Here is a 72,089-nt window from a genome sequence, read left to right as displayed (position 1 = left end):
ATGAGCCATCTAATCCATCCGTGAAATGATTTTGATGCTCTTGGGAATAACCCAGAACCGTCCAATGTTGAAGAGCCTAGTGGAATGGACTACGAGCCTAATCCTCAAGCAAAGGTGTTTCTCGACCAATTAAAGGCTTCGGAGGAACCGTTCTACGAAGGGAGCTCCATGTCTGTATTGGAAATGGCATTTAGAATAATATCTCTAAAGTGTGAGTATAATTTGCCACATAGGTATGTTGATGCGTTTGCTTCATTAGTGAAAGAAGCAATACCTAACAACAACAACATGAGTAACACATTTTACGATACGAAGAATATCTTGGATGGATTAAAGCTTCCCCACGAGAAGATTCATACGTGCCCCAAAGGTTGTATGTTATTTTGGAGAACTGATGCACACTTGGACATACATAGAGTGTGCGATAACGACAGATACAAAAGGACTTCTAAGGGGTCTTTAGTTCCAATGAAAGTTCTGATTTATTTCCCAATCACACCGAGATTGAAAAGGTTGTATGCAACAAAGAACATTGCTGAAGAAATTACATGACATGCCAAAAATCCAAGAGTCGAAGACAAAATGGCTCACCCTAGCGACAGTGAAGCTTGGAAGCATTTGGATAGATCCTTTGACGAATATGCATCTAAGCCTAGGAATGTTCGGCTCGGTTTGTGTACGGATGGGTTTGGTCCAAATGGAAAGTGTGTGGGGGGGGGGGGGTCAGTATTCATGTTGGCCGGTCATCTTAACCCCGTACAACTTTCCGCCATCGATGTGCATGAAAAAACACTTCATGTTCGTTTCGTTGCTCGTTCCTGGTCCTAAAAATCCGAAGGGAAACTTGGATGTGTACATTCAACCCTTAATCGAGGAATTGAAGCAATTATGAGATGTTGGAGCAACAACTTATGATATTTCTAGGAAACAAGATTTCAATATGCGTGCTGCCATTCTTTGGACAATAAGTGATTTTCCCTGCGTACGATATGCTATCTGGCTGGGCTACTGTTGAGAAAAAGACATGTCCTTATTGTTTGGACAAATCTAAAGCTTTTTGGCTCGACCATGGGGCTAAAGTTTCTTGGTTTGATTGTCACCATCAATTCCTACCTCTAGATCATCCTTTTCGTAACAACAAAGTAGCTTTTTGCAGAAATAAGATTGAAAAAGGGTCTCCACCGTACATCATGTCCGGGGAAGAGTTATGGTCATGTTTTAAAGACTTGCTAAAGGCTATAGATGGGCCAGAAGCACTTAACACTTTGAAAAAGTTGAAAAAAGGGTGGTTCAAACAAAGCTGTCTTTGAGAGCTCCCATACTAGAAAACTCTACATCTTCGTAACAACCTTGAGAAAAACTTCTTCGACCAACTCATTCACATAATTATGGATGTGAAAAAACAGACATCAGACATGATTGCATCCAGAAAAGACATTGCTAAAGTGTGTAAAAGGCCTCAACTTCATGTTATCAAGGATGCAAACAGAAAAGAAACTCCACCAAAAGCAGCTTTTGCACTAGACAAATTCCAAAGGGAAGTATTATGCAACTGGGTTAGAGATTTGAAATTTCCCGATGGTTATGCTTCCGACTTAACAAGATGTGTGGACATGCAGTTCGATAAGCTGCACAGTATGAAAAGTAATGACTGTCATGTCGTCATGGAAAGATTATTACCAATTGCATTAAAGGAGTTGTTTTTGGTTCATGTGTGGAAAGCTGTTACTGAGATCAGCCTCTTTTTTCGTGATTTGTGTTGCTCCACCATCACAGTAAGTGACATGGAATGATTGGAAAAGAACATAGCTGAGATCCTTTGTAAACTTGAAAAGATTTTCCCACCATCATTCTTCAATCCCATGGAACACTTACCGGTTCACCTTCCACGCGAAGCTAGGCTATGTGGTCCCGTACAATACCGTTGGATGTATCCCTTTGAAAGGTCCCTTGGTTACATTTTCATATATCCTTTTTTATTGTTCTTCACAATTGTGTAACTCTTTTCATAACCACTTTATTAGGCTCCTTAATCATTTAAAACACAAAATTGGTAACAAGGCTCGTGTGGATGGTTCTATTAGTAATGCGTACTTGTGTGAAGAGATTGTAAACTTCTGTTCCAACTACTTTCAGAAAGGAGTGGATACTAAGAAACGAGATTTAGGCCGTAATGTCAATGATAAAGTTGATAGGATGCTTGGCGAAAATGTCCCAGAGCTATTTAGAGTTAATTGCGGTCGGCCGTCAAATGCAGGTGGAACACGATTTTTAATTGAAGCAAAACTACAACGTCCATACCTATATGTGTTAGCATATACAGGCATCTTACAAGAATTTGAGAAGTAAAACACTTACTATTAATCATACTATTTACAAATTTAAATGCTTATTAACTTTATGGTTGTAAGGTGTTCGTCTCGGACGAACACTTAAACAACTACAAGAGGGGGGGTGAATTATAGTTAAAGAGATTTTCAAACTTTTTGCGGAAATAAAAGAATGATTGAATAAGATAGAAGTAATTGCATGAATAAGAAAGAACTAGGAACACGAGATTTTTACAAGGAAAACTTCCTAGGCCCAATAGGAAGAAAAACCTTGACCACGAGGGATTTTGACTCAATTCTCTTTAATAACATTAGGCCAAAATACTCTCTTTTGTACAACCTGAACTCGGACCTACTCTGTTCCACTAAGAACTGGTTCCCAGTCAGCTTGTGCCCCCTGAACAGTTGACTTTATCTCTTGACTTCACTCGAAGTCTTTTCTCTTTCTCTTTCTCTTTTTCTCTCAAAAATGATTACAGACTTAGATTCACTCAACCCAATCTATAATACATCAATTGCTAAGAAGAAGAAAACCGAATATACTTTCACTAAAAATATTAAATAGAAAATTCTAAAAGCATACATAAAAAGATCGTTACAAACTACTATTTGTAGAAACCAATCTTCTCATATTTTTCTCCACGATCTTCTCCACTATCTTCTCCATGATCTTCTCCATGATCATACGAAGCTTCAGCCACCCGTTGGCAGTTGGTTAGTTAGGCTCCACAATCTCAGCCATTAACACGCGCAACTTCCACGATCCCATGCCTTGTTAATAGGTTGGTTGTTGTGGTTCCTAAATTGTAGGAACTACCTCAACGCATCTATTTTTGGGCGCTTGTTTAGGTTAGATTTTGGCGGCTCCTTGTTTATTGAATAATCAAAAGGCTGCACACAAACGAACTAAACAGAATATATGGAATCATAAGATATCAAATTTTTACCTCCATAATATTAACAGTTTTGTCAGAAATAAAGTTGAACAATTTAATCTTGATTAAACTCCTAATCAATTCTTTATAAGTTATTTAACATATTATTTTTGAAAGTCTAAAATAAATAAACTAATTAAAACTGAAAGAATAAATCTAAAACACACGAAATTAAATCGAACAAAATAAACTAGAAACATACGACTAAAATAAACTAAAATCAAATAAAGTTTAATTATTTGTCATTATCAAAATAATGAAACAACAATATTTCCCCTTTTTGATTATGACAAATAATTTAAAAAAAATTTAGATTTTTATATTTTTGGAAGAAAAGAAAAAGAGACAAAAATAAAAATACACAAACTAGACTTAAGTAAACTCAGCTAAGACTAGGAACAGGATCAGACTTGACTGGGAACAGGGATGAGAAAAACATGCATAGGAACTAGGATAATTTTTTTTTTGACACTATATCTCTTCCCCGTTTGTCATTATCAAAACCAAGGAATGTACCTGCAGCACTAGAGAGTCAACAGTCTAGGCATCAAGCAAGTTGCTCAAACATAGATCTCATGATATTAGCCATCGAAACACATAAACAAAATAAGCATGCAGAAAGCAACTTCATAGACAACAGATATTACGCAATATGCTGAGGAAAGCAGAAGAAAGTGAAGAAATTAAAGAGAAATTAAAAGTACTTCATGTGTCTCAGAAGGACGCAAGAAGAGAAATCCAAAAAGATTGTTTAATAATTACAGCCACAAAAAAAAACTTGTTCAATTTTTCAAAGTTAAGAAAGTTAGGGTTTGGAGCGTTTGAAGAGAGAGGAGACCACATAATCAATCTTGGAGAGCACACCATCCATCTTGTTCCTGATCCCCATATCAGCATTCTTGATGGCAATCAATTGTTGTTGCTGCTGAGAGTCCATAACATTGATAGTGGCTTCAACAACATTGATCCTGGTGTGTAGAAGGGTCAAGGAGTCCTGAATTTCCCGGAGTAGCTTTTGAGCCCAGTGATAGCAACGGAAAATCCACAGTAGTAGAAGGAACTGGATCAGAGTCTAGGTGAATAAATACTGTTTCACCTTGATCCTGCTCCTTCAGAGACTTGGACCCAGCCAACCTTTGACTCTTCCTCACAGACCCACTTGGAACCCCCTCTTCATCCAACTTCCTCTTACTACCCACCTCAACCTTTACTGGCGTTTCTTCTCTCTCAAATCTATCTTCCCATTACCAACCTCAAACTAAGCCTGGTCAGATTTCCTTTGTAAGATAATTTTCTGGCTCAAGAAAAAGAGGGACTGGCAGGCAGTTTAACTTTGCATTGTTTGAAAACAGAGGAGAGAAGATTTCCATATCCCACTTTGGTGTTATGGGTAATGCAGTGAGAGAGATGTGAAATAATCAAGGAGGGAAGGTTGATTTTGATGTTTTTAGCAAGGCAGTACATAATGGAAAGATCCATTAGACTTGCCTGGGTTCTTTTTGAGGAACGGGGTAAAATAAAATGCCAAACAAACTGGAATAACAATTTATGAAATGGAGACAATTCTTTTTGATCTAAAGATAATGCATTAGAATTGCCGTTAAAGAAAGCAAGAATTTTAGCATTTGAAACTCCATTTATGTTCAGCTTAGCCCTACCCTTAATGTAATCCTTTTAACCCTCAATTGGGACATCAAACCATTCCCCCAGTTTCTTCTCAGTTATAACCACAGACCCATTAACTACTGACACACAAACACCCTCAGTTATGGTAAACCCAGAACAAAACTCTTTCATTTGTTTTTTATAAAGACCCTCATCCAAACTTACAATTTTCAACCATTTCTGAAATTTTAAATGAGTCAATAACTCATCCACTTGGACTTTTTGCACCATGCAACATTGACACAAAAGCCCACAAGAAATTGTGAAGATTTTGTTTTCTTACCTCGCTTTGTAGGTACTGTAATCTCTTTTTCTTGGTTGCTTTCAACCTCGTTTTCACCATCTTCTTTTTTCGGAGAGAGAGAAACAGGAGCAGAGGATGCCGATTTTGACCCGTAGAATCTGCTTATTCTTGGATGATTCTTGAGCACTGATTTCATCATGGGATGGTGTTTTCTCTCTGGGAAATTTTCATGATCACCGGAATTTTGGGTTTTGGAAGACATGGTGAAAGTGTTTTGGAGGGAGGTTGAAGATGAGCGAGGAGAGAGAGAGAGATGAGTTGATGTGAGAGGGAAATTATGAGGGGTCAGTGATGTGATGGTTGGGTTATAAAGTAATCATGATTCCGTGTGAAATAGAAGTGGAGAGTTAGGTTTAATGAAACGGTTTATGGGATTTTGGAAGGCATTTAATGAAATTTCTTCATTTAACTTAGATTAATTGAACGCTTAATAATGGCTATAATTCATATTAACGTATTTAATTTTTGGAAGGAAAGGTGTGAAAAGAAGGAGAAGCAAGGAAATGTGGATGGAAAATAAAAATTAAAAAAAACAAAAATTACTTTTGCATATGATAAAATTGTTTGCAAAATGTACAAACTACATACGTACCAAATATGTGCAAGGACACTAAGGGTAATATTCAAAGACATATGTGAGTCCTTATACTTGACCCTAGGTGTATGTTTTAATTCATGAAAGTTGCGGACATACTTAGTAAGAAACAATTGGGGGAATCAACATCATGTGTACATTTAAACAATTTTTATCATTCCTAGTTCCAAGCGTATCTTTTCAAACCTGTCCCTAGATAGAGGTTTAGTCAATATGTCAGCTATTTGATTTTCAGTTGGACAAAAATCAACTTTGACTAATCCCTTCTCTACATTGTCTTTTAGGAAATGATGTCTAATGTGAATATGCTTGACCCTAGAGTGATGAACTGGATCCTTGGAAATGCAAATGGCACTAGTATTATCACAGAGTATAGGAACACACTTAAATTTTATGCCAAAGTCACGTACCTGTTGCTTGATCCATAATACCTGAGAGCAGCAAGCAGCAGCTGCCACGTATTCAGCTTCGGCTGTGGAAAGAGCAACTGTGTTTAGTTTCTTTGAGCTCCAAGAAACCAAGCTTGATCCTAGGAACTGGATAATACCCGAGGTGCTTTTTCGATTCACCAAGTCTCCAGCATAGTCAGCATCGGAATAGCTTACTAGATCAAAGATGTCACTTCGAGGATAGAACAAACAAAGATCATCACTTCCTTTCAAATATCTAAGAATCCTTTTGACAGCTGTCAAATGAGATTCCTTAGGATTTGATTGGAATCTAGCACATAAACCAACACTAAAGAGATATCAGGCCTACTAGAGTTAGATAAAGAAGGAACCAATCATACCTCTATATAGTTTCTGATCTACGGACTTACCACTTTGATCCTCATCTAACCTTGTACCTGTTCCTATAGGAGTATGGTTTGTTTTTGCTTGATCCAGTCCATATTTTTTCAACTCCTTATACTTATTTTGTTGATGGATCATTTTTTTTTCAATTTGCTTGATTTGCAAACCGAGAAAGAAGTTTAACTCTCCCATCATGCTCATTTCAAATTCACTACGCATTAACTCAGCAAATTCTTTACAAAGAGATTCGTTAGTTGCACCAAAAATTATATCATCCACATAAATCTGAACCACTAGGATGTTTGTTCCTTTGGATCGAAGGAACAGGGTCCTATCAACTTTGCCTCGTATAAATCATTAGAAAGTAAGAATTTTGAAAGTCTTTCATACCATGATCTAGGAGCTTGCTTAACCCATAAAGAGCTTTATCTAGCTTATAGACATGATTAGGAAGATCCGGATTTTCAAAACCAGGAGGTTGTTCCACATAGACGTCTTCAATCAAATATCCATCTAAAAAGCCACATTTGACGTCCATTTGGTACAACCTAAAACCCATGAATGCTGCAAAGGCAAAATTGCTTCTATTCTAGCTACAGGAGAAAAGGTTTCATCAAAGTCAATACCTTCTTGTTGATTATACCCTTTGGCTACGAGTCTGGCTTTGTCTCTTATGACTGTTCCATATTCGTCTAGCTTGTTCCTAAAGACCCATTTTAGTCCAATCACCTTTTGGTTTTTAGGCTTGGTCTCAAGATGCCAGACCTTGTTCCTCTGGAACTCATTCAGTTCCTCTTGCATGGCGTTTATCCAGTCAGACTCCAGTAAGGCATCATTGTGATCTTGTGGTTCTGTCATAGACAAAAAGGCATGGAAAGCACATAAATTTTTCAGTTGGGATCTCGTTTGAGTTCCCTTTTCAATATCACTTACTATTAAATCTAATGGATGAGATTTCAGGTGTTTTCATGGTCTTGGTTCAGCAAATCTCCTTGTCTCTGCTCCTTCTGCTTGAGGAGCTTCATTCGTCTCGTCTACTGGATGAATTTCTGCTGCCTGTTCCTCCTGAATAACTATCTCTTCTTCAGGAATATGCTTTTTGTCGGTTCCTGCAGGTGTTAGTTCCTCATCAATGTTTACTGACTCCTCAGAATGAGTTAGTCCTATTTCAAAATCATTTTCATGACTTAGTTCCTGCAGGGAGTTAGTTTCATCAAAAATAACATGGACACTTTCCTCAACACACACTACAAAAAAAATTGGCTATAGAGGCACATCATTTGGCCGACTTGCCTCTAAAACCCCCTTTTACCATCACATAAACATGGTTGCCTCTAATTATGTGGTTTTTAGTGTCAAGTATATTCTGGTGCCTCTAAAGATACATTTTAGCATCAGATGAATGTTGGTTGCCTCTAAAACCATGTTTTTAGCATCACATGAATATTGGTTGTCTCTAAATCCTTATTTTTAGCATCACATGAATTTAATTGTCTCTAAAGCCATTTTTTTTTAGCATCAACTGTAGTTAGTTGTCTCTAAAGCCATGTATTTAGTGTCACATGACTTTAGTTGTCTCTAAAGCCATTTTTTTCAGCATCAACTGTAGTTAGCTGTCTCTGAAGCCATGTATTTAGCGTCACATGAATTTAGTTGTCTCTAAAGCCACTTTTTCAGCATCAATTGTAGTTAGTTGTCTTTAAAGCCATGTATTTAGCGTCACATGACTTTAGTTGTCTCTAAAGCCATTTTTTCAGCATCAACTGTAGTTAGTTGTCTATAAAGCCATGTATTTAACGTCACATGAATTTAGTTGTCTCGATAGCCATTCTTTTTAGCATCACATAGATTATTGTTGCATCTAAAGATATTTTTTAGTGTCACTTGAATTGTCGTTAGTGGTGTCAAAAACTCTTCTGACTGCTGGGTCAACCTGATATTGACCTGATTTGAACCTGGTTCGACCTGTGAGGGTCAATCTCTAGACCTGATCGAAACCTCACCTGGGATTACCCAGACCTGACCGTAGTGGTGTCAGAAACAGATCTGCCCGCTGGATCAACCTGATTCAGACCTGACTTGAACCTGTTTTGACCTGTGAGGGTTAGTCCTCAAACCTGACCTAGTTTCATTTTCTTTATGAGGATCCACCCCTTGCGTATTTATTTTGGTTATTTGGATCAAAAGCAATATAATATTTGGTTTAGGAAAAAAATTCTTAATTTGATAAAAGAGACCACTTCCTTAAAATAAGTGGTTATTTATGAATTTGAATAGAAAAAAATTAGAAGGATAAGGCACCACATTTTACAGATAGGTGGTTTTCTTTATCTTACAAAGAAACCATTTTTAATATCTAGGTGGTCTTTTTTATCATTCACTAAAACACCACCGGAAAGGAAAAGGTGGTCTCGTTAATTTTTAAAAAAAAAAAACGACAATAACAATATTTCAATATTCTTATACGCTTCTCCAATCCGTTTCACCTGCTCAATGCGTGTCTTTCACAATCTACAAGTAATTTACATCTAGGCACTTGTATTGAGATAATTCAGATGACTTTAAAATTGGAATACCTTTTCATTCATTCAATATCATTTACTACAAAAATCACATGCATATCAATATAATGTTAAAAGATTCCAAAAATTTAACAAAGTTATGAAAAAATAATAGAACACCTAAGCCTGTTTCTTCCAATTCCTATGCACAAAAATAGAAGCACCTTCGTAATCCCGCTCAAAAAGAAAATACACACATCCTAATTAAAATCGTCATTATCTTCCGAATCTTCTGCATCCACTTGTTTATATTCATCCACATATTTGATCCACAAGTCTCTTAGCTCATCAAGCTCATTTTGAGAAAATTCAGTTGTAACTCCGCCAAAGTACTGCAAAGTATAAAACATTGAAAAGATAAGCATTGGAAAATAAACAAAGAAGGAATACTAGAAATTTTAGAGGACAAACAGAAGAAAAAAGGTAATTTAGGATATTGTTCAGTTACAATGACAAACCAATCTGATAATAATGCAAGCATTGGGAAGTAAACAAAGCGAAGGGATACCAGAAATTGAAGAGGACAAACAAAAGAAGAAAGGTAATTCAGGATACTGTTCAGTTACAATGACAAACCAATCTGACAATTAGCAAATACCAAGAGCAGCGTATTAGAGATTCTCAAAGCAACCAACCTAATGATCATTAACACGACTTCTCACATCACATATTGCATTCACATATGATAACCAACCATTAAGAATATACATTGAAAAATAATCATGGAAACACACCAGCCAACTAGGATCCTGGGAAGATGATTTGCAATGCATTTGCATTTTCATCTGTACTATTCGAAAGAAAACAAAAAAACAGTAATAGAATCTTGTTTATCTATTTGTTTGAGATCTTATTTACCTGTGTTTTTGGAAAAATCAAGTGAACTGGTCAAGGAAAAAAATTATGCTTAATTTAGCAAGACTTTGGCAGGTCTATTTATGAAAAAGAATTGATGGATTAGTTGTGCAAAAATGGATACACTACCTTTTGGGTAGGCATTTGACCATTCACTCAAACCAACAAAGTCACAAGCATCCCCCTCCTAGAACAGAAGGCAAATTAGACCAGAGCACCAAAAATTTGTGGAAAAATTATTGACCCAATAACAAGGCTGATGTAAAAACTTAGACATCACTCTTTATATTAAACCAAAAAAAAAAGACTTAGACATCAATCTTATATTGTTAATATGATTAAAGATCTTAATGGTAGAAGTACTTGATCAGTGACATGAATCTACACCATGAATATGAACATCGACCAAATGGGGTAAGCCAATAGAAGGAGAAGCCCAATTGTATTAGAAATACCATGGGTTTGAGTGATGGAATTCCTGAGACCACCCGTCGACCGTCGCTCTTATATGCTCTATTGTAGCTCTAATACAAAAGCTTTTGGTTGCTTTCAGTACAACTAGTATTTCGTGTGTTTGATCAGATGCTACTATTTGACATATGTGTGCTCTGATAATATTGAGAAATTGTGACTTTCCCTAGCTTTGATAGCTGTTGTTCATTTATCATTCAATTCCACCTAAACCTTCTACCATTCAGATAATAACCCACCCCCCCACCCACAACCCCCCCCCCCCCACCCCCAAAAAAGAAAAAAAAACTGGCCAACAAAAAGAAAAGATCCGCAACTTTATACATATGAGAAAGGATATGGACTAGAGGGAAGTAAAAGCTAAATAGTGATCTTATCAACAAATTATGCATATGCAGCTATTGACAAACTTATTTGTTGACTTCCCTTAAGTGGGCAAATGTATCAAGATAAAATGTAGTTTCCTTAATAACATAGATTGTGTTTCTTATCATACTAAGTGCACCAGGAGACACAAGTTCAAGTTATGTGTTCCCAATATGAACATATCTTAGTCCTTAGAGATTAATAAGTTTGGAGCTGTGACACTCCCGCGAAAAGAAATTGGCTGGTGGATGTCGTGCAGATATGCTATGGTCGCTTGGGTTCCTAAGTGCTGCAGTGCACCATGTCAATATCTGGTGCACGAAGCAGACTAAGACTAAGTTCATTCATATCATAATCTATCAAATTAGCCAACGCCATTTTTGACTACACATGGCATTTGCTATGATTTCACTATACACTACAAACATGGACCCAGTAACAACGCTGCTGCCTTGTCTAGGGAGTTCCCACCTCATGCTGAACGCAGTACCTTACTCGCCTCTAAGTTTTTGCAAGGATATGCCAACATAGCCCACCCCCTAACCCAACAACTGAAAACAGATAGCTTTGGACTGACGCCTGTAGCCACTACAACCTTTCAACATCTCAAAAAAGCCCTCATCACTGCTCCCATTTTAGCCATGTCTAATTTTAAACTCCCTTTCATTTCTTTTTTCGATTTTTATAAATTATTTCACAAATTTTTTTGAACTCCGCATAAAGTTCTGATTTTTTCGTTTCAAGTGATTTTCACACAATTCATCTACCATCATACTCTAATAAGTTTCAAAAAGATTTAATTTCAGGACACAATTTAATTTATTTATAATGAACATCTACAAACAAACAAGAATTCTGATAAAAAAATATATATAATTCAATTACCCTAACAAAACAAGTTGAGGGAGAGACGAATTGGGAATGATTAGTTTATTACCAGTATACTGGCGGACGAATTGGCGTCGTTGTGGCGTGGTGGTGGTAATGGAACAATGGCGGACAAAGACGACTCTGGTTCTATCGGGTAATTGGACGACGGCAAAGACGACTCCACTGGCGCAGACGAATTGGCCGGCGAGGTAAATACGACGATTGCCGGCGACTGTGGTGCAAATTCAGGCGGGTGTATGTGCGGTTTTTTTTTTTTTTGCTCGGGTAGTGCGTATTTGAGGGAAGATGGAAGAAGTCAAGAAGTTATACGCTTGCATCCGCAATTTGTTAATGATGAAGTAAATTAAAAGTACAATTAAGTAATTAAAGAATAGTATATTACGGGTTTTACCTTTATTTTTGAATAGAGATATAAGAGGTGATTAACTGCTAGTAGTGGATTATAGATGTGTGTGTTGATTTTTATTAATAATTAGTTATATATGGAATTTTTTTTTTTAAAAAAAAATATAAAATCAAAATCACCACTTAATAGGAATAAGTGGTTCTTTAATATTGTAAACATTTGATAAGGTTCAAAAAAACCACCTGTTTACAGAAAAGGTCTCATTTATCATGTTATAATAGACCACCTTTTGAACAAATTGGGTTTTTTGCTGAATAATCACTTATGTCATTAAGGAGGTCTCTCATAGGTGATACTTTTGCACATATTTGTAGTAGTGATTTATAATCAACAGAATATTAGATTGGTTTTACAATTATTTTGATATCAATTTTATATATTAAAATGATTCAACATATTAGTATTTATAATTGTTATTGTTATTGTTAGTATTTACGACAAAATCATTAATGAAAAACAAATTCCTCTTTGAACATCATATGTACACCTTTTAATTTGCTTTTCATAGTTTTCTCGATTTTCACATGATCTTCTTCCTATATATTCAAAATTTTAAAAAAATACATATATAATTTTTTAACTGAGTATGTGGGTAAGGTTTTGGTAGGGTGTGGGTATGAGAGGAGTGGACCCTTACCCTTACTCTACCCGATAGCTATTTGACCTATACCCTACCCATAGTCATAACTCATACCCATAGGGTAAAAAAAATCAAGACCCATACCCTTAAATTAGGGTAGGGTAGGGTTTGGACAGGGTCCAGGGTAAACAACCATCTCTAATAGAGAGCAAGCTGAATGACGTGGCTTTGTTTTCCGTAATTTCTTTTTCTTTTTGTTTTACTTCTTATTTCTCTTTTTCATTTTATTTTTGTTTTTATTCTTTTATTTCCCTTATTCCCTTTTAATAAGAATTTCTCACTCTTGTCTCATCTTTTAAAGCTTTCCCTTTGATTTCATGCTTTAGTTCATTTTTTTTTGTTCTTTCAATTACTTGTCTTTTAATTCATGTTTTGCTTTTAGTTTCCTCAATTCATGTTAGATTTAGTTTCAATTGCATGCTCTAGCTTTCAATTTCCATTAATTGCTAGTTTAATCGTTCTTTTGCTTGTTCATCTCAATTTCTAGGTTAATCCTAGGATATTCTCTTTTAAATATGAATTTTAGCCATGAGTGAGTAGCTTCCTTTGCTAGAGAAAGTAAAAGAAGTCAAAGTATTGCAATGATTGCATGATGAGTACTTGATAAGAGTTAATTGATTGATTGTGACATTTGATTTCCAATATTCATAAGGATAGGAGTAATCAACCTAAAATTAGGTCTAAATTGGATTATGACTACTAGGTTTAGCAAGGGATTGTGAATCTAGAAGTCCATACTTGATTGATTTGAATTGAATCCTCTAAATCTACGACACTCATAGCGGGATACACCTCATTACCTCACATTTTCACTCGCTTTCTCTCACCTCACATACATATCAAAATACTCACCCTCACACCGACACTATTCTCTCTTTCAATCTCTTTCTCTCACCTCACCTTCACTCCTCCCTTCATGGCCCTTCATCTCTCTCACTTCACCGTCTCCTTCATTGCGATTTCGGTAAGTTCTTTTTCTCCAATTTGGTGCATCTCAACTTTTTTTTATCTTCGAATTTTCTGGATTAAGTTCGAAATTTGGGATCTTAAATTATGTGGGTTTGGGGCTTTGAGTTTTGAGGGGTTTTGGGGTAAAATTCTGCTTCGAGTTAGTTCGAATTTTGGCGTTGACTACTTCGAATTTTCTGGATTATATTCAATTTACATTATGTTATACAGGCTGTGGGTTCATATTTGAGTTTTATTTGGATAATCTGATCTGTTTACGATTCGCTATTGACAGTGGCGATCATCTGCAACTAACAATTGGGTTGGTGTAAATTTTCTTATATGATATAAATTTTCCTGATCTAATATGAATTCTTCTTATTATACTGCGTTGGTTTTAAAGTTATAATTAGTCGAATCCGATGTGATTCGATTTGATTTTTTCTTATCTAAACTGAATATTATTACTCTCTCCGTTCCATAATTTTTAGTGCATTTGAGTTATTTACACTATTCACATGCAGAGATAATCTTCTATATATTGATCAACATATAAAAGTAAATATAGTCATGTGGGGTCTTGTTTGAATTGTCTTAATGAGTATAATATTAATATCCAATTGCAATAATTTTTACAAATATGTAATCACAGATATTTATGACATAAAATGTGCGTTGAGAAGCGTATGAACAGTGAAATGCACAAAAAATTATGGAATAGAGGGAGCATATAATTTCAAATTTTCTAATCTTAGCTAGTTTGATCAATTTTAATCTAATCATTTTCAAAATAAGCATTATAGTGCTTATATACGTTGAAAAGATGCACCCTTAGGTTGCGTTTGTTCAACTTAATAATAACAACTTGTACATTTTTCTTTTATAACAATAATAAAATTATTATTACATAATAATAATGATGATAATAATAAGTAATAATAATAATAATTATTATAAGTAGTAATAATAATAATAATAATAATAATAATAATAATAATAATAATAACAATAATAATAATAATAATAATAATAATAATAATAATATAATAATAATAATAATAATAATAAGGAAGAGTCCCAAATAAATTAAAATTTAGATTATTGCTGTACAACTGAAATTTCAAAAACACTTTTGAAAAAAAAAAGGAAATTCAAAAACACTTCGTTTGAGAATTGAAAGAAAAACCCTAGTCCCTCATTTCATTTCCCCCCAATTCCCAGCCCAGCCGTCTTCTCAGTTGTCCTTCATTCTCTCTCTCTGACTCTCGGCTTTGCTCAGCAACGCCATTTTCACATCGGTCTTCAACATCACCTTATCACCGACGGCATAAAATCTCGTCACTAACGCAAAAACTCAAGGTATTCTTTCTCTCTCCTCTATTTCCCCCAAATTCAAAACCCTAATCCTTCATTTCCCTCACCAATTTCTCGTGTTTATAGGTGAATCGATCGAATTGTTGGATAAGAAGCTTTTCTGTATCGAGCAATAAGATTTTTTGATCGAGTTTATTCTCTTGTGAAGTGCTTCTCTTCCCTTACTCCTGCAGCGGCGGCAGTGGTGATGGGGATGGTTTGGCGGTGTTCGACCGAGTGGCGTCGCATCGAAATTGTCAGTCTACAATGACATTATCATCAGCCGCCACTACGTGGTCGTTTTATCAGTCCGGTCTCTCGCCGGAGACCCATACAACACTTTGCAGCCCCTGTTCCCCTCTCTCTCTCTCTCTCTCTCATGTTATGGTATAGTTTCTCCTGTTCGTCGATGTTCGTCGATGTTCGTCAGGTTGTTGCCATTCGCTGCTTCGCCGGCGAACGCCTCCGCCTCCACGCCGAAGCTCCACTGATGTGCACTGAAGTTTCGAAAATCTCCCTCGACCCCTCTGTTTCTCGGTTCTTCTCTGTCTTCGCTGCTCCTAGTAGAGCAGAGGTAAATTTCCTCTTTGTTCTTAATTCAAACCCTTTTCTTTGTAATTCAAGCCCAAGTTATTTGTGTTGTTGTATAGTTGTTGTTCTTGTTATTGTTGCTGTCGTTTATGGAACCGTGCTCTACTCTGTCATTTTCTTGTTGTTGTGGTGGTTATTGTTAGATTATATTGTTGTTCTGTTATTGTTGTAGGGTTTTTATGAGCGTTTCAGTTGGATCTCATTCTGAAACTGCTATGTTTTCTGATTATAAGCCTTCTTCCGCTTTTCTTTTTCCTGGTCAAGTGAAGTTTATTCACTCTTTTCATTTCGAAATTTCATTTTTGTTGGGTATCATTTGATGATGTTCTGAAATATGGAATTTGATGAACTAATGTGGCTTGAAAGTTGTTTTTAATCTCATCATGAAAAGCGAAATAACTAAAAAAAATTTTTGTTACATTGGCTTCTAATCTGTTGGTAAATGTTGATGTTTGAGATTTGTGGAATATTTTGGCTTTTATTACTAATTTTTTGCACGACAATGCTGCTAATTGATTGTTGATTGTTCTGTTGCGGCCATTGCTCACTGCTTCTATTTTTTTGCTTATTTATTTGTTCCTGCAGTCACATTCAGCTCTTTGTCCCTTCTTAAACGGCTATCCTTTTGTTTAGATTATCGATTTAGCCCATCGAAGCTGTTTAGATGATTAATTTTTGCGCAGCTGCAAATTGTTAAGGTTAGTACCTCTCAGTTGACTTTAGTTCTCTAATTTTGTTGTGTGATTTTGGTATAGAGTATAAAAACAGGTTTCCACTGTTAGATTAAGTGGTATAGAGTTATGCTTATCTTATATGCATTTATGATGTTAAATTTTTTTGATCTTATCATTGGGTAACAAATGTTTTTTCTTTTTTTCAATCTTTTGGTGCAGTTATGTGTTCATGGTGTCATATTGGAGCTGTCAAATTAAGGAAAATAAGGTGGTTTTCATGTAAGTTTCTAATTATTTTAATGAAGTTCAAAATTCAAGATATCATGAATACATATTTATAGTTACTATAACGGTTGTAAATAATGGTGAATAAAATTGCTACCTGAATCCTTCTAGTTGTGGCTTTGATGCTGTTAAATAAGTATTGTTAGTCAATCTGGAAAGGTTTGTGCTGCTGACTTGCTGATGTTTGTTTTTGCACGATCATTGTTGTTCATGTACTTAATCTTGTGTTATTGCAGCGGTTGCTATGCTTTTTAGTTGTTTCCGGTGCAAGTTGTCGTGCCATTGCGTGCTACTACTACCGGCTAAGCCAATTTTTGTACAAGTTATTACAGCTTTGTTAAACTTATATTTGTTATTAAACTAATATTTACTATATGCATGTGTTGCAGGTGCTTGTGGAATCCAACTATTCAAACAATTGAAGAATAATATGAGGAAGAAAATAGCATGACACTAACAAAGACTGAGGCAATTGAAAAAAGGAATGACACTATTCAAACTATTAGATATCTTTTTTTTTCTCTCTTGTAGTTTCCAATTTCTTTTTACTGTAACAATTGTGAACAACCAACTAGACGTGTTAGTTGATTAAGGTGTTTATATAAATGACAATTATTTTTATCTATATAGTAGCTTTTTATTGATTCATTAAATTGTTTTGTTTGTTTACTTTTAGTATTAATATAGCATATATATGTATTAATTCATAAATCTTAAACTGTAAAATGTGTAGTTGCCTTAACAGTTTTAATAAAAATGTCAAAAGTTGCACCTAAAAACATCCTTTAGCGACTAACTTATGGTTGCATTGAGGCAACATATAATTAGAGATGGATTTATGGTGCCTCTAAATATAAGTGGTCTTATCAGCAATATAACTTGTGTGCCCCAAAAAGGTGGCATTAGGGGCAACCTATAATTAGCGACAGACATATGGTTGCCTCTAAACGTAAGAGGCTTTAGCAGAACTGTACCTTGTGTGCCTCAAAAGGTGGCATTAGGGGCAACCTATTATTAGCGACAGACATATGGTTGCCTCTAAACATATCAGTCTTTAGCCGCACCATAACTTGTCTGCCTCTAAATGACGCATTAGGGGCAACCTATAATTAGCGACAGTCATATGTTTGCCTCTAAACTTAAGAGTCTTTAGCAGATACCATAATTTGTTTGCCTCTAAAACGTGGCATTAGGGGCAACCTATAATTAGCAGCAGGCATATGATTGTCTCTAAACATAAGAGTCTTTAGCAGCACCATAACTTGTCTGCCTCTAAAACGTGGCATTAGGGGCAACCTATAATTAGCGACGGACTAATTAGAGGCAACCAAAAAATTGTTTCTAAACACCATTAGAGGCTACAAATATATATTTAGATGCAATTTTGGATTGCCTCTATATGTATTTTTTTTTTGTAGTGACACATTGTTCGTTTGTTGTAAGCTCTATATGCTTTACTAAAAGCATATCCAATAAAAACAACCTCATCACTTCTAGCATCAAACTTTCCTAAATTGTCTTTACCATTGTTATGTACAAAACATTTACAACCAAAGATTCCAAAGTATGAGATATTGGGTTTTCTTCCTTTGAGAAGCTCATAAGGGGTCTTCAGGACAATTGGTCTTAGCATGACTCTATTGATTATGTAGCATGCCGTATTCACTGCTTCAGCCCAGAAATTCTTCGGAAGATTGCTAGTTATGATCATTGTTCTTGCCATGTCCTCCAAAGTGCGATTCTTCCTTTCCACCACGCCATTTCGTTGTGGAGCTCAATGAGCTGAGAAGTTGTGATCAAGACCTTCATTTCAGCAATACTCATCAAATTTGGAGTTTTCAAACTCCTTACCATGATCAGAACGCAAGTGCTTAATTTTAAAACCACTTATTCTTTGAGTTCTTTTTGAAAGTTAACAAATTCATCAAATGTCTCATCTTTGCTATGGAGAAAAATAACCCAAGTGTATCTTGAAAAATCATCAACTATAACAAGCACATATCTCTTACCAGATCGACTTTGGATTCGAACAGGGCCACATAAGTCCATATGAATCAATTCAAGAGGCTTTGTGTACTTACCATTTTCTTTGATTTGAACGAGGATCTAACTTGTTTACCTTTTGCACTGGTCCACAAACTTCATGATTTGAGACTTTGATAGTTGGTAATCCAACCACCAAGTCCTTACCACTTAGCTTCTGGAGCAATGCATACTTGGTGACCACATCTTTTATGCCAAAGAAGTGGTTCATTGTCGACGGCACTTAAACAAGTTAGATTGTTCCTAGGAACAAGGTTGAGATCAACAACGTAGGTGCTCCTTTTCCTTGTTCCTTCCAGAATTTTGGTAACTGTTCCTTCATTACTCATCAGTAAAATTTACACTCTTTCCTTTGTCGCAAAATTGAGAAATACTAAGTAGATTGTGTTTTAAACCCTCGACCAAAAATACATTATCTATGGAATGTGACTTAGACTTTCCTACCTTCCCTATTGCTACAATGTTACCGGTAAGATTGTCTCCGAAGGTCACAGTTCCTCCATCATAGGCTGAAAGCGAGGAAATTTTTTTATCTCTGTCATGTGTTTAGAACAACCGCTATCGAGGTACCACAGGTTGTTCCCCCTCACTTTAGCCTGTATCAAAGCAATCAGTCAGTGGTAGGAACCCAGTTGACTTGGGTTCCTCTGTCGGGCTAGTATTTCTCTTAACTTTCCACACTTGTTTAACTAAGTGGGTATTCATTTCAATATGTTCTTCTCTGGAGGAACAGTCAGACACTAGTTGTCCACTGTTCCCACAGTAAGAGCATATTCGGCTGCTTGGAAGATCAACATATTTTTTCATTTTGTTTTTCTTCTTGTGATTGAAACCTAACCCACTTCTTCCTTCATTTTTATATTTTTGTATCCAACTCACTGGATCAGGAGTTCGTTCTTGAAGATTCCATTTTCTCTTTAAGTACCAGATATTTACTTAAAACTTTTCATGTTCGAATTTTAACTTTTCGAACTCGGATCTGGTATTTATAGAGGAACTGGTTCCTTCAGGAACGAATAGTTTCAATTCAGCCATTTCCATATTCAAGAAATAATTTTCATTTTTAGCATTTTCAAAAGCTTCTCGAATACGTCGGTTTTCATCAAAGACTTCAAAGAATCTTTCCTCAATGTTTGCATTCACTGTTTTAAACCAATTTGAATGTCCTTTGGTGACTTCTAAGGCTTTTTCTAAATTTTCTTCTCTAACACAAATGGCCTTTAGTCATCCAAAGTTTCCAAAAGTAGTTTTATTAATTGATTCTTTGAAAGTTCTTTTAACTCTTCTTCTAAACATTTATGCGTACCTTGTTGTTTGGCAAGTCTTCTTCTCGTCTGTTTTGCCATGAGACATAAATGAACTGTCTCCTCTTCTGGTTGTTCCTGCTCCTCGTCTGAATCGATTCTCCCCAGGCAGCAACCATGGCCCTTCTCATATCAACTTTTGAGAAAGGTTTTTGTTGTTCCTTTCCCTTCTCCTTGTATTTTCCTTTGCTCTTTTCATTTTCCCAGAGAGGGCATTCCTTTATGAAGTGATCCGGACTTCCACACTTGTGACAGCTTAGCGTCCTAGGCTTTTTCAAGTTCTTTCCTTTGTATTCTTGTTGAAGAACTTTTTGAATCTTTTCACGATCATGCTGCCTCTTCATCATCAGTTTCTGAATCCTCCAGATCATCGGACTTGAGAGCCAAAGCCTTAGGCTACTAGAGTCAACTTCATGAGTTCCTAGATGGATTTCATGAGTCAACAAGGAACCGGAAAGTTGCTCGATATTGAATGTGGTGAAATCTTTTGTTTCAAGCAGCAGGCATGACCTTTGCCATCCATTTTTCATCCTGAGGAAGACTTCGTAGAACTTTTCGTACTTGTTCCTCGGAGTGATGATCTTTCCTAGAGATTCAAGTTCATTATATGTTGGAGAACCTTGTGAGCATCTCTTGAACAGACTCCTTAGGTTCATTTGAAATAGCTCATATTTGTGCATGAGCATGTCAATCTTTGATCTCTTGACTTCGTTTGTTCCTTCGTGAGTAACTTGAAGAAGTTCCCACATTTGCTTGGCTGATTTGCATCCCATGATTCGATTGTGTTCATGGGGACCAAGCCACAGTGGAGATTTTTTTGGCCAAGTTATTCATCTCCATCTTGTCGAAGTCATCTTTATCATATTTGGAGAGAGGTTTGGGGATGTCTTCACCTTTTTCATTTTTCTCTGTGACTTCGAAGTCACCAATCTCTATTACTCCAAACTTGATAATTTTCGCCTTATAAAAATTTCCATACGATTCTTCCAGTATGGATAATACTTGCCATTAAACATGGTGGACGCTGAGTTGAGTAACCTTCTTCCAATCTTTCTCCTGATGTGTTCATATTTCCAGGAACTAGCTCCTAGTGTTAACTGATTTTGAGGAACTAGGCTCTGATACCAATTGTTAGTCTGGACGAACACTTAAGCAACTACAAGAGGGGGGGTGAATTGTAATTGGAGAGATTTTCAAACTTTTTGCGAAAATAAAAGAATGATTGAATAAGATAGAAATAACTGCATGAATAAGAAAGAACTAGGAACACGAGATTTTTAGAAGGAAAACTTCCTAGGCCCAGTAGGAAGAAAAAACCTTGACCACGAGGGATTTTGACTCAATTTTCTTTAATAAATTTAGGCCAAAAGACTCTCTTTTGTACAACCTAAACTCGGACCTACTCTGTTCCACTAGGAACTGGTTCCCAGTCAGCTTGTTCCCCCTGAACAGTTGACTTTCTCTTTTGACTTCACTCGAAGTCTTTTCTCTTTCTCTCTTCTCTTTCTCTTTTTCTTTCTCTTTTTCTCTCAAAAATGATTACAGACTTAGATTCACTCAACCCAATCTATAATACATCAATTGCCAGGAAGAAGAAAACCGAATATACTTTCACTAAAAATATTACATAGAAAATTCTGAAAGCATACATAAAAAGATTGTTACAAACTATTATTTATAGAACCCAATCTTCTCATGTTTTTCTCCACGATCTTCTCCATTATCTTCTCCATGATCTTCTCCATGATCATACGCAGCTTCAGCCACTTCTCCCATTAATATGTCCGTTGAATTTTTTACCGCCGGCAATTGGTTAGTTAGGCTCCACAATCTCAGCCATTAACACGCGCAACTTCCACGATCCCACGCCTTGTTAATAGGCTGGTTGTTTGGTTCCTATATTGTAGGAACTACCTCAACGCATCTAGTTTTGGGTGCTTGTTTAGGTTAGATTTTGGCGGCTCCTTGTTTATAGAATAAGCAAAAGGCTGCACTTAAACTAACTAAACAGAATATTATGGAATCATAATATATCAAATTTTTACCTCCAAAATATTAACGGTTTTGTCACAAATAAAGTTTAACAACTTAATCTTGATTAAACTTCTAATCAATTCTTCATAAGTTATTTAACATATTATTTGTGAAGTCTAAAATAAATAAACTAATTAAAACTGAAACAATAAATCTAAAACACATGAAATTAAATCTAACAAAATAAACTAGAAACATACGAATAAAATAAACTAAAATTAAATAAAGTTTAATTATTTGTCATTATCAAAATAATGAAACAACATAAGGGATTCCGAGGACCACATTCTTCAAATTCGACCTACTCTATGTGCAGAAGATGTGTGGGTGCAACATGAAGCAGAATACCTTGATTGGTTTAGATCAAAAGTGAGTTTCTTTGATTATGTAATCTCGCTTGATAAAAAGATGTATCTAACAAATGAATTTATTTAATAGGTTAAATGAAATTGATTATATTAGTTTATTAATAACTTGGTTTAATGTTTGCTTAAAGGGTCTTTACAAATGGGCTCCTGAGTTAGATGGCCAAGTGAGGAAAGCGTACAAGATGAAAGCTGCATATCGTCTGAGAGACTTGCGATACTGGGTGCTTAACAAAGCCAAAGAAAGGCTAAAATGGTTGGGGGAAACCATCTACGAAGCTATGAAGAAGAGAAGTCAAGACCCACGTTCCTTAAAAATCTGAAAATGCGAAAAAGAATCAAAGAGGTGGCTACCTGTCTAATCCAATGGAGCTTTCATACTTTAGGGTTCTATCTCGGCAACACGGCATGCTAGAAAGATGGTAAAAATATTCCATATCTACTACTTAGTTTAAATTTTATGATTTTTTCAATATAAGTAACAAATAAAGCTTTTGTTAAAAATAATGTGTACAGGCAAAGAGTAGAGGAGGAGTATTCCCTATCGCTCCCGAGTTGTTCTTGAAGACTCATTTTAAGAATGTTCCTGGAAATGAATGAATATGAGTAATTTTAAGTTTGTTTGAGTTATAAAAACCTCATACATCATATATATACTTAGTTTAATGTGTTGGATTGTAGTTTTGATTGAAATTACAAAATATAGGCAAGTTAGAATCAAATATAGGTCATTTTAGCTCATTTTAGGCCATTTTGCTTGAAAATAAATGAATATGAGTAGTTTTAAGTTAGTTTGAGTTATAAACACCTCAAACATCATATATATATACTTAGTTTAATGTGTTGGATTATGGTTTTGATTGAAATTACAAAATATAGACAAGTTAGAACCAAATATAGGTCATTTAGCTCATTTTAGGCCATATTGCTTGAAAATGAATGAATATGAGTAGTTTTAAGTTAGTTTGAGTTATAAAGACTTCAAACATGATATGCTTCCTCTGTTTCTTTTTACTTGCAACAGTTTGACTTTCACGCTTGCCAATGCATGATTTCAATAACCAATAAGTTTAATTACCGATAAATGAAAATTATAAAAAGTATATATTCGGAAAATATACATTCAGACGAATCTAACAATATCCCATATGAATATGTTTTTCCTTAACTATAAATCACCAAACATAAACTAAGTAGAGTTGGTGAATAGTGTAAAAGTCAAACCGTTGAAAGTAAAGATAAACGGAGGATGTATATACTAAGTGTAATGTGTTGCATTATTTTTTTGATTGAAATTAAAAAATATAGGCAAGTTAGAACCAAATATAGGTCATTTTAGCTAATTTTAGGCCATATTGCTTGAAAATGAATGGAAATAAGTAGTTTTAAGTCAGATTGAGTTATAAATACCTCAAACATCATATATATACTTAGTTTAATGTGTTGGATTGTAGTTCTGATTGAAATTACAAAAAATAGGCAAGTTAGAACCAAATATAGGTCATTTAGCTCATTTTAGGCCATATTGCTTCAAAATGAATGAATATGAGTAGTTTTAAGTTTGTTTGAGTTATAAAAACCTCAGACATCATATATATACTTAGTTTAATGTGTTGGATTGTAGTTTTGATTGAAATTACAAAATATAGGCAAGTTAGAATCAAATATAGGTTATTTTAGCTCATTTTAGGCCATTTTGCTTGAAAATAAATGAATATGAGTAGTTTTAAGTTAGTTTGAGTTATAAACACCTCAAAAATCATATATATACTTAGCTTAATGTATTGGATTGTAGAATCAAAGCCTTAATCCCTATAATCCAAATCCGTGATCCTACATTCGCCAAACCAATTAAACCTTCATCTAAACTTCAAACCTTTCAACCTTTCATCAACCCTAACTCCTTCTTCAAGGTATGTCCAAGCTCGCTAGGTTGAAAACCCGAAAGGACGACGTAGGCAAAAGTTAGGGCAAAAAAAAAAAAAAAGAAATCAGATCGGGAACTATGAATGGTCTAATTTCGCAAGGATACATAAGAATCCTCATCTCGAGGACTGATCGCTTCAATAAAATAAAAAATTCATGGTCTCATGATTTGATTTTCTAGAATTTAGGGGCATATTCTTTCTATGAATCGACGTAGACTCGACTCTAGACCTAGCCTCGTTAAAGCATTTTCCCACCAACATTATTAAAAGTCACAAATTCGACCTATATATTTTTCAATCCAAGCTCTTAATTTCTCTAAATGACTCTCCGATAGTTCCATGGTTTATGGCGATATTTGACTTTGCATGTATCAATTTCCCAAAGAAGAATCCCAAGTGAGAACTTTCAACGTTCAAGACAGATCAACTACATTTCCATATCAGATCAAGTATATGCCTTATGCCTAATTCAAGACAAGCTCACCGAAAGTGGAGGCTTCCTATATGTGGCGGTGCCTACAAATAAAACTCTCGAACATTTATAATCTGCGGACCTCGTTTACGGACCCGGATTATTTACTAAAAACGATTTTCGAAAATTTTTCAATTCATCTCCGATCATTCTATCACTCTACATATTCAGATCTCCTAGCCTTGTAAAACGGCCTTGCATTGGATTGCATACATCACAGTCTTGCATAAACATGACCTTGCATGACGTGTCATCCCTTAGCTTTGTATAGTGTATTGTGCATCCTCAAAGAGTCTAAGTTTGCATTATTGAAACATTTTGTGCTTATCTGAGTTGTTTGCATCTATCTGCTAACATCTTCTTCTGTAGATAATCAGATTGATTGTAGTTATTATCCTGCATGGTAATTTTGTTTTGCAAAGACTAGCGTATATAGAATAGTTCTAAACTGCACAGCATTTAGAATCGTTCTTCGTCCCGACAACACTGTATACTTTGACATTCGGTAACCTGAACCTCGGTCAAAAAGGAACTTCTGTAGACACATATTTGTGTCTCCCCATTTAAGGATATGATGATGAAACATATCGTGATTTTAATTGGTGCGATTCGAGGGTAAATCAGTCTCAAGAGCCATCCCAAAACTATTTCGAAAAAGTGGTAAAGTCCTGTTTTAAAGTCCAATTAATTATTTAAGATAATTAATTGTATTTTGAACCCAATCCTTTGAAAAGCCCAATCAATTGTTAATAATAATTAATTATTTTATTTTAATAAATAAATATTTTCAAAAATATTTTATATAGTTAAAATCAAATTTGATCCCGTAAATCAAATTTTCATACTTAAAAGATAAAAGACAATCTTTAAAACGTGTTTTTAGAAAATTTGGCAAAGACATGTCAAAAGCCAGGATGGTGCGCCTAGCGCACCAGCTTGCGCCTCACGCATGGTCGTGCGCCTGGTGCTTTTCAGTGCGTCAGATGTACCATTGTCCACCTGTGTTAAGAGCACCAATCTGCACCTAACACATGAATTTGTGAGTCACACAAAGTCCTGTATCAAGTGCACTCTCTATGTGAGACACAACTTTTCTTCTTATCTATTTTAAAGCGTTTACTGGGTATACTGTGTCAGGCGCGCCAATCTGCACTTGACACATTGATTTGCGCGTGATACCTCACCCTGCTTCTGGCACAGCTGGCGCGTGAAGCGGCAGTTCCATTTTTCCTATAAATACACCTTATTTCTGTACAGATTTCAGAAAGGATTTTCACATATAACACTATATTACGAATACCTTACGAACCTCTCTACGAAACACATACCCTCCCTACAAAAACTCATACCTTTCAAACACAAACACATTCAAATCTTTTAGACATTCAAATTTTCAGGCTTCATGATTGCTCGTCCAAAAGGTTGTCAATTGTGCAGACCCAAGCCACGGTATAATCTTGAGGGTCCTTAAATAAATCCTATTTTTTATATTGAAGTTATTAACCATTTATGTCATGATGTAGATCTTTAATATAAGATTGTCTGACTGTATATTCTAATCTTTCATCCTTCATTTATTTAGTTTTATATATTATTATATGCCTGCCTGATTATTTTATGCATATTATATGATTGTCCTCCTTTATTGCTTTTATCACCCATATGTAATTTTTTTATAATCAAATACCTAAAGAACTATTCTAATATGAATAGAATAATTTGAACAACCTGTTGGGTTCCGTATAATTTGCTTGCCTAATAACTTATCACTAAAAAATAGTCTTTTTATGTGTTTGCTGAACCAACCTAAACTAATTATTTTTAGGGTGATTAAAACATAATTGGTTATTATTTTGCATAAATATTAACATGGATCGGGATTTCCTAGAGGCCAACAATAAGCAATATGACTTCTAATTGTGTTGTACCCTCACCCCCAAACTCAATCTTTGGTTCATTTTGAGCATCTATGGAGTCTAGAAGGGGAAATCTACATTGGATAAGTCCCTAATTCATCACTACGATTTTCCAATATCCAATTAGGTTTATGAGTCTTCCTTGAAGGACTTGTCGGCGACTTCAAAACAATTTTCAATACAAAACCTTTACAATGGGGTAGTCAAATCTAGTACGCGTTCATGTCGCGTAGGCGAAATAAAAACACACCTACAGTTGATATAGGCAAAAGTTAGGGTACAAAAAAAATAGATCTAGAACTATGAATCGTTTTCGCAAGGCTACATAGGAATCATCATCTCAAGGTTTGGCCACTTGAATAAAATAATTAACCAAAGTCACATGATTTGACTTTCTAAAATTCAGAAGCATCATCTTTCTAGATTCCGATATAGACTCGAGTATGAACATGGCCACATCAAAGCCTTTGCCCACCTATATCTATTTGAGTCACAAATTAAACCTTTTGTTTTTAGTCCAAGCTCTTCTTGTCCCTAAAGGACTCTCTGATACTTCCATGGTCTCTGGCAATATCTAACTTTTGCGTACATCAACTCTCCAGTAAAGAAACTTCAAATGCTCCTGAGTGCCATTTGGGTCAATAGCCCCATATGTTCAATTAAAAATAAATACCTTCTAATATATGCTCAGAGTGCCTAATTCAAGACAAGCTTTTCAAAGTGAGAGTTTCCTATATTTGTTATAGTTCCTCCAAATAAACTCTCAAAGAGTTGTAATCTGCGGATCTCGCTTGCAGACCACGACTTTAATCAAACTAATTTTTAAAATCAATTTATTTCTATCAATCTAGTTCTTTTAGCTTTGCATAACCCTGACCTTGCAAAGCTAAAAAATAGCCAGAGAAACGAAGGAACCCACTATTTCTTTGATTATCTATATTTGATTTGTCTTGTTTCAAAGCAAAAAAATAGTTTCATCAATCCATTTCTTTCTTAGTTTTGCACAACCTAACATTCCTTATCGTCTCATGCATACTTAGAGAGTCTAAGTTTGCATCATTGCATAATTATGTGCATTATTATCTGAGTTATTTGAACCTATTGGCTAACATCGTCTTCTCCAGCAAGCTAATAAATTGCTTGTAGTTATCGTCTTGCAAAATTAAATTTGTTTTGCAGAAACTGGCGACATAAAGATCAATTCCATATTTCAGGGCATCTATAATGGTTCTCCGTCACGAAATAGATTACTTTGAGTTTTGGTTTCACAAACTTTTAGTCAAAGTAGGGCCGACTGCAGACACATAACCGTGTGTGAGTGCATGCTCCATGTGCGGAGAACACGCTTAAAATGCCAAGAACACGCTTTATTCTTATCTTTACGCGAATTCTAGAGCTTGATTCTCCTGTAAATAGCCATGTTTTTATACGATTTTCCACACTTTCTTACATCGACATAATACTCTCATACGCAATCAATCTATCTACAAATCAAAAACCTTCGAGTTTTCATGATGTCCATTCAAGTTTCAAGATTGGTCCTCCTGAGGACCATTATTTAAGACCCAGGCAATAAAGATATAATTCATGAGGATCAATTTCAAAAAAAAATTTTATTATACTAACAATATACTTTTCATGATGTGGATCCTCAAAGAATTCATGCTTATTTGTATATCTAACCCTCAATGTTTTATTTTTTATATTTCTTTATATTCACATTCATGCTTATATGTTTATCTCTTTACGAGGCTAAACATGTAATTTTTTTTTTAATTACAAGACCTAAATAAATGTTCCAAAGCTTAATAAGATATTTTATACAATCGATTTCGGATCCCTGTAATTTAATTGCATAAATGACATATCACCAAAAGTTATCCTTATATGTTTCATGAAGCAACATAGATTAATCTCTAGAATGCATGAACATATTGCATTATTGTTTGTTGCATAAAGCTCGAACTTGAATCGTATTAAGTAGAGCCCAACAATGGGCGAAGTTGATTTCTTGATCATATTTGCACCCTCACCCCCGAACTTTATATCTGGTTCATTGACCAATTATAAAATCATAAAGGGGAAATCTACATTTGACAAGTCTATAAGATGTCCCTATGTTTTCTAACTTCCAACTAGGTTTACGAATCATCTATTAAATACTTGTTGCCGACTTCTTTTTCAAAACAACTTTCAGATTAAAAATATTTACAATGGAATAGTCAAATGTATAGTCATTCTGCATAGGCAATAAAAATATGTCTACAATTCCCATTACTTAATGATACAGGGATAAGAAAATCATGTCACTTGCACCATTGGGCCCAATACCTAACCAAACGCCATTGACTAAAATTTTGGGCCCCCATTGTCCATTTTTGTACTAAAAAACCCAAATTAACCCCCCGAATCAGATATTGTTAGGTTATTGCCAAACACTGGATGGTCCATTACTGAACCTATATTGACATACTAAGTGGAAGATATTCTCCCAACCACACAATAGCCAAATATTTAATTATGTACGAGAGGATAAACTCATGAAACCAATATAGATGCTATTTGTAATATTTATGTGATGTAGTATCAATATGTCTTTTAGGTTGTTTGTACTTTACAACTTTAGTTGGTAATTTGGATTAATACATTCACGTTCATTACATGTTTATACTATGTATTATTGATTTAAAATATTTTCAATACATTTTGAAATGACAAGTTTTGAAGTTTACTTTTGTTTTGTTTTTGCAATGTTGAGGTAATTATCTACACCTGTTTGGATACCTAAAGATTCTGCACAATCATCTTCTTCCCAATCATCTTCAATAATATGGTTTTTCTCACTCATCTAATAAACTTGCTCTACTTGTTCAATATTTAGTCATCAATACTTAAAGAAAGAACAAAGGCACAGAATAAGGTTTTTCGACATTCTACAACAATTGAAATCATATTTTTGTGAAATTATAAGGACCTGTAATTTTGATTTTGATTTTGTTCGATATATATGTTCAGATATGGAAATTCATGTGTTTTTAGGCATTAATAGTCAACCGACGACCCTTTATTTCATGGTTTATTCATGAATTTTAAGATTCCTCATGGATTTAGAATCAAATATACCATTAACAATTTATGCCATCTCCATCACAAATTCATGACTTCTTCATGAATTTTATTATTTCATGATGAAGAGAGGATTGTATTAGATTAAGAGAGGAGAGAGAAAGTTGTTGAGAGGAGATCAGAGCATGGTAACTAAATAAATTATTTTCAGTAATTACATAAATTGATTTTTGCATTTTGTAAAACATTTGAAAATAAAAACGTGGCTCACATTCAATAACCCCACATTTTCATTGTTAATTTAGAAACATGACCACCCTAGAATATTCAAATGAAAGAACATACTCCCTCTGTTCCATAAAAGTATTAATATTTTCCTTTTATGTATGTCCATATTAATTTTTGAACACTTTTATTTTTGAAATGGTCCCACTATTTTAATACTATTTTTTAATACTCCTTTGACCTATACTCTACCTTTATTGATAAAAATTTACCAAATTTTCTCTCTCTTCCAATAAAATACCCCACCAATTCTATCACATCGATTTTTTAAATAAAGTAACATTTTTATAATCACACTACAATTTATCACCCTAAATTATGTGTTACGTTCCAACAAGTGTTCAAATCTTTATGGGATGGAGGTATGTACTACCACCGGTCCTAAATAAATCCACACACTTTTGTTTTTAGGGATAACTAAGACAATTCTCCAAATATAATAAGAGAGACAAAGGCAAAATGGTGAAAGATACTTTTAAAAGTACAAATATAAAATAAAATATTTGAGAAGAAAGAATATATGAGTGTGGAGATGTGTTAAAAAAGGTGCGGAATGATGATTTACCATTTTTAGATAAAATGAAAGCGTGTAGACTAAACAGAAAATACCTAAAGGAAAGTGCATAGATTAAAAAGAAAGGAATATAATATTGTAGAAACAAAATCGTGTTTCCCCATTGAGTACCCAATAATGACACATATTGTCGTTCTAATTGGTTCGGTCCAAAGAAAGAGCAATCAAACAAACTAAACCCAAAAACGTCTTGAAAACATAACGTCTATTTATTAAATCCAAGCCAACTTTTAAAAAGCGCAATTAATTATTCATGATAATTAATTGTATTTTCTAAGCCTATGCCTATGTCATAAAGCTCAATTACTTATTCTTGATAATTCATTATATTTTAAATACTTTCAAAAATTGTTCTCGATTATTGTTTTTGTAAAGGATATGTTTGAAAATCAGAATTTATTCCTAAAGATAGTTAATTTCGGATTCAAAAAAAAATAAAACTTCATCAAAGATCGAAATTAATCCTTAAACGAGCCAAATTCGCTCCAGATAAGCGATGCGTTGATGCAAGGCTATTAGGCCAAGCACAAGCTAATTTCCTAAGCGCATGAGCCATGCGTGCCATACATTGCCTTTGTGCTTAGTTAAAGCCATGTTCTTATCTCTGCGTGGTTTTCGGGGTTTCTTTCTCACATAAATAGCTTTATTTTCTTATGAACGTTTTCAAACGAATTTCAACGCTTCGTAATATGATTTCAATGCACTTCAACATATTTTACAACACACAAACACATTCAAACATACACTCAAACACCTATATTCTAACGCATACACTAAAACTCAAATCGAATTTTCTATTTCAAGTTTGAAGATTGTTCCTTCTACGGATCTTTACATAAGAACCATGCGACAAGGGTATAGTTTCCTAACGGTTAATTAATTTAATCTCTTTGTTACTAACAATCTATTTTAACAATGTAGATCTTAAGGGAATTCACACATTCTTGTATATACTAGTCTGTACTCTTCTCTTTATTTTATTTTTCTATAAATTATATTATCATATGCATGCCTGTCTAATTTAATGTTTTCGTCACCTCACATGATTATCTTTGCTAATCAAAGAACTAAATAAATGTTCCAATGCTAAACTCAGATAATTTGGACAATTGGATTAGGTTCCCGGTAATTTGAGTGTATAATAACAAATCACCAAAATTAACTTTTTGTGTGTTTAATGAACCGACATAGATTGATTTTACATTGAAATGAATATTACTTATTTGTTTAATTGCATAAATATAGACATGAATCATTATTGAGTAGATGCCATCAATGGTCGAATTTGATTCCTGATCATATTCATAAACTCGACCATGAATTCAATCTTTGATTGAATGACCATTATTCACGAAGTCATGACGGGAAAATCTACATATGATAAGTTTCTAAGTTGTCCCTACAATTTTTCAAAATCCAATTAGGTTTACGAGTGTTCCTTTATAGACTTGTTGGTGAATTCGAGAACTTTTTCAATAACAGGTAGTCAAATACGCGCGCATACTGCACAGGCAATAAAAACACGCCTACAAGTATATATAAACTTGTAGTTCAAATAAAAAGAACATGTAATTCAAAAATAAATAACATGTCGAATCTCCATTCATACAAGAGCATAGGTATAAGTAATGAAATCCAACTTTAAAGAACATATTTTTCAAGTAAAAGAAAAGTATAAAGTTCAAAATTAAAGAATGTGTCTAATTCTGTTTATAAATAATCATAATCAGTAATGAGAATAACATATAGTAAAATAACATACCAATTAAAAGTAAAATCACATATTTTCAAATTAAAAGGAACACATATTTAAAAATAAAAAATGTTTAATCCCCATTCATAAAATAACATACGATGTTGATGTAAATAAAAATACAATCGTTTTGTGTTTTTAAGTATTAAGGAATGAAAATTAAGGAAAAGTAACTAGGATAGTACTCAAAATCCTCGATTTTGTTTACTCACGTCCAATCTTTGTCTTCGTTCATAGTTTTTATCAAATAATATTGTTTTTCAATTTTTTGGGTTTGAATTATCCATCTCTCTTTCTTATTCTGGAGACTAAAAACATTAAATAAAAGAAGCTTTTTTTTGGAGAGAGACAATAAATGAAAGAAAATGCACTTTGAGGGGAATAATATTTTCTTAAGAAAAGTAAAATAGGAAGTTCAGGAGAAAATATAAATGTTATTTGTTTTCTATTTTGGTGGGAAACTAAATTTGTTGATGCTTTCAAACACGTTCTTTTTTCTGTTATGATCACGTTCTTTTAAATCTATCATTTACTTAAAGCATTGCATTTTATGTTTTACTTGCATTGGTTATGCTTTCGAGATTGCGCACTCGAGTACACATGCAAATTTACGATCACCCCGTAAAATATTATGGTTTAATTTATTCATGATGGAGAAGTAGAAACAGATGGAGAAGTGGTGGTATAAATGGGAGGAAGAAAAGGAGGAGGTGGTGGAAGATCAGTAGAGGTGGTGGAGAAGGGATTGGGACCAGTCATCTCATCCTTTAACTATTCAAAGGTCGAAGGAACAGAGAAGGATGAAGGAGAAATGGAAGAGAGTTTAGTGTGGGGAACATAGATTTTTGGTGAGGATGGAGGAGTTTGTTCCTTAGGAGAGTTATGTTCATGTTCCTCTGCATCAGATAGTACTAATGAAGAGTCCTTGTTGGAAGGAGGGGCAGTTTGAGCAATTTTCAGTCTAGAGCTATGTCTAACTCTTTTAGGAACAGGAGGGGTAGGCTTTCTAGCTATTGTTTTGCGCCTCTTAGGTTTCTATTCATTTGGTTCTATGGGAGCAGGAACTTGTTCCTCCAAAATGACGTTATCCAGTTCCTCTTCCACTGCCCTCGACAGTTTCCTCTTGCTAGAGGAACTGGGAGCAGTTCTCCCTTGAGTTAACACTCCCTCTTGTAGAGAGAGATCCAAACCATGCAGTATTTTCTCATTTAGAATATTTCCTTGCTTAATTCCCAATGTAGGCCAAGAGGTTATTTTTACTTTAAAGTGATGAAGTAGAGAAGTAATTAAAGCTCCATAGCCAGCTACACAATAGTTTTCAATGCAATGAGTGAGATGCTGGATGAAGAGAGAAGGAAAGTTTATTTGGATGTGGTGGTCAAGGCAGAACATATAACACATGTCCAAGAGACCCACTTCATTCCTCTTTTCAGTTCGAGGAATGAGTGCTCTCCAAACCAAGTTAAACAGAATTTTATGGACAAGAGAGAGTAGGTTATGGTTGATTTTGTTTTGGCCAGCAGTTCCCCCAAAAGATTCAACAATCTTGTCTTGGGGAAAATTGGGAAAGGAGATAGTTCCTTTCCGTTTAAAGTACACATCAGTTCCTTTGCAAGGAACTTCCCAAATCTTTGCCGAAGTTTCTTTAGAAAATTATATTTTCTTCCCCCTTACTTCAGTAGTACAAATTCCATCAGTGTTGGCGAAATTTGCACAAAATTCATCCATGGCTAAAGGAACTAAGGCATTGTTAAATGCATATTCAAACAGGTTTTCCATACCCTGTTCCTTTAGAATATCGGTTAATTCATTGAATTTCACCTTTTCTGCCCATTCTAAATCGACACAAAAACCTAAAACATACCTTGATTCATTTCTTTCTACTCGTTTCTTGGAGGAAGAAGTAGCAGTTCCTTTGGAAGGAACAGGGGTAAATTCTTCTTCCCTCTTAGATTGTTCCGGGGATTCTTCTTCATCATCCTCCCCAATCACTTTTCGACTTCTCACACTTCTTCTTGGTGATTCTAATTTTTGTTCTTCTTCCACCATGAGTGTTTCTTGAATTTGTTCGTTTTCTAGGGTTTTGGCTGGAGAAGAGGGGTTTTCCATTTTAGAGGTTTTGGGAGATTTTGTGTTTGGAAAAGGTGAATTGCGTGAGGTTTTTGCCATTTTGTGAAGTGAGTTTGGGATTTTATGGTGAGTGAAGAGGTGTGAAGAGGATAAACAATGGTGAAGATGAAGCGACTAAGGAACACAGTGTTGGGATGAAATAAAGAAAGAGAAGAAATGCATGTAATAGTAGGTGAAGAGTTACATGCGGAAAAATAGATAAAAATAAAAAATAAGCGAAAAATAGATAAATGAGAATCATGATTTAATTAAATCTGATTCCTTTATTTTTGGGATTTTCGGATCTTTTAGGATTTTTATGGATTTTTAATATTGGAAAGAAAATAAAATCTAAGGAACTTGTACTATAGGAACAGCTTATGCTACATATCAACGTTCTTCATATTATGCATGTTTCTTTAACTTAGGAACAATAAGGGAGTATTATGTGACATTTGTGAGTTGTTTTATTCCTTTGAATTCATGTTTATGTTTTTAACATCTTATTTTGCAATGGTCTTAGGCAATCAATCACAATCACTTTATATTACATAGAGTAAGTCAAATTAATTCAAACATGGAGGATTGAAATAGGAACAACTACTTAAGTTTTATTAAACCTAACTCAAGCCTTAATTTTTCATATCTATCTCTTTGTAGAGGCTTAGTTAGTATATTAGCAATTTGATTTTCAGTTTGACAAAACTCAAGCTTAATCAATCCTTTTTCCACATTTTCTTTTAGAAAGTGATGTCTGATATGTATATGCTTAACTCTTGAATGATGCACTGGATCTCTGAAATACTAATGGCACTAGTATTATCACAATAAATAGGAACACAATTAAAGTTTATTCCATAGTCACATAGTTGTTGCTTTATCCAAAGCATTTGAGAACAACATGCAGCAACAACTACATATTCTGCTTCAGCAGTGGATAAAGCGACTGCGTTTTGTTTCTTGGTGCTCCAAGAAACTAAATTATGACTAAGAAATTGAACCATACCTGAGGTGCTTTTCCTATTTACAAGATCTCCAGCATAATGAGCATCAGCATATCCTTTTAACTCAAATGTGACACTTCTTGGATGGTAGAGTCCAAGATCATCTGTTCCTTTAAGATATCTAAGAATTCTCTTCACGGCGGTTAGATGAGATTCCTTGGGATTAGCTTGAAATCTAGCACACAAACCAACACTGAAAGCTATGTCTGGACGACTAGCAGTTAGATACAAAAGTGAACCTACAGTTGCTGCTTGAAAGTATTTATTCCACTCGCTTTGTCTCTCTCTACAGTTGCTGCTTGAAAGTTATCTTTTTTTTTTTTTGTTTACTCATCGATAAAGAAAGTAGCTTGTGGTCTTTAATTATATTTATACCTTGGTTTTAGAAGTAGCTTTTGCTTGTTACTTTATTGATATTTTTTCTTATTCGAGAAGGCAGGTTGGGCTCTATAAATTGATTTTCTTAAGAAATTGCAAAACTCTTTCATCTCGAATTTGCTCATATTTCCTTGCTGATAGGTTTCAGTAGTTATTCCCTCCTAATTAATTTTTTAATTTGCAGGCGAATAAGAAAACCAGAAATAGGGCTCTATAAGTTGTGTAAGATGAAGGTATATATATCTGTCTCATCATCGTAGGTACAATGTTATATCTCACTCCCCATTAAATTGGAGTATATTATATATAGTTTCAATAAATATTTATGTGGATGATCAGGGAATTAAGTGAGTCCTGTAATTATGTGTTTGTATTATTATTACACTATGACAAAAGTTTTATAGCGCTCTTTGTTGCTGTTGTTGCTGCTGTGCTGCTTCGTTGGGCACGTCTGCAGGTGCTGCAACAGCTATTTCATCTTGAATTAGATTATCTTCTGCACAACTCTTTATAAAGGTACTGTCTTTCTTCCTTTCTCACTTACTTCTATTGCTTAATTTTTTTCATAAATCTTCTTTGTTTTGTCAGTAACTAGTATCACTTTGTGATTTTTCTGGCCTTCATTTCAAGGTTATAGGTTACAGTTTATATGTGGTTTTAAGATGATCAATTCATGTATATCACTTTTCTTCATATAGTTAGGTAGTTTTTTTATTAGTAATAATTGATATGTATGTATGATTTCCCTATGATGCACTAGAAGATTTTAGCAGGGTCTGTTACATTGTCAACAAAAACTTGTTTATTATCATTTCTTTTAGACTCGGTTTTTGTAGCATTCTTAGCTTCTTGTACTTCCTTCTCAAGCTTTGTCAATTTTTTTACCTGAAACTTGTCTAAACTGGGTAACTCTGGCTCTTCTACTGGCAGCTTTGTCCTCCTCACTTCATTAATGGAGTAATCTATGCTACTGACAGCTGATTTATCCTGCATTTTATGACTCTTTGTATCAGCCAAAGCAGCACTCAGTCCACATGTTGCAACAATTGTTGCCAGAGAAGCCAATTGTTGTTTATTTGTAGTATTTCTTTGAACCCATAATTGTATTTTTTATAATTTACAATTTGTAGTATTTCTTGTATTCAGGAACAAAAATATATGAAATATAACTTTTTACCTATATATAATTGATTATGTATTAATTTAGTGTAAAAAAAAAGCGAAAAAAAAATTTTTTTTTTATTTTTTTGGGCCTCAAATGCTCCGGTTTTTAAGGAAAACCGGAGCATTTGTGTTGCCAAATGCTTCGGTTGCAACCGGAGCATTTGTAAGAGTCCCAAATGCTCGTATGGCGTCTGCTACGCGTGCAATACGGAGCATTTGCGGCCCAAAAAACCGGAGCAATTGAGGTTTTTTCTACTAGTGTTATAACCTTTTACTACAAGTCTAGCTTTGTTCATGACAATGGTTCCATATTCATCTAGTTTATTTCTAAACACCCATTTTAGAAGAAGGAACTAGATGTCATACCTTGTTTCTTTCGAAATCATTGAATTCAGCTTGCATGGCAGTGATCCAATCAGAGTCAGTTAGGGATTCTTCACGATTTCGTGGTTCCATCATTGATAGGAACGCATGAAATGCACAAAAATTCCTTAACTGAGATCTAGTTTGCGTACCTTTTGATATGTCACTGATTATGAGTTCCATTGGATGTGACTTTTGTTGTCTCCAAGGTTTTGATTGAAACTCTCTTATAGGAACATGTTGTTCCTCGTGAGTTATTCCTTGATATGAGTAGATGAGGAGCTGTGATCAGTTGTTCCTCTGTTAGCCATAGTAGACTCAGTTCCTTCATCTTGAGGAACAGGAACATCTCCTTCACCTTGAGGAACAGGAACAGGAACATCATTGTTGTGATTATTTTCATTTTCTTCGTTCCTTTCCTCTTTTACTTCTTATTCTTCATTTGAATATGCATTTTTCTCACTTGGTTGTACCAACCCAATCTCATAGTCATCAACCTGTATGCTTGGATTGAATTTGTCATATTCATCAAAGATTATGACACACATAGTTCTTTTATTGTAAACTCTATAAGCTTTACTATGTGATGAATATCCAAGAATATTGCTTCATCACTCCTTGCATCAAATTTTCCAAGATTATCTTTCCCATTATTATGAACAAAACATTTGCAGCCAAATGTTCTAAAATAAGTGATATTGGGTTTCTTTCCAAAGTAAAGCTCATAAGGAGTTTTGTTTATGATAGGTCTCATCATAGCACGATTAATTATGTGACAAGCAGTGTTTACAACTTCAGCCCAAAAGTTCCTTGGAAGATCACTAGTAATTAACATGGTTCTAGACATTTTTTCCAAAGTTCTATTTTTCCTTTCTACAACACCATTTTGTTGTGGTATCCTAGGGGCAGAAAAATTATGATCCAGGCCATTATCTCTGCTTAAGTCATCAAATTTATAATTTTCAAATTCTTTACCATGATCGGATCTAATATGCATTATTTTATGACCACTCAAATGTTGAACTCTTTTAGCAAAGACAAGGAACTCATCATAAGTAGTCTCATCTTTACTAGAGAGAAAAATAACCCATGTATACCTAGAGTAATCATCGACAATAACTAATACATACCTCTTTCCACTTCTACTTTGAATTCTCATAGGTCCACATAAATCCATATGAATTAGCTCTAATGGTTTAGTGGTGCTTACTATAGTTTTAGATTTGAAAGAGGATCTAACTTGCTTTCCTCGAGCACATGCATCACAAACTTGATCAATATGAAATTTTATAGATGGTAATCCCAAGACGAGATCTTTTAATCTAAGTTTGTCAAGTAATGAGAAGCTAGCATGTCCTAGACGCTTATGCCAAAGGAGTGAATCATCTTCAATTACACTAAGACACGTTAAGTTGATTTTAGGAACAAGATCAAGATCCAAAATATATGTGTTCCCTTTCCTTGTTCCTTCCAAGATAACTTTCTTAGTTTTAATGTTAATGATCAAATAAATAATAAAATAATAATCAGCTAATAGTAATATGAATAATAAAATAATAAACATAATACAAATAAATAATAAAATAATAGACATATTACAAATAAATAATAAAATAATAGACACTAATACAAGTATAATACTATATAATCATTGTGGTACTTTAATCAAAATTCTAATAATAACATAATCAGCTAATAGTAATATGAAATCATGAATAACAAAATAATGAACAATAATACAAATGTTTATTAAACATTGATTATTTGGACCTTCTTGGACCTTATTAGACCTGATTGGAACTTATTGGACCTTATTAGACCTGATTGGAACTTATTGCACCTGATTAAAACTTATTGCACCTGATTGGAACTTATTGGACCTTATTAGACCTTATTGGAACTTATTGCCCTTATTAGACCTTATTGCAACTTATCTGAACTTATCTGAACTTATCTAAACTTATTGGACCTGAAACTTAATTTTTTAAGTTGAACAGAACGCACCCTAAGTCTGACTCAAGTCCATGTTGGCTTACCTCAACATTTTCTTCATCTTCTTTTTCATAAATGTTTGTCATAAGGCAAAGATTTGCAGTTTCTTCAGTTTGTTGTTCTTCTTCCTCTTCCGTCTCTGAATCTCCCTTAGCAGCTATCATTGCCTTTCGAACGTTTGCCTTAAAGAAAGGTGCCTTTGGTTCCTTATTCCTTTCAGCAAAGCGTTCCTTGTTCCTTTCTTTGGTTTTATCATTTTCCCAAAGTGGACATTCCTTGATGAAGTGATCTGTACTTCCACATTTATGACAAGCAGCTTTGTTAGAAAACTTTTTCGTCTTACCTTTGAAGTTCCAGTTTTTTATGTTCTTGTACATCTTTTGAAATTTTCGAACTATGAGAGCTGCTTCCTCTTCTTCTGAGTCAGAGTCATCTTCATCATCTGCTTTAATAGCAATGGACTTTGATTTGGAGCTTTCACCATACTCAGTGTCAAGGTGAAGCTCATGAGTCATAAGTGACCCAACCAGCTGTTCCAAATTGAACTTAGTGAAATCTTTTGTTTCTTGTAAAGCAGTGACCTTAGCCATCCATCTGTCCTTAGGAAGACTCCTAAGAACCTTTCGAACCTGTTCCTCTGATGAAATAAACTTTCCAAGAGAAGCTAACTCATTAATAATGTTAATGAAACGAGTAAACATCTCTTGAATACTTTCCTTAGTCTTCATGGAGAACAGGTTCATATTGATTCATTAGTAAATCAATTTTAGATCTTTTGACTTCATTAGTTCCTTCGTGGGTTACTTCTAGTAAGTCCCATATTTGGTTTGCGGATTTGCATCCCATGATCCTATTATGTTCATAGGGTCCAAGTCCGCAATGCAACAATTTAACAGCCATGGCATTTACTTCCATTTTTTCAAAGTCAGCTTTGTCATATTCAGAGAAGGGTTTCAGGATTACCTCATTTTTGTCATTAGTAGTTGTGACCTCGAAATCACCAACTTCAATGACTTTCCATACCGGTAGTTTTCAGCCTTGATTAATATCTCCATTCGGTTCTTCCAGTAGGAGCATAATTTCCCATTGAACATGGGAGGCCTTTGCATAGAGTAACCTTCCTCAAGTTTCTCGGTGGTATTCATTTTTCCTTGGATCTTTTTCTCAATAGGGTTTCCTATCTTTCGTGAAATCTGACTCTGATACCAATTGTTATTTCACTAGGAACACTACAAGAGGGGGGTTAATTGTATATGTAGAAATAAACGTAACTTTTTTGCGGAAATTCAAACTTAAACAAATAAACAAGTTAAAGGAACACAAGAGATTTCTACGAGGAAAAACTTCTTGGGCCCAACAAGAAGAAACAACCTCGACCACTAGGGATTTTAAACTCAACTCTTTCACTAATTAGGCCAAACAACTCTGTTACAACCTAATTCTATTTACAAGCCACACCTTGAGTTCCTAAACTGAAGTTCCTGAGCGACTGTTCCCTTAACAGCAGTTCCTCTCAACTTCACTCGAAGTTTTCTCACTCTTTCTTGCTTTACTCAAAGCTTCTCTCTTACAAAACTTCACTCAAAGTGTCCTTACCCCAAAAACCAAAATACAATTGATCGGAATAAGCTTAGTGGAATTAGAGTAAGAAAGCAAAGAACAAATGGCTATTATGAGAGAATGAAGGCACTGACACATTAATTAGTTAAACTCACTAAAACACTTAGTAATACACACTTTGGAACTTAATTAGACATTAATATTTATAGTGGTAGTAACTTAGAACGTGGGAATCAAAACATGTATTTGTGAAAAACCATTATCCCATGATGTTCCTTACCCCCAAGGAACACGTTCCTCAAACACATCCCATGATCCCATGACCATTGTTAGACGTGGGAGTGTTTTCAGTTACTGCTCCTCAATTATAGTAACCAATTTGAGCATTACTCGAAAATCTGATTTAATTTAAAACATATTAATTATTATATCTAAAATTAAATAATTTTAATAAAAATATTATCTTCAAACTTCCGTAAAAACCGAATAATATTTTTATTATGTTTTGAAAAATAAAATCTTTTCCTTAAAAAGATTTTCCATAAAATCAGATTTTTTAAGCTTAGATATTATTTTCCTTTGCGAAACTAAGTGTAATGTTTCTTTTCTTGAACCAATATTCTTCAAGCTAGGGTTCATAAGTTGTACGGTGGTTAATTCTGAGGACAATAAAGGAGGTTTGTTCCTTTGTTGGACTCAGAGGGTAGATTTATCAGTTCTCTGACCTTCTCCTCTAATAATGTAATAGCTGGCAACTCTGTAAGCTAGAATTATGACTATCTAGTAGCTTTTGTTTATGGCTCGCCTTATATCTCTGATAGACAGAAGGTCTGGGATACTATCACAAATCAACTGAACAAGAACTTAGGGGATTGGATACTCCTAGGAGATTTCAACCAAATTGAAAACAACAATAAAAAACTAGGAGGCTCTTTGAAGCTAATAAGCGCAAAGAATTTGACAAGCTAGAAATTGGATAATAAGCTTATTGATGTTCCCTATTATAGTGTCAATTTTACTTGGACAAATAATAAAGAAGGGGAAGTTGCAATATATGAAAGACTTGATAAAGCCTTTAGTAATGATAGTTGGAGAACAAAATTCTCAGATGCGTATACAACAAACCTACCTATCCTTTTTCTCTAACCACAATCCAATTATCCTTAATCCTTTTCCCAAAAATCCAACAAAAAAAAAAACTTACGAACTGGAAGCTTGGTGTCTCTCCTTTCCTGGTATCAAAGAGAAAATTAAAGATGTATGGTCCTTACACTCACAAGGCTCTAGTGCTTTCAAACTCCAAAGAAAACTTCAAGATTTCCTAAGCTATGCTAGAGTTTGGTGCTTTGATTTTAAGATAAAGAAAGCTATTGATTAGCAACAAATAAACGAAGACCTCACTTCTATACAAGAGAACATTTATGATACTTCTCATACAAAACAAGATTTTGTTTCAAGAATAGACCAATTGGAAATCATTGAAACAAAATGGAAATTTCGGCATCAAAATATCAAAGTCAAAATGGGATAAGTTTGGGGACCAATCAACGTATTTTTTCTTCAAAAGCTCTAGATCTGCTAGAAACAATATCGAGTCTATCATGACTGATATTGGCTCTTGGATTCATTCACAGCAAGACTTGAAAGACCATTTTAGGGAGTACTTTGAAAAACCTCTTTAAACCTCTTTAGTATACCTGAAAACGAAGAACAAATTCTCCATACTGATGCTTTTCTTAAGGATTTGCCTGTCCTTACTATGGAGCAAATTAAGGACCTCTTAACCCCTTTCACTAGTGAAGATATCAAAGTAGTTTTCTTCAACTCCAAGAGTCCGATCCTGATAGCTTCCCCTATCCTCTTCTAAACAAATTGGAAGCCACACAAAACAGCATAACCAGTAGTGTGACCTTTTTCCTAGAAGGTGGTTTTCTTTTAAAGGAACAAATCAAGACTTCCATTACCCTTATTCCAAAGAAAGATATGCCACAAACGATCCAAGACTTCAGACTCATATGTCTCTGCAGCTCAACTTACAAAGTGATCTCAAAGACTCTTATGACTATTATGAGTAGATTAAAACCAATCTTAGGAGACCTTATTGGGAAATTTCAAAACGCCTTTTGTTCGAGGGAGACAAATTGATACATGAGTAGTTGATGCAAGTTTATTAGCTCTTGTACACAAGAATGTGTCAGTAGACCTTGGCTCAATTGATGTACATGGAGGACTCTTCATGGGGATGATTACTAAGGTGGTAGCATGCTTGCTAACCAACCTAGGTGGCGTGTGAATTTGCACATGTCATGAGAGTTCTAGTTTTGTCAGAACTCATATCTTTATTGCTTTCCTAGTTTTACTTGTATTCGGAATCATGGTTTTGCCTACGTTCTTAAAACGATGGATTTTACATGATTCAAGGAGTCTAGAGAGTATAGGACTTAGGGACTTGTCCTAAGCCTATTAGGGTTCTTATTTATGTTTCCTACTAGGATTAGTCTATTTGTTTCCTACTAGGATTAGTATGGTTAAACTAGTATAAATAGGGTGTATGTAGTTCGAAGTTTAACATAGTGAATTAATAAGATTTCGTGAGTTTAAACTTGAGTGTTTATACAAATTCTCTTGATTGTTGATGGCTTTGCCTTTATATATTCAAAACCATTAGAATTATTCCTTGTGGTGGTTGTGCCTGTATCATTGAATAATCTAAGAACTATCCTGGTTCTTTGGTTCTTTATATTGTTCGAACATATTGATTGTGTTACTTAACTTCCGCACTTGTTATTTAGTCTTTTAGAAGATTAAATACATCATCTGGTATCAAAGCTTTGGTGACATCCATTGGAGGGATTCGAGCACTCATACTATTGCTCGAAAAAAATTTCCTCTAAGGGGGAGTAATAGATCTTCAAGAAACACTTAAAGATCCAATCTTTTTTCCAAGATTCTTAAATTTTCACAAAATTTCATCAAAGGACATCATTATAAGTTTTCAATTAGTGAAAGAAAATCATTCAAGATCCACAAAAACATCCAAAAACTCGAATCAAACACACATTGTTGTGATTACTTGGAGCACAAGTTTGGAGGCGTCCAAGCCAAATTCTGCTTGGCTAAAGTATGGATAGCGACCAAGGTGGAAGAGAAGGTGGTGAAGGGAGAGTCCCTAGGGGGCTAAACCTTTGAGCAAGCCCAAAACTTGCGTAGGAATAGGCAACTAGAAGACCTAACTACACGCATGAAGGAGTTGATGCGCATGGTGCAACATGGCATGCGTGACAATAGGCGTGCAAACTCTCCTAGTGCTGTTAGGAGTGCACGTACTAGCAACCATGAAGCTAGTTCTGATGAGGAGGCTACTCATCCATGCAATAGGCAACCACCAAGAGAGGATGATCGAGGCCTAAGACTTGACCTACCTGAGTTTGATGGCGCCATGAAGCCCGAAAAGTTCCTTGAATGGCTGCAAAGGATGGAAAGAGTCTTTGATTACAAGGACTATGATGATGCTAAGAGGTTCAAAGTGGCTATCCTTAAACTTACAGGGTATGCTAGCTTATGGTATGAGAATTTTAGGAACAAGAGGCGCAAGGATGGCAAGCCTAGACTACGTTCATGGGAGAAGTTGAAGACTAAAATGAAGAAGCGCTTCCTCCCTTCTGATTTCACACAAGATATGTTTCGCAAGCTTCAAGTTTTACAATAACACTCTCTAAGTGTTGATGAGTATGTGGTAGAGTTTGAGAGGATAGACATATTGTGTGATGTGGATGAGAAGGCCAAGCATAATATTGCTCGTTTCATTGCTGGTTTGGACAAGAAGTTAGCCAAGAAGGTTGATCTTCAACCCTACTAGAGTTTTGAAGAGGTGGTGCAAGTGGCCATGAGAGCTGAGAAGTATGTTAAGGCCAATAAAGCCTCAACTTTAAGCCTTTTGTGAAGCAAGGAGACAAACCAAGTGGTGGCGCCAAGAAGGAAGAAGGTAGTAGCTCCACTTCCTTTACTAAGTTCGACAAGTTCAAGGGGGATAAGGGGAAGTCTTCTACACTCTTAGCCACTAAGGAGGGGCGTATTTGCTTCAAGTGTAAAGTTTATGGACACATATTGAAGGATTGCCCTAATAATCGAGTGATGACATTAAGGGACATACAAGAGATTGATGTTGATTATGCTAAGGGAAGCTTTGAAGAAGAGCAGCATGATAGTGAGAAAGAGCATGATGAAGAGGCGACTTATGAGGTAGACTCATAACAGGAGCCAGTGTATGAGGGACAACAACTCATTGTGAGGTGTATACTCCACACACAACCAGCCCCTTTGGACCACACTCAAAGGGACAAGATCTTCTTCACTCGTTGCCTAGTGAAGCAAAGGGTATGTGATTTGATTATTAATAATGGTAGATGTGCTAATGTTGTCTCTACCACCCTTATTGATAAGCTACAATGGCCTTCTTCTAATCACCCACGCCTTACAAGCTAAATTGGCTTAGTGATGATAATGGCATCAAAGTAACAAAGTAAGCCTTGATTTTGTTCGAAATTGGCAAGTTCAAGGATGAGTTTTGTGTGATGTGTGCAACATGGATGCTTGTCATATCCTTTTGGGAAGACCATGGCAATATGATCGTTTTGTGAAGTATGATGGGCGTTCTAATGTATGCATTGCTACTGTGGAAGGTAAGAAAACAGCTTTGAAACCTTTGTCTTCCACTCTTACAAAGAAAGGCTCATTATCGGTGAGTGCTAAAGAGATTGAAAGGGAGTTGGAGGAAGTGAATGAAGGGTATCTCCTAATGGCACATGAAGTAGAAGGGGAGCAGCAAGAGTACAAGGTTCCTAAACACCTTGAGCATGTACTTGATGAGTATAGTGATGTGTTCCCTCAAGACTTACCTCCAGGATTACCACCTATTCGAGGCATTGAGCATCAAATTGACCTAGTTCCATGTGCCTATTTTCCTAACAAAGCTGCTTATAGATGCAATCCTCAATAGACACAAGAACTACAAAGGCAGATTGAAGAGTTGATGTCTAGAAGGTACGTGCGTGAAAGCATGAGCCCATGTGTCGTTCCTGCATTGTTGGTACCTAAGAAAGATGGTACTTGGCGCATGTGCATTGATAGTTGATAAGTCATATTCATATATTGTTTTTAGGTGCATTTAGGTTGCTTTTAGAGCATTTAGTTTCATATTTAGGTTCATTATTGCATTATATTCTTAAGTTATGTTTTTCTATTTCTATTCGGTATGTTTTCTTGTTTTTGATGAATTTCAGGCATTGAAGATGTATTTGAAGTATGATTAGCTAAAATTGAGGATTAGGAGCACTTGGAAATAAGCTACAATGAATAAGGATCGTATCGATATGTTATAGTACACGTTTGAGCAAAAACGAAGCAGAAAATCATTAGAAGAAATGTGAAAAAAGAGTCACGTCTACTCTTCTGATCATAACTTTTGATGTGATTCTTAAAATCGAGTAATTCCAGAAGATTTAGAAACTATACTTCAAGAGCTTTCCAACGATAGGTGGCACGCCCCGAGGAGACTTTTAGTCAAGGAGTTATGCCTTTCGGAAGATTGCACTGTTTCTGTTGGAATCTGCCACGCGTACGCACGGATCACTAATCCGTCCATTAATGATTTATTTAAGAATTTCCTTATCTTGTAAATGACTTTCCTAGTCATATTAGAAAAGAATATTATTTAGATTAGTTTTCATTCTTTTTCTCTCTCCTCCTCCCCTTTCACGTTATTTTTCATCTTCTTAGGTTTTAGTTTTCTCTCCTCTTTTTCTCTCTAGTTTTTAGTGAAAACCCTAGTTTTTATTCTTCATTAATTCATGAGTTTCTTTAGTTTCTTTCCTTGATTTATTTGATTATGCTTTTCTTTGTAGATTTAGATTTCAGTATTTATTTCATGATAGAGTAGTTTTTATATCTAGGGTTTGGGATTTCATGTTTATATGATATGATTATTGATTGATATTTATTCATGGTTTGATTAATTATTGATTTCTCTAATTGATTAGTGTTTTATTATTAATCTTGCAACCTGATCAATTATGTGATTAAATATTGCTAATATAGAGTCATAGATCGAGAGATAGTACTCTTTAGAGGCTTACCTATAATTAGCAAATCTGATTATGTTGAGCGACCGTACTAGCATATGTTGATTTGAGAGCGTTAATGCCTGAACAAGGATTAACCTGTGCTCTAGATATCTGATTGATTGAACTATTGATGATATTTTGATAGATTATAGTTATAAACATGGTGAACCATTACCCTAGATACTTTTTAGTTTGATTTTCGTAGTTTGATTAGTTTAGAACTTTAATTCAATTATTCCTGATTTTGTTTAGTTTCTCCATATCTTAGAAGCTAGATTAAACGACCATCTCTCTGTGGATTCGACCCTACTTACCCTACTACATTGTTAGAAGGTTTTTCAGGAATTATCTTTGGCGGGTGTACGACAGCCTATCAATAGTAGGGCTGTTAACAACATAACCATTAAGTATCGTTTTCCTATCCCTAGGTTGGATGACTTACTTGATGAATTACATGATTCCACTATCTTCTCTAAGATTGATTTGGGGAGTGGTTACCATCAAATCATAATGAGAGAAGGAGACGAGTGGAAAACAACATTCAAGACTAAGATGGGACTATATGAGTGGCTTATCATGCCATTTGGACTTACTAATGCACCTAGCACCTTCATGAGATTGATGAATGAGGTGTTAACACCCTTCTTAGGCAGATGTGTGGTGGTTTACCTTGATGATATACTTGTATATAGCAGGAGTGTGGTGGAACATCTAACACACCTAAGGGAGGTCTTTGAAGTGTTGCGCCAACAAAAGCTACATGGGAAGCTTGAGAATTGCTATTTTCTAGCTCCTAGTGTTACATTCTTGGGCTATATTGTCTCCAAATATGGCGTTTCAGTTGATCCATCTAAGGTAGAAGCAATCAAGGGTTGGCCTATTCCTTCCACTATTTCTGAGGTATGTTCCTTTTATGGTATAGCCTCTTGTTATAGAAGGTTTTTATGCAACTTTAGTAGTATTGTGGCCCCTATGACTGAATGTATCAAGCAAGGTAAGTTCACATGGACCAAGGCAGCTCAACAAGCTTTCGACACCATTAAAGACATGTTGTTCAATACTCCTATTCTTGCCCTTCCAGATTTGACTCAACCTTTTGAAGTTGAATGTGATGCTAGTGGAATTGGGATTGGAGCTGTGTTGATACACAAGAAGCGTCCTATTGCATACTTTAGTGAGAAGTTGAGTGGTGCTAAACTCAATTACTCTACATATGATAAGGAGTTCTATGCAATAGTTCGAGCACTTGACCATTGGAGTCACTATCTTCGTCCAAGTCACTTTGTGCTTCACTATGATCATGAGGCATTGAAGTATATACATGGACAGCAAAAGTTAAACCCTAGACATGCTAAATGGGTGGAGTTTTTACAATCTTTTAACTTCTCTTCTAAGTATAAGGAAGGCAAGGCAAATGTGGTGGCAGATGCTTTGTCTAGAAGGCACTCTTTACTTGGAGTGTTAAGTTCAAGACTCATTGGGTTTGAGTTGGTGAAGGAGTATTACAAAGAAGATGAGAAGTTTAGGGAGATATTCGAAGCATGCTCCAAAGGATCACATGGTACATATGTGCTTCATGATGGTTTCATTTTCAAAGGGGAAGACTATGTATTCCTACTTGTTCTATTCGTGAGCTTTTGGTGAGGGAGACTCATGGTGGGGGTCTAGCTGGTAATTTTGGAATGAACAAGACTTTGGCTATTCTACAGGAGCACTTTTATTGGCCAAAGATGCAAGGTGATGTTTAAGGGGTTATCTCAAGGTGCGCTACATGTAAAAAAGCCAAGAGCACTTTTCACCAAGGTTTGTACACTCCTCTACCTATTCCTAATGGTCCTTGGGAAGATGTGGATATGTTATTGTGGGATTGCCTAGAACACAAAGGGGCAAGGATTCGATCATGATGGTCATTGATAGGTTCTCTAAGATGGCACACTTTGTTCCTTGTCACAAGACTGATGATGCTTCAAAGGTAGCTGATTTGTATTGTAAGGAGATTATTCGACTACATGGTGTTCCTAAATCTATTGTGAGTGATAGGGATACTAAATTCATGAGCTACTTTTGGAAGACACTATGGAAGCTCCTTGGTACAAAGTTATGTTTTAGTACTTCACACCATCCTCAGACTGATGGACAAACTCAAGTGACTAATAGGACTTTAGGCGCCTTACTTAGAGGTTTGGTTAGTAAGAGTACCAAGGATTGGGATGTGAAGCTTGCATATGTTGAGTTTGCTTATAATAGGTCATCCACTTATGCCACAAGATGTTCTCATTTTGAGGTTGTCTATGGTACTAACCCTAGGGTGCCTATTGATCTTATTCCCTTCCCTAGTGATGAAATATATCATGTGGATGCCAAGGAGAAGGCGCAAGCAATGTTGAAGCTTCATGCACAAGTCAAGGCTAGAATTGAGAAGGTGAACACCAAATATCAACAACTAACTACCAAGAATCGAGTACAACGCATGTTCAAGGTTGGTGATTTGGTTTGGTTGCACTTAAGGAAGGAAAGGTTCCCAGGCCTTCGAAAGAATAAGCTTATGCCACGTTCAGATTGTCCTTTCAACATCGTAGAGAAGATTAATGACAACGCCTTCAAGCTTAACTTACCTAGAGACTACAATGTAAGTGCCACTGTGAATGTGGGGGATTTGGCTCCATATGTCCATGATGATGATATGGCTTAATTGAGGTCAATTGTTTCTAAAGAAGAGGAGGATGATACAGGAGTAGTTGATGCAAGTTTATTAGCTCTTGTACACAAGAATGTGTCAGTAGACCTTGGCTCAATTGATGTACATATAGGACTCTTCATGGGGATGACTACTAAGGTGGTAGCATGCTTGCTAACCAACCTAGCTGGCGTGTGAATTTGCACATGTCATGAGAGTTGTAGTTTTGTTAGAACTCATATCTTTATTGCTTTCATAGTTCTACTTGTATTAGAAATCATGGTTTTGCCTACATTCTTAAAACGATGGATGTTACATGATTCAAGGAGTCTAGAGAGTATAGGACTTAGGGACTAGTCCTGAGCCTAGCTATTAGGGTTCTTATTTATGTTTCCTACTAGGATTAGTCTATTTGTTTCCTACTAGGATTAGTATGGTTAAACTAGTATAAATAGAGTGTATGTAGTTCGAAGTTTAACATAGTGAATTAATAAGATTTCGTGAGTTTAAACTTGAGTGTTTATACAAATTCTCTTAATTGTTGATGGCTTTGCCTTTATACATTCAAAACCCTTAGAATTATTCCTTGTGGTGGCTGTGCATGTATCATTGAATAATCTAAGAACTATCCTGGTTCTTTGGTTCTTTATATTGTTTGAACATATTGATTGTGTTACTTAACTTCCGCACTTGTTATTTAGTCTTTTAGAAGAGTAAATACATCACAAATGTCAGAAAATTGTCTTAATGTGCATGAGGTCTTGAACTAGGTAAAAAGAGAAAGAAATGAAAGGAAATCTTTATGCAGCTATACTAAAGGTTGATCTAAGCAAAGCCTATGATAGAATTAGATGGGATTTTGTCGAAGTTATCCTTACAAGAATGAACTTTCCTGCTATTTGGAATTTTCGATCAATTGAATAAAGCAATGTATTACAACAGTCTCCTATTTTATTCTCATCAACATAGAGCCAACAAGATTCTTCAACCTTTCAAGGCAAGGTGATGCACTTTCCTCTTACCTCTTTATTTTGTGCATGGAGGTCCTTTCCACAAATCTCATGGATGCCCAAAACAAAAAAAAGAAATTATTGGTCTCAAAATCTGAAACACAACCCCTTCTCTCTCCCATCTATTTTTCTTCAAAGGCCTTCTCAAACACACTTGGAAACTAAAAGAGCCCATTGGAGATTTCTGTACCAAATCAGGTGAAATGGTAAATTTTGAAAAAATCCCATGTTATATTTAGCCCCAACACTCTGAGAAGATTTCTGTCTATTCTTAGAAAATTCTTGGGAGTAAGAAACACTTGGCACTTATCTGGGTTGTGAAATAGATGTTGATGGAAGGAAAACCGGTGCTCTAAATACCATTTTCTAACAAAATTGTGTACAAAATCCAATCCTGGAAGTTTGTCAATATGTCTCCGGTAAGAAAAATTCTCCTCTTCAATTCTATCTTTACTTCCCTGGCCTCCCACATTCTTTCCATCTACATTCTCCCTGTTACACTTTTGGATAAGATTCCCTCAAAACTTCTTAAATTTTGGTGCTCATTGACCAAGAAGCCTACCTATTGGAGAAAGAAAAGTCTACTCGAACGCCATAAAATAATGGAGGTTTAGGGCTAAGGAACATCTCAAATCAAAATATTTCTCTCCTCTTCAGCCAAGCCTGGAAGATTCACCCTAGAACAGATTCTCTTATCCACAAGTTGTATATTGCGAAATACAAAACAGACTCGTTATCAGCAAACTAATCTAATAAACCCCCCACTAACGCTTCGTATGCTTATAGAAGCTTGTTCAAAGCAGCTCTGCATCTAAGAAAGGGGTTTAATAGGAGGGTAGGTAATGGGTTGTCTATCGACGCAAGACAAGAGGTTTGGATTGGGAAGGAAGTTATAACCCTTAAAAATCCCTTAAACCCTAATTTCGCAAACCTCAAAATTGCGGATCTGATCAATCATTCAAATTGGGATACTAATAAAATCTGGAACCTTTACGGCAGAGAGAACGCTGAGAAAATTCTTACGACTCATATCGCCTTACAAGAAGAAATCAACTTTGAGTGGATCCACACAAAAAATGGAAATTATTCAACTAAGACAGGGTATTGGTTACTTCAGAACAAAGACTCTTGTCCATCACTTTTGAAAGTCTCTTTGGAAAGCCTAAAATTTTCCAAAATGGAAATCGTTTGTTTGGAGGATCGTGAATAAAGCTCTCCTTGCAGCTCATGACCTCTTAAAAAGGAATATTTTAGTCTTTCCTCTTTCTAAATTTGTGGAGAAAAAGATGAGAATTTGGAACATCGTTTTAGAGATTGTCATTTCACCAAGAAAATTTGGATGACCATAATGGGAATCAGATGCATCAACAACCCAAACATAAAGATCGATGATTGGATTCACAAATTTCTTACTCTCCTGGAAAAAAAAGATGAATGACATGAGAATAATTCTTGGGAGGTTGAGGACTTCGTTATCACTCTCTGGAGCATTTGGTTAAATGGCAATGAGATAACCTTTAGAAACGTGAATCCTAACCCACTTAGAATCGTTCAACTTTTCAACGATCATAGAGTCAGGGTCAAAGATTTTCAGGAGAAGAACCTCCCTACAACTGATCCTCCTTCTCAACCTCTACTGACCAATCATAAACCACGTCTCTATTCCCCTCCTGGGAGCAAGGCTCATTTCCGCCGTCGCCTATCACAACTATTTTGGTAGATAGTTCTTGCGAGAAGAATAAATACAACAACAATTCCTCAGCAGCAATAGCTTAGATTAATGAGAGAAACAAGAGCAAGCTTAGCCAAAGAAGGATTTTTGCAGTCTTGCCTTCCCTTCCCAAACCGAAGCATATGCAGTCTTGGATGCCCTTAAGACAATGTGGATTCAAACTTTCTGCTCATTAAAACTGACAAGGAAATCATCCGAGCTCTTAAGGATCCTCACAAGGCAGATAAATATATTATACCTATAGTCATGACTATTAAAGCTTTGGCTAACTCCTTATTTTATTTTACTCTTAAAACAGTTTCTAGAACGGAAGTGAGCCTGTCTCATAATCTCGCCAAGGAAACTAGGAAAAACCGTTAATTTGTTTTATACTTCTATCAATCAAACGCTGGGTTGAAGCCGGCCTCCCCTTAAACTGCATTTAAATGTCATAAAAGCTTTTCACAGTGGAACTTTGGCCCTGGTAACTACGAGAGAGAAGCTTTGCAGAAAAATTTCCTTGAAGTCATTTCCATCCTATATGTAAATGACAAGTCCTTCCCTCTGAAAATATTGATAATAATTGGACTAATTCAGTGTATCATGTAATTCTGCTTAGTGTGCGACTACACTTGTCAGAAATAAAGATGACCAACTTTTCTATGTTTCCTTTTTCTTTTTTTTAGGAGGTAGTGAAATTCAGCTCCAACATAACATCCAAGACTAGACAAGCAGCGACTCAACCAATAATTGGCTATTACATGCATGGTCGACGATCCAAACAAGGGTCAGGGGTATATCTCGAGCTTTTCTTAACAGCAACTAAGTTCCCTTTCCTTGTTGGATTTGCTGAAGCAAAGCTGCAGCAAGTTGCAAAGTTGCTTGTAGGCGTTTCTGCGGATCAGCTTCCCCATCATCTTGTGTATTACTCACATTCACAATCTCCTGACTCACTTGAGTTCCCACTGGAGCAGCATGCGGAAATGCCCGCACGTTCTCTTGACTCGCCTGAGTTCCCACTGGAACAGCATTAGAGAATGCCCGCACATTCGCTGCTTGCAGTAGTGGTTGCTGCTGCAGCTGACTAAGCAGAGATGGTGACATGTCAGAGGAGACCTGATTTGTTTGTGGAGCATTGTATCTGGGGGGAACTCTTGACAGGCTCTCAGGCTGATGTCCATTAAGACCAGTTGATCTATATACACCAGTGGCGGATGAAGAAGAGTAGTTTGTATTTTGTGTCTGCAGCGGCCCACGAAGAGAGGATGCCACATCAGCATGCTGCTCTTGTTGTAAACCACTCAGACTCATAGGTACAGAGGACGGAAGTTTGTATTCATGGAGAGATGTTTTGCTACCACTAGAATATGAGGTACCACCATCATAGTTAACCCTACTGAAGTCTGGACCACCCCTCTCACAAATGGAATTACTATAGCCTTCAGAGACAGGCAAAGGGTGCAATACTGAATCCCGAGAAACAGGGTGACTATGTTGAAAGTCAGGTCTGTTCTCCATGCGATACGGGATGCTTCCGCTTCCATGACCATAAGCTGGAAACTGTGATGGAGCTGAAGTTATGGAGTTTCCTTGTAAATTCGAACTATTGACTCCTGACTTTTCCATGCTTGAGAAAGATGCTGGCATAGGAGAAGGACCAGATGGCAATTCAAATTTCCTATATGATGCATCATGTGGATAAATTAGACCTTTATCATTCTCATTCTCTGAAGGATGAGAAACTAAGTTAGGACTAGCAGGTTCTAAACTTAAAACAACACCAGATATACTTAGCTTCCCAGCTACTTTGAGTACATTCTGAGAGAAATCTGAAGGAGGAACAAGAAATAAGGTGTTCCTATCATCCAACTTAGCAACTGCAGCTCGCTGCTTGTCACCAAGATAATGCATAAATTCATTATAATAACCCATATCAGCATCACTGGCAGCAACAAAAAATACAACCCAAGAACAGGCAGCCTGATAGTAATGCTTTGCAAGCATATCAAGCCCAGTCCGTGCAGTGCAATCAAGGAACTCTGGCCTGCAGCAAAACACTTGTCACTGAGCTACCACAAGACAATGGGGATACATGGGTGAAGATAGAAATTCACAAGCATAGACTTTTCCATGCACGTAACTATGTAAATCATTTTGGCCAATTTAGTTTTTTCCATTAGAATGGCTATTTAATGCAACTTCTGGAATGAAAAAAAAATAGACAATAAAAAGTATATTTGCCAAGTACGATGTAAAAAATCTGATACACTTTATCAAAATATTTCCTGAAGTTAAGTAATGGCGTCAAATTGTCAATAGTCCTAGTTTTATGGCGGCACTTCCTCTACTCCACTCCCCCTACCCACCACTGTTATTCTTATTTTCTTGTTCTATTTTATTCTTAATCTAAACAGGAAATGGAACTTCGAAAAAATCAAACAAATTATCGCTGCTGGGTGTGACATAGCAATTAGTGAGATATATCAACGCATATCCTGATATGTTGAGTATATAAAAAAATATCATTACTAAGCTGCCTCTCAGTTCCTATCCTACTTTCCAGTGATACTTCCTCTCCTCCCCACCCCCACACCCGCGCCCCTCCCCCCCCCCCCCCCAAAAAAAAAAAAAAAAACCATTTCCTTTTTTTTAAGAAAAAAAAAAGAGCAGAACAGGTCATGGCAGTGACAGAGACACAGCACTAGCTCAGATATGCAACTTCGGGAAGTCTTGAAGTGGGGTTTGCACTTACAATATGATATCCATGACTTTTCCAACAGGAAAGCAACGTGCTCGGCAAACAGGTGTTCCTCCCTTAGCTATTGTACCTTCCCATTTCCATTCTTTTCGTCCTGGTTGATGGAACTCAGAGGTGGTCCTCTTCCACTCAACTGGCATTGATGACAAAGTGTTAGGAGGTGACTGCAAATTATCATGAGATGATCTCCAATTGTCATGCCTATCCTCTAAAGAACGATTGAAGTTCAAAGGATTCTCTGGTTGTCTATTATATGGAAGTGGCGGCCTGGACTCATCTGCTAAAGGAAGTTCAGGAACAACCCCAGGGAAAACATGCTTATCCTGTTCTACATTATGCAAGGGATATTCAGGAAGCTCGTTCTCATGAGAAAAGGAGCCGATCTTCAATTTCTTTGCTCCACGATAGCTATAAGTATCCTCTGGCAGGTCCCATGGATCTTCTGGAAGTGGACTTCTTCTTCGAAACTCTCGAGGAGAAAATTCATGAGTGTGAGAACTTTCATCTCTAAAAGGACTCCTCAAATATCCCTGCATTCCTTGTGGCAGGCCAACATCTGGCCCAGGTTCATGGAATCTCCTCTCTTCATACAAACCACCTGAATGAGTGCACAGGGACTCCTTTCTACTGAAGCTCATTCTTTCAGGATCTCTATATTCCTCCATGTTTGGGAAATGTGGAGCCCTGATGCTGGGATCTTCAAAATCTCCAACATTCCTATCAGGCCATAAGTTGTCAGAAGATCCAGCCTGTATAGTGGACTTAAAATGTGGCGAAGGTGGCCCATTGTGCCCCATAATTCGCCTCCCACCAGTAGATGAATCATGATCTTTCCTAGCAAAAGAAATATGCACACGTGGATTTCCAAATAACTTTCCTTGGAGAGTTTCTTTTGCCCTACAAGCTGACGCTAGATTCCTGAATTGGACAAAAGCGTAAGTACGACCTGGAAAAGCAGTTATCTTCTCAATATCTCCAAATGGAGAAAAAGCTTTCCTCAAAATTGTGTCATCCACTTTCATGAATGATGGGAATCCTATCCATAGAATTTCGCTTGGATGGTCTGAGCCACGTTCATTTGTCCTCGAACTATCAGGCAAATATTCATCAGGACTAGCATGACGCTTTCTAGATTCCCTTGGTGAATATGCTGAACTTCTGCTTCTTGGAGGTTGCAACTCATCTCGATATTGCAAGTACAGTTCATCACGTGAAGGAGCAGATGATTTGTCCTGGGATTCAGATTCTTACTTAATTAAATTACTTGTATCATGCAAGGAAACATGGCATTAAGCTTACAGTACGCAATCTGGAAAATGTTACAGTACGAGGACAGCCTGAAATAAGTGCACATATATAGAAAGGTCAATCATGGATTGAAATTTAATGTTTTTTAGGAAATACCAGCTTTCTTCATCTTAAGAAACAAAAGGTGTCAATATTTTCTTTTTTTGACTAGTGGTATCATTTTGTTCCTAACCAGCTAAAGCTAACTTGTCTTGGTGGAGTGAATTGACTACAAAGAAAAGAACCACATAAACAACAAGAATCATCTTCAGAATTTCTCCCATGCTTCAGACGATTATAATTCAACGTAATTTATGAACTACGGAACAGCACATAAAATGACAATTCATATAGGTATCAGCTCTAAAGGCTAATCTACTAAAACTATTACATGAGTGACAATAATGCAAAGAAGACTGGAAAGACAACTTGCCACAAAGAATAGGCATAAGAGCTATTAGAGGGAAGAAAATAGAAAAACTACGGAAGGTTAAAAAAAGCAGAGAGGTAAGTAACTGTCACAGCAGCAAACAAATCCTCAGGCTATCAGATGAACAAGCTTGTAAAGAAGCCAATATATTTTTATACCACTGCCCCCAAAACAGAGGACTCAGACATTTTCAAAACAGATAGAAGATAAGCCTTGCCGAGATGTGTATATGTCACAGATGTGCATCAACACCAAGGAAAAGATGCATGCAGAACTATGTTAATTGCTGACGTCATTGCCAGATATAGTTACAAAAATCAAGATCCAATAGCTCGGTACTTGAGATGTAACTTCTCATATCCATGTAAATACAGGTCAGCAATTCATGTAAAGATTATCCCGAGCTATTCCTTATGCACATAATGAAGCTTGACCTCTCAGCACCCAAACACACACCCCATCCTAGGGACAAATGAAAAAGGCTGAAAGCAAACTAAAATGAACATAAAATTTCATCTACAGCATGGCAAAATAACTGGGTAAAGTTCTATCGTGGTTCGTTCAAGGACAGTATCAGAAACACAAAGAACTATTTATAGTGTATGTCAGGCATGAATACAAAAGATTACAGCTGTCATGCTTTGAAATAGATATATAGACCACGTAAAACATAGAAAAGTCCCACCAACAAGATCTTGTATGCAAAACAAGATAGTTCACAAAGAAGAAATCAGATGAGATGAACCAATTAGAAATTAGCCTTCAAGCTTATCTAAGCATAAGAAGAACCAAGATCCGAAAATGAGGAAGTACAAAGCAAATAAGCGACAAGGTACCTCTAAGAAGGTAGATTACATCTACTCCCTCCGCTTCACAAATACTTACTCGTACTTTTTACGTTTGTGGAAGTAAAACTTTGAGCATTAAAATCTTTAATTATGTATTAGTATAAATCATAAAAGATTGCTATTTTGAAAAAAAATATTGAGACAAATTAAACAAGATCCCACATGACTATTTTTTCTTGCATATGAAGCACTAATGATGGTCAAAGTGGTGAAGAAGAATAGTGACAAAATACAAAGTGTAACCATTTTATGAAACGAAGAGCGTATAAGGTATTATACTCTAAATAGTTAACAAAGAAGTCTGGACAAAATACAAAGTGTAACCATCAATCTGCTTTAATATCATCTTCCACATACATAAAACAAAAGCATCAAACTCCACTCCATGGTGAACATTGTCATACTAAATTTGCAAAAGAAGTCTGGACGAGATTATGAGAATGGTGGTCCAAGATGTTTATGGTAATATAGAAGCATATAATATAAATAGCTTTTGCGCGCTTTCCAGAATTTCTAAATGGTAGCCTTTGTTTCTTGAACATGCTTCAGAGGCCATTGCTGTATGTAGGCCTGTTAAAAAGCCTGGGAACAACATTCAGAAATTTTTGCTCAGCGGTGAGGCAAAACTAGATATAGTATATGGTTCCATGTACATGGGATTAGTTAACAGCAGGAATCAGCAGGAGTCAACTTTGTTCTGAAAGCTCTCATGTTACTCAAATAACAGAACCTAGTTGCACAACTTCTTTACTTCCTTCACTTCATCTTTTCTAAAGATACCCATATTCCTCACAGTTTAGGACAAATCAGCTTTTCTTGCCAAAGAAAGCAGGAAACTAGCCGAACAATTGCACAGAGTTTCAGGAGATAAGTTGTTATTGGGTTATCAATTGTTATTACAATGGCAAAGTAGATGTGCAGTGGGCTACTTTAATTAAAGAAGGTCGATGGGAATTAAAAATAGAAGTTGCGGGAGAAACAACAAGTGCTCAAACTAATTGTGAGACAGATGGAAAAAGAAAGTGTTCAGCTTAACTAAGGTGGGACAGAGGGAGTATAAAGCATCCTAGTGCTGATGTATGCATCTCAATGACACAGGATTAAAACACCATATTCCAGTAACAAGAAGCACAAAAAAATGCTAAACATATAAGTGCATTCATTATCAAGCCGCGATAGAACTAACAAAAGAAACTATGCCTCCACCTCCTCCTTTCTTCTGACATCAATGTTATTCATTCTATTGAAGACCCTGATAGAACAACATTAATATGAAGATAAAAGGTAAATCAGATTTCGAGTAGATGGGAAAAAAAGAAAAAGGGCTATATGAATTTATTATGATCCGTCAATAAAAAATCTTTCTCTTGAATTGTAGCATGTTAAATTTAAAACTGTTGTAAGAAGTTTAGTCCATATAACATAACAGAATGATCTTATCTGTATACATTAGTATTCCACACGAAACTATTAATGATTTGACACCAAAACCAGCTTCAACAGTTAAATGGCAATGTATACAAGGTTCTCTTGATGTTATAACAATTAAGGGAATAACAAAACTTATGCCACTGCAGATAAACAGAGCTTGTATTGGTAGAAACGAGAACCAAGGCATTCAGGCTTTGACAGATGAGAAACTACTGGTCACAAAAATTCTAACGAAATCGTGATTTGCATAATTCACAACATTGAGTGAGATTATCCTACTGCCTATAATCAAAATAAGAGAAGCCATACACAGAAACCACATATGTTACCCAGACTCTTCAATCATCCCAAGTACAACACTTCTAGATAGGGGCTAGTTACATGGACTCTTCAATTCACCTCAGATACCGTGTCAGATCCTATATCACCGGTATCTAGATAGGGGCTTAATTTCACATCTTGTACTCCAATTTTCAGATAGACACATCATTATTTAGACCCATAGTTTGGTACAGAAGATACAATGTGAAAAGCAGAAAAGAAGAAGAAAGGTAACTGAAGCTAGTAATTATGCTTGCATTTGGGCGGATTGAGATAATTTTTTAAGAAGTTTTCTGTCCAACTATAAGGATCAGGGACATGTTTCCATATTTTTGCTCCATGATGTATTAAACACTAAGATGTTACTTGTTGATGACACTTGTACCACAGTTTGGTACAGCGCTTACACAACTTTTTGGAAGCACCTTAAAAATCATCACAGAAAAAAAAAACCAATATGGCCTATCCTCATAGAAAAGATCCAACATAACCTACACTATACAGAATACAGACAAGTTGACTTGGAGGACTTGGACAAGGTAGAGAGGACATCATATACTTTGCCAATAACAAGTGTACTATACTACTCAAGTGTCAAAGTCCACAAGTCTCCTTGAGAGGGAATATCATCCTCAAAGAAGAGCACCAGATATCCACAAAGCTGGTGCAAGTAGATACATATACATATACAAATACCAGCTAGGCAAAATTAAGTGGATATGTATCAATGCCAAATGCTTTCCTGCACAAGTGACACATGCATAATAAATATTTTGATTCAAATGAAAAACTTATTCCAAATTCAAACTATAGTTCAGTCTTTTTTCAGAGATATCAAACTCGAAACATGTGTTTCTTTGCAACAGCACAATTGTCTTGTAGGGTTCTTTTATATAAAGCACCGCAGGACTATACTTATTTAAGGTGAAGAAAAAAATTATATTTGCTTAATGTCTTCCAAGACATTTCATAGTTTGTTTGGTTTATAGGAAGGTTAGTAGTTTCTAAGATAAGTTCATTTGCTTTGATTTATGCCTGTGACTGTGATCTACTTAGTAACTTTATTGCTAACATGTAAAAGGTACGTATGAGGCAACTTCACATCCCGAAAGACAACAGAACAGGGACAACCATGGTTAGTCTTGTATTCTGTATCATTTTCTCAAGAGGATATTATCTTTTATCTAAAAGTTCAATAGTAGCTGCCAGCTTCATCCAGCTTCGGGAGTTGAGATGATATAAACTTGTGGAGTTCTTTCCATTTACTTAAACATAATGAAGCATATAATATCTGCAAACCTAGACCAGTTTGTGAGGGATACAAACATTATTTCAGAAATATTATAATAGGTGTAGTCCAGTATTTTATATAGAACACCACCATAGAATTTTCTTTAGCTGGTTATTTGGTCAGAGAAAATGATATAATTTTCTCTGACCAGTTTGTTCCTGTGGTTTGTATCTGCCATAAGAGAGAGGGGTACTTCACCATAAATTATTGTGCTCAAATTCAAAAAATTGGGGTAGTTTATATTGTATGCAAATGCTTTTTGGATATCAAGTCCTCATTTCTCGGACCCTGTTTCTCTCTTCTAGCTCAGAAAAAAAAAAGAGCGCGTAGTAACTATTGAGGTTCATCCAGATTGAGTTGGTGAAAGGATGAAACTTCTTGAGTTCTTTATGTGCAGCCATCCATCTCCAGGAAAGTACAAGCAACCCAACATTTAAATTGGACCAGCTTAAAAGCCTTGAATTATGGGGTTGAGAGAATAAAAGGAGAGCCATGTTTCAGTATTAAGTGGCACAATGAAGAAAGTCACTGATGTTGATTGTGAATATTCATACACAGCAACAGTGACAGCAATACGGGACCTCCTTTTCACAAGAACAGAATAAATGCTATGTACATGATAGTTGTGCAAACCTTTGAGGTGTCTTTATTAAACCGAATTCCTCATGGATGATCAGTGCATAAATGGAGCTGTAACTATTGCAAAAGGTGCATGTTCAGTGCTGTAAGGTTCCGAAATGGTTTAATTACTTTAGTATTGTCAAAGAACAGTTCAGATAAAGATGTGAGTTGATTGTCAATAATATCAATGCAACACACATTCAGTATAATCAATCCTCTAGTGTTATATGTGATTACATGTGTATGAGAATGCTGCATCACTGGATCCATAATGATTTGCTGTTAGATTGACATCAGGTGGAAAATGTAACTGCCAAGATAATCAATTGAGTTAACAATATTATGGCTCAAACTTTAACAGGGAAATCCAAGAAGGGTTGAGCTCTGTCGACAGGTTATGTAGCTTTCCCACAGATTTTTTAAACGGTCTTCATAAGTCAAAATGTTGAACACGGCTAATACTTTTAAGTTATAACCTATTATCTCAAGTTTAAGGTTAAACAAGTTGAGATGACACTTGAACCAGAAAATCAAGCTGATAAATCTCAATTATTATAAACTGGCCTTTTTGATATCAAACGCCTGCTTAGGGTCTGTTCTCAACTTAAGTTTAATAAACGTAATTTACATTTTTGCTCAACTTAACTTCTTTTTGCTCAACTGATCTTGTTTTGTGCTGAATTTAAACTATTTTAGCTGAACTTATGCTCAACTTAACTTATTTTCAAGTTTTTTTTGCTGAACTTAACTTACTTTTTGCTTAACTTTAGCTTATTTTTATTAATCTTAACTTATACTTCTGCTGCTCCAATATTATTTTAACACTTGCCTCTGGCAAGAAGATTTAGGAGGGAGTTGAAACTTGAAAGTGGGGTATTGCGTTAATATTTATGTTAAATTAAGGAGAACGAAAAGTTGTTTAGTGTAAGTGGTCTCATGTAGGTATATCTTTTTTTCCATGTATGGAAGTGTTGCATTAATATAAGAAACTAGTAAAAAAGGTAAGTGTTGCAATAATTTTGGAGCAGAGGAAGTATATGTTGAAAACGAGGTATTTTGGTGAGCTTGACTTGATTTTGCTGAATTAGATTTATTATTGCTTAGTTAGAATAAAATAGAGGAGAAAGACCCTTAGTCTCATTTTAAAATTCCAGACAAGTCCATTTTAGCATCAGTATTGGGCACTTCAGCTCGTATGATTAAGCTTTATTACAGCCTTGGATACTAACTCATCACGACCACAGACATAGCATGGAGGATGCCAAGTCATTTTGATAATTTGAGTTGTCTAATACTTGTTCCATTTCAAATGGAATAGAAAGTTCACTACTCTTAAATTTTAGATTAATATAAACTCTAGTGAATTGGGTCATCCTGTCAAAAATGGATCATGAACCTGCATTAACTTCTCATTCTTTGTGAAGAAACACATAGTCATGACGAATTGGATGGAGTGTCATTTGGAATCAATATTTTCCCCACCAGAAGGGTTAGGAATAGCATAAAATGAGCCTCACTCCACCTACCTACTTAGTGTGAGATTCTGCATTAGTAATATTTATGTTAATGTTATGCTGTCTCATTTCTGGCTATAATATATAGAATCACATATGATTGTCGTTGATGTTCCCATGCTCTGAAATCAAAGGAGATCTTTTCTATATCTCCAAAAATAGATTCTAACCAGCAAAACCTAATATGTTTGACATGCTTGTGTCTAGGGTCAGATGGATCATTTATCATCTCTTTTGAAACACATTGACTATTACACGTATTTCTAGGGGAGTTATAACAAAAACAAGTCGAAATTCAAAGATATATCATCCTCCACCTTTGAATTGTGCCACTTTAGGTTCCACTTTTTTCTTCACCAACAAAGATGCAAGACAGAAGAACATTGTTGAACCATCGAATTAAAATTGTATCATTGGTGAACCACGAGCAATCGCAATGACGTACACCCATGACCCAAAGTATAATAGGCCATCTCACAAAAAATTAAATTTGTTTACGTTAGTTTTAACTCCATAATACTGGTAAATCTGAATTAAATATAACCCCTAAGCTCGTTTTGAGAATAATGAAGCCCCAACAAAATATTAGTTTACAGAAGAATAGGGGCATTTATTCTTGGAACGAAGATACACTACTAGATAGGTAGATTAGCTCCTGATACTAATAACTTTAAAAAGTGAAAAAAGCTGAGTTTGTTGTCAGTATTAGCCAAAAGAAACAATCCCCATTGATAGACGAGAGATGTGTTTTTTCCTTCTTACCTCTTCACAATGACATTAACTTACAAATACCAGAGACACATTAAATGCTAATATCACTCTGATACTGCTGCTGTTAAATGGATCCTTCGGCTAACTATCTACTGGTGCTTTCAGGGTTTATACTTCATAGCATATTTGATAATACTATACTATACCCAATTAAATTTATTATCAAACTTTAGAAACTGCTGATTCTGTTACACCCCTTCAGCTGTTGAAGGTGCATATGCCAAAGGTTATAACTAACTTATGCAGTTATGCTGCATGCATTCAGCTCTTTCGAGTATTTCACATCACCTTGGTGTGCGCAAGTGTCTATGGACATGAATTTGGCAAAGATTTCCAAGAGGAAGTTCAGAATGGCTGCGACCAGCAACCAACATCGGTTGGAACACTGGATAATTGTGACATCTCTAGAGCCCACAAACCAATTACTCCAAATAGTTATTCCTTTTTGCGTTAAAAACCAAATCAATTTTCATATTCGAGCACCAGCGTTGCCTCCTTGGTTTAAAAATTGGCCAAACCAATGGGCTTCTTTGATTTACTTCTAGCCAATATACATCATCATAAAGGAAGGTCATAATTTTCAGTGAAATTTTTGTTTTCTTATCATAATTTACTCGATTATCTTCATTTTGTAATACTAAGGATCATTCATTCCAGACAGAAAAAGAAAAAAAAAAAAAAAGAACTACGTACATAATTGTGCTAAACTTTCTCAAGTTGGCAAAAATCCATATATTCATATTAAACTGTAATTGAAGTAGTACATAAACACAATGTGAAGACACAAAGCCGGCAACGAATGACCAATATTACCAAAACATTAAAGGGTAGACAAAAGAAGAAACTAACCGACTTGGCAAACTCAATCCTAAGAGGCATGCCTGCAAGACTAAACCCCTGAAGCGAGTGTAAGGCCGCCCTTGCATCCTCTTCTCTCATAAAGTTGACAAAGGCATAACTTCGCCCCGGATGACACGCAACGTTTTCGAGCTCTCCAAATCGAATGAAGTGATCAACAATTGTAGATTGATCAATGTGGTGTGACAAATTCCCCACCCATAAATGCCGAGAAGGCGGGTTCTTGGCACGAGCCGACTTATTACTTTCTCCGAAACGGGACGAAGACGATGAAGCATGATGAGGTCGCTCATGATGCTGCTGCTGTTGCTGCTTCTGCATATGATCTCTCCGTGATTGGTCCCTTCCAACTCTCCCACTCTGCACAAGTTCAGTTCAATCATTAAAATCAAAACCAAGAGTACAATCAAGTAACTGGTAATATAAAAGAATGGGTAGCAATCAAATTGAAGGGAAGAGAGAGAAACCATTGTAGCTTCTTGGATTTCTTCCCGTTATCGCAGAGGATTTCAAATTTGAAGGTGGAAGGAGTTTCAAGACTGATTTTGAAGTTGAACGACCAACTTATTGAGCAAAATGGAGGAGATTCGCTTTGCTTGTAAAATGAAGAGTGGAAGATTCGCAGAGTTGGAAATTGCAATGAAGGGAGATGGATTGGATAGTAATGAATAATGATGATCAGAAACTAAGTTGATTTGCGGTAAGGTAGACGTTTTTGGGGCTTTAGGGTTTGCTTAGAGGTGGCACACAATCGTTTCATATTCTTCTTTGAATTGGATAGAGTTTGTTCGGGGTTTGGATTTGTCTCGGGTACATGGCATTTAGGGTCGGGTGTGGATTTGGTGCCTCGAGTCAACATCGGATCATGTTCAATTGGTTCGGCTAGATTAGGGTTAATTTGGGAAAGGTCGACTTTGAAAGTATTGCATTACTTCATAAAGAATCATCTTCGCATGTAAAAAGGACGATATTTCTTAGAAAAATGTACACTTTCTTTCCACAAAAATAAATTAAAACAAATGAATTTACTTTTTAGTTCACGAAAAAAGGTGGGTTCTAACAATTCGATATGAATATAAATCTTAATAATTATTTTTTCATATTTGTAGTCTGCCATTTTCATATCACATTAATTCTTGTCATTTTAGGTTACTAATACTTCAACACAAGCACATAGGACACCAACACTTACACAATAATAGTGTATTGACGTATATTATAGTACATAAAGACACCAACTCTTAGGAACAATCAGACACAATTGGACTTGTTTTTAAGCTTCATGGGGGTTGACAAGGGGTCGTAAGGGGGGTCAGGTTTGAGTTTGGTCGGGTTCATGTCATGATTTTGATTTGGACCGAGTATATTCAATTCAGGCTATCTTCTAATGTGGGTCATATTTGCGTCTAGTTGAATTGAGACTGGGTTATTTTGAATTTCAGTGTTATTTGGGGTTATTTCGGGTGGTTACTTTCAATGATTAATACATAATTAACTTGCTTAGCTTAATTCTTCGTGAAACTCTTGGAACCAAATCTATGAATTTGATTTAGGGAGGCTCGTACTTCTTTTCCAAATTCTAACAATTGGTCCAGTCATATCCATGTAGATTTATTAAGAAAAGAAAATCAAGTCTTTATAAAAATGGAGCAAAGATTAATCAAAGTTCAACCATAAGTATGGTAACGTGTCACACGGATAGAGATGGGCATGGTGGGTATGGGACGGGTCAAATCGGACCCAGGCCCGTAAATTTTGATTTGGCCCCAAACAAGCCCCAGTCCACATGGTCTAAAAAATCAGGACCTTTACCCAGATCCGAAAAGTCTGACGAGTCGTGGGTTCAAAATGGGTCTCAAACTTATTAAGAGTTTCCATTAATTTTTTTTAATTTGCGTTTTTAGGCTTATTTTTTGTTATTAAATGATAAAATATTGTAGACACATAATCGTGTCTCCCCATTTAAGAATTTGATTACGAAACATACCATGGTCATAATAGGTCCGACCCAAGGCAGAGCAGTCTGAAAAGTCATTCAAAAAAATCATTTCGAAAAGTTTTAAAGTCCTATTCAAAAGCCCTAATTGTATTTTGAACCCAATCCTTTGAAAAGCCCAATGAATTGTTATATATTAATTATTTAAATAAAATAAATATTTTCAAAAGATTTTTTATAGTTAAAATCAGATTTTATCCCATGAAATCAGATTTCGGAATTAAAAGATAAAAGAAATCTTTTGAACCGCATTCTAAACAAGCTGACAAAGGTTGCTGTGTTACGTGCAACTTTCCTAACACGTGGTATTATGCCACACACTGTGCCACGTACTATGCCACGCAGTGTGTCGTGCGTCTAGCACACAACTCTGCGTGAAGAGCAATTTTCTTTCTTGTCTTTTTCAAAACGCGTACCACGTGTACACTTTCTATTGGACATGCCGCGTCAGGCACGATACACGTCAGCCTGCGCCATGCGCAGTGTCATTTGCGCTATTTATAGGCCTCATTTCCGTACAAATTGAAGAACAGATTTTTAACATAACACTCGACGAATACTTTACGAATACCTCTCTAAGAACTACGAAACCTCCCCACAAAAGTCATACTTCCAATACACAAATACATTCAATCTACATACTTTCATACATTTAGAGTTTCAGGCTTCACGATTGCTCTTCCAGAATGTTCTCAATCTCGCAGACCCAAGCCATGGTATAGTCCTGAGGGTCCTTAAATAAATAGTAGTTAATAGCTATTTCTTTCATGATGTAGATCTTTGATATAGAATCGTTCTACAGTTATTCTAAACTTTATTTCTCTCTTTTCATACATTATTATATGTCTGCCTGATTATTCTATGAATATTATATGATTTTCCTGCTTTACTGCTTTTATCACCACATGTTATTTTTGTTAATCAAAGACCTAAAGAATTATTCTAACATTAATCAGATTAATTTGGACAACCTGCTAGGTTCCTTGTAATATTGATTGCATAATTACATATCACAAAAAATAGTCTTTTTATGTGTTTCCTAAACCAACCTAGACTAATTATTTTTAGGGTGCAAGGTTACAAAGCATGGGATCAATCTCTTAGTCATGGATCCTTTTCAAACTAAACCTAAATCTGACCAATAATTTCAAACATAGAACTACACTTTAAGTTGGAACTTTTGTATCCATGTTATATGACATTTGCCTGTGATTGCAATTCTTGCCTGTTATTATATTGTCAAATTGTCATTATCATGCGTCGTTTCTAAAATTGTGTCTAATGAACAATAAAAAAATCGTCAATTGCCCAATACGTCACCTAAATTCCCAAAAAATGTGTCGGGGAGTAGTGCGCCAAGCGCATTAAGTTGCACCTGACACACCACTCCCGCGCCAAACGCACAGTTGTGCGCAGCGCGCAACAATGTTGTGTGGCACGCAATTTGGGTGTGGCACGCAATTTGGGTGTCGCACGCTTTTCATCGACTTAGTCGTCGTAATGGATGATCCTACGTTCAGTCCTATGTTAGTATGTCGCATTCGCATAGTACGTGGTCTAATAAGAGGTCTTACCTAATTCAAATTATGAGTCTTTTCATGCAATGTCGAGTTTGTCCTAAAAAAAAGTGCATCTAGAAAAGTGGTCATGGTAGAGTTAGGAGTGTCATGCATGTCTACCTCTTCCTATTTCATCCCTGCTATCCATGTCAATCTTACTTTGCCATATTCAATCAATTTCAAAAAAAAACTTACATTCTTTTTCAATATCAATCCTACACCATATTCTGTTCTACTCTATTTTTAGAAAAGCATTTATTAAACACCATCATACATGAAATTCAAAAAATATATATTTTCATAATCAATCCATCATATTTTCCTAACAAAAGATAAAAACAAGGGGTTGCTTTTCAAAAATGAATTTCGAAAATTCTAAGCCCAGTCCAAATACATTCATACAACTAGTTCTTATATGCACGCAATGCGTTCGAAAACATGTAGAAAATTAATTGTTTTTTAGGGGATGTAGAAAATTAAATTAATTGTTAATTATACCTAATAAATTAGGAAAATTTGAATTGTTGATGGTTTTCTTTTAGTAATGTCTTTTTTTATTTTTTAAAGTAATTAGGTAGTTTCCTTTTTTTATTTTTTTAATTAAAGTAAGTAGTTAGAGTAGAGATGTAATGAGGATAAAACAGGATTTCTAATATTTTGGTGTCCTACCCCTCTTCCCATATAGAATAGTGATTCAATCAACCCAATCCAATTCACTTGCATTAATATTAGGCACATATGCATTAAAGTCCATTTCACATTCATCCTATGCCCGTCTAATTTGAGTCCATACATTCACTAGCATTAGAGTCTATCTTAGGCTCATATAAATCTAGTTCATTTCAAAATCTGGGCCCATCTGCATCTTTATGTGAAGTCTAGTCCAAGTCTATTCCTAATTCATTCCAATCTAATTTTCAATCTAGTCTAACCTAAATCTTAGGTCCATTTAGGTCCAATTCATTCCCTAGGTCTTGTTTGCATTATATGTGGTGACCTAGTCAATATTCGGACTATAAAAGTCAGTCTTAGGACTGTAAATTTCCCTAGGACTAGTTTGCATTTTATGTAAAGCATAGTCAGTTTTCGGACTATTAAAGTCAGTCTTAGGACTATAAAATTTTCCTAGGTCTAGTTTGCATTATATGTAAACCCTGGTCAGTCTACCGACTATAAAAGTCAAGTCTAAGGACTATAAAAGTTCATTCCCTAAGTCGAAACAACTTTACTCTTCTATCCTACTATGAGTCTAGTCTACTTATTGTAAGTGCAAAGTCTAGTACTCAGTAAAGCCCAACCCTTCAGTCTTCTTGCATAGACCAGTCCAGTCCATCCATGTCTGCATATGTATATAGCTAGGCTCATGTCGTCATCATAACCATCATCATACCCAATTCTAATCATTTTCCATTCCCATTCTCACTTTCACCTTCATATCTCATATCCCATTTTCATTTCTCCTATTTCTCATTTCGAAAATGTTGTTTCGTAAAATTTACGAGGTCTATTCGATTTCTGTCTAGGACATGTCGTGAGATTATAACTTGGGAGCGCCTAACAGGGAGGCAACAAGGTCAACCTATTTCCAGACTTGTCAAACGCATCCTCACTTTTTTTAGACAAAACTTCCGACTTTTGTGAATCGTCATCTGAAATGGGAGACAATAATGAACAACTCAGTGCCATTATGGCTGAACTTACACTGATAAAATATGGTCATGAGGAACAAGACAAAGAGATTAAGGCACTTCTGAAGAAGACGAACAAGGTGACACTCCACTACCAATCAAATCCAACACGTATTTGAGGTTCGAAAAACTTGAGCAATTGATCCACTCAATTCCTGCACTCGAGAGTCAAGCTCATGGCCATGACATCATTGATCCTAAACTGAGGGACAAGCTCCCTAAAAAGGTAACATTGGGTGACCTCCCAAAATTCAAGGGGGTCGAAGACCCAAATGATCATCTGAGAGTTTTTCCATCTCTATGGCTCTCAAACATGAGCAATGACCTGTTTGCTTATGTTTTTCCCTTAACCTTGGATGCACATCCATCCAACTGGTTCAGATTGCTGAACAAAACCAAGCTGAATGACTAGGACTACATCAGAGAAGAGTTCCATAAACAATGCATATACAATACTCAGCTTCCCATTGGCCTTCGTGAGTTGGAGTTAACTAAACAGAACTCCGACGAAGACTTCGTCACCTTCCTAACAAATGGAGGGAAAAAGCTGCGCAAATGACTAACAAACCATCTCAAGAGGATCAAGTCTGAATGGTGATCCCTAATCTCTAGCGTAAGTATGGTGAATATATTAAATTCCAACCTATAGAGTCTTTAAGAAAGCTCTATAAGGTGGGCTTACTGATTGAGGAAGAGGTACAAGCCAACAAGAAAAAGGGTTCCAACAACAATAACTCTTTCAAGAAGAGTAATAACAACCCTTTTAACTCTAATTTCAATGCCCTAACTACTAAAAAGGGTGGTTGTCAAAAGCCTCAAAGAACATTCACTCCATTGGGCATGACTCTAGAAGAAGCCTTCACTAGGCTTCATGCAAAAGGAGCAATACAGCCTCTCGATCCTACTCCAGACCCTGCACTTGAAAATAGGCACAAGAAGTGGAACCCTAATGCCTATTCTAAGAACCACCAAGGGAATGGACACCCAACATCTGCATGTTGGGCCTTAAGGAATACTCTACACGACATGATTGATAGTGGCAGACTTTCGATTCCACCGGCTGCAAAAATCGGCAACAATAACAACCCCATGGGCATTGTGTTAATAGTGTAGGGGACTTAGTCATTTAGAGTTGGTTTTCTAGGTTAAGTCGGAGATTCCCTCCCCTAGCTCCTTCATTTCCCTTCTTGTCGAGTCTATGTCATTTAGGATTTTATTTCTAATAAGCTTTATTTCATTCATTTTCAATTTTCATTTTCAATTTTAATTTCATTTTCATTAGCCTTCCATCATTTATGCTTGTAATTAAATGATGAAACTTAATTCACCTAATGATGATATTGACTAATAATAAACATAAATATGATCTGAAAAAAGAGAGAAAAATAAAAAGGACATACTTTGGATTAAGAGCTATTCTGCTATTCCATCCATCATCCATAGCCCATCATTTCCAAGCAAAGCTCCACAAATAACCTTCAAACCTTCCAGCAATACCATAACCAATAACTTGTGTGCAAGCCTTACTACATCAAAATAAATCAATGCTAGGCAAAAAAAAAAAAAGTGCAAAACTGGTCGTCCAATACTCTTGGAGAATTGACGGTTCTTTTCAGAACAATCACAATAACAAGCATGCTTCAAACTTGTCATCCAATACTCTTGGAGACTTCACGATTCTTTACTCATTAATCCTTTTATTCGATCCTTTATACACATTCAGACACTTTACATTCTTCAAACACAATCATTTGGCAACAGATAAGAGAACAACGTGAAGGTGGCAACACCAGATTGCAAACACATCGCTTATCAGGAAACGTCTTTGTATGCGTGTTTTTATTTGCCTACATGGTGTGAGTTCGTATTTGACTATCTCATTGCAAAGGTTTTATTGAAAAATATTTTAAAATAGAGAAATGTCATCAACAAGTCTTAAAAGGAAGACTCATAAACCTAATTGGATATTAGGAAATCGTAGGACAACTTAGGGACTTATCAAATGTAGATTTTCCCCTCCATGAATCCAAAGATGGTCATTGAACTATATATTGAGTTCAGGGGGTGAAAGTACAAATAAGATCAAGAATCAATTTCGCCCACTGATTACCTCTATTTAGTATCGATTCATGTCTATGTTTATGTAATTAAATAACCAAGTAATATGTAAACACAATCTAATAATTAGTCTATGTTGGCTCCTTAAACAAACAAAAGACTCC

At 35.6% G+C, this 72,089-nt stretch overlaps 2 protein-coding genes across 2 annotated transcripts; one reads left to right on the top strand and one right to left on the bottom strand.

Moving 5' to 3' along the window:
* The first annotated feature begins 45,559 nt into the window (after window positions 1-45,559).
* Window positions 45,560-45,973, top strand: LOC109135993 (uncharacterized). The gene has a single exon (XM_019251598.2). It carries the CDS (start codon window positions 45,560-45,562, stop codon window positions 45,971-45,973), a length of 414 nt encoding a protein of 137 aa, XP_019107143.1.
* A 7,065-nt stretch (window positions 45,974-53,038) lies between these two features.
* On the bottom strand, window positions 53,039-65,427 carry LOC104903072 (flowering time control protein FPA). The gene is made up of 4 exons (XM_010691052.4): window positions 65,092-65,427; window positions 64,616-64,984; window positions 55,247-56,484; window positions 53,039-54,538 (listed from the first exon to the last, which is right to left on the bottom strand). The coding sequence occupies exons 1-4, from the start codon at window positions 65,092-65,094 to the stop codon at window positions 53,317-53,319; spliced, it is 2,832 nt and encodes a 943-aa protein (XP_010689354.1). The 5' UTR covers window positions 65,095-65,427; the 3' UTR covers window positions 53,039-53,316.
* Between the last annotated feature and the right edge of the window lie 6,662 nt (window positions 65,428-72,089).

Source organism: Beta vulgaris, chromosome 9 (genome assembly GCF_026745355.1).
Source record: "Beta vulgaris subsp. vulgaris cultivar EL10 chromosome 9, EL10.2, whole genome shotgun sequence".
In the NCBI taxonomy this organism is placed as follows: domain Eukaryota; kingdom Viridiplantae; phylum Streptophyta; class Magnoliopsida; order Caryophyllales; family Amaranthaceae; genus Beta; species Beta vulgaris.
The sequence above is the reverse complement of the archived record's forward strand: the minus strand, read 5'-3'. Positions and strand labels throughout refer to the sequence as shown.

Bases quoted from the DNA above. Each gene is read 5' to 3' on its own strand.
- LOC104903072 (XM_010691052.4), bottom strand. The intron at 56,485-64,615 runs GTTAGTTTCTTC...TCTGAATCCCAG, and splicing joins GGATTGAGTTTGCCAAGTCG to GACAAATCATCTGCTCCTTC. The intron at 54,539-55,246 runs GTAAGTGCAAAC...GTTTTGCTGCAG, and splicing joins AAAGTCATGGATATCATATT to GCCAGAGTTCCTTGATTGCA.
- LOC109135993 (XM_019251598.2), top strand. From the start codon at position 45,560: ATGGATGCTTGTCATATCCTTTTGGGAAGACCATGGCAATATGATCGT.